This window comes from Lathyrus oleraceus, chromosome 5 (genome assembly GCF_024323335.1).
Source record: "Lathyrus oleraceus cultivar Zhongwan6 chromosome 5, CAAS_Psat_ZW6_1.0, whole genome shotgun sequence".
Lineage (NCBI taxonomy): Eukaryota > Viridiplantae > Streptophyta > Magnoliopsida > Fabales > Fabaceae > Lathyrus > Lathyrus oleraceus.
In genome coordinates, this window is record NC_066583.1 from 566,376,555 (window position 1) to 566,448,643 (window position 72,089).

General features: G+C 37.0%; 1 non-coding gene across 1 annotated transcript; it reads left to right on the forward strand.

Moving 5' to 3' along the window:
• The first annotated feature begins 10,339 nt into the window (after positions 1-10,339).
• On the forward strand, positions 10,340-10,446 carry LOC127089640 (small nucleolar RNA R71). The gene has a single exon (XR_007791208.1). It is a non-coding gene; the product is annotated as a small nucleolar RNA R71 (small nucleolar RNA).
• Positions 10,447-72,089: the final 61,643 nt, after the last annotated feature.

A 72,089-nucleotide genomic window follows, 5' to 3' on the forward strand; every position in this document is an offset into this window, starting at 1 on the left:
TCCAAAAATCTCTCTCACTTGCATTTTGTTCAAAACAGGTCCAAAACTCCACATAACCAAACCTTGGCAATTGCTCAAAACCATACCCTCCATCCTGTTGCTGTCATGAGTGACACTTAGCAGCCACAAAAACATGGCAACACAGAAAAAAGAATCACTCATCAAGAAACTGTATTGACCCTGCTGTTGGATTTCTCATTTTTCTGTCAAAAGAACACACAAGACCAAACTTGGACCTGCAGGAAACAACTTCTAACAGCAGAGACTCATCATGACCAAACCTTCACAGCAAACCATTCATCACTCATCCTAAAACTAACTCACCTTGCTATTTGCATTTTTTCTGTCAAAAACAAAGAGCACCAAAACCCTGCTACAGCAGCCACAAACCACAAGACCACAGACCAAAACACCTTCACTCATTTTTCCAACCTCATCCTTGCTTGCTATTGGCATTTGATTTTTCTGTCAAAAACATAACAAGACTAAGCCTGGCTTGCCAACAGAACACTGCATACAACATTCTCTCCAACACACCATACATCTTGCTATTTTGCTGTCCAAACAAAATGAACTAAACTGGCCTTGCCTAATACCATGCCTTCCATTATTTTCCTGTCATAAAACAACCAGTAGCAGTAACAGCAAGAGCATCACAAAAACCATTTTGACCAAGGCGAGTGGAGGAAGCATTCTCATTCTGAAAAAACACCTTGCTTGGCATTCCCAATCTTCTGTCAAGAACTTATAAAAAACCTGCAGCATCCAAGAGTAACCATACACAGCAACAAGGCCATGGCTCCCTCTCTCAAAACCTAACCCTGCTACCTGCATTTCACCTTTCAGTCCAACCCTGCATTACACCTTAAAAACCCTAGCAGCAGACCAACCAAAAGCCTCTCACCTTGCCTTGCTTTTTTCTGTCAAAACTTGGTCCAAGATACCAAAAGAACAAAACCTAACCTTTTGCATTGTGTGAAGTCTGTCCCAAAACCAAAAAACTAAAGCATGGCATATTGTCATTTCCACATCTCTTCATCATGTTAAACCAACTAGCCTACAAAACATATAACAAAAACACACTAACATCATCAAACCAACAAGAATTGCGTTTTTCAACTTCCTGTCCAAAACCTCCAAAGGACCAAATTTGCTTGGCTTGAAACATCATTAAAACAGCATTGTGGACCTATTGCAACCATATTTCTCCACTTGTAGAAGCCTTTCCATCACTGTCTTCAACCTTGCATCATCCATGGCAGGTTAGATTTTAGGCAAAGGCAAGCATCCACAAGGCAGAGTTCTTCAACTAATCAACATTTGGAAAGCTTTATTTCATCTGTTTCGAGCATTGGTCACCAAATACCAACTGAATCACCACTGTTCCTCCAAATTGGTAAGTTTTCGAGCTCCACGATTTCTCAAATTGATACATGAGTTTAAGAGGTCTTTCAATGCTGAGTGCCATGATGTTCTTATTTTTGGAAATGGTTGCGTGTGCATAAAGATATTTGGAAAACAAGTTTGGTGTTAAAATGTGTTTTTGCTCGATTCTTGACTTGTGTGTGGTTTTAATGAAAATCAATGGTGGATTCATGTTGACCTTGCCATGCTGATCATTTCCATATATTCAATTTTTATTTCTGGGCAAGTTTGTGAAATCACAATTTGGGATTGCACTGTTCATTGAAACCCTAATCCCAATTTGCCCAGATTTTCCCCATTTTCGTGTGCATGGCCTCTTTCAGCATTAGCCAATGAAAACATTTCCTCACAATGGCCAAAACGACCGTGTTTTGATTAGTGGGCCAAAATATTACCAAAATGCCATTTTCTCAATATTAATTCAATTAATTTCTTCACTTTGATTACCAATCTTGCAAAAATCATAACTTGCTCATTTTTGATCCAAATTCAATGGGATTTTTTGTGTTGTGTTCATCATGATCTCTACTTTTTTATCATTATTTTTCCAGAATTTTTGGATGAGTGGTTTTTAAATGGTTCTAGGGTTTGTGACATGTGACCAAATTTTGTACACTTTGCCAAATCATTTGTGAAATGATGAGAATGTATCCAATGGCTCCCAAATTTTTGTGCTTAAAATAGACACACTCATGGTGATTTTGGTGTAGAGTTTGTGCATTTATCATTTGTGGTTTGTGAGTTATGATTTTTTGAATTAGGGTGTGACAATTTGTGTCACACCATTGATGTCCAACTTCATGATTTTCATTACCATGCTTCTTGACCTCCAATTGATCTGATTTTTTGCATGAACCTACTCTTATATGTCTAGTTTACATGTGAATTTTCTTGGAATTATTTGTGTCATTTTCCATTTGTTTGAGATTTTTCTTCCCTGCCTAGTCAAATGTTGCCCTTGTGTGACACATGTTCCCATTTCATTTGTGAAATTCTCATACTTTATTAGATGGACATGAAATTTTACATGAGATAACTAGACATCCTCATCTTTGCCATGGTTTTGATCCCATTCATTTATCATACACCATTCTTGACTTATGATTTTTCTAAGTTGATTCATGTTTGGTTGACTTCATTGAGCATGTTCAAAATTGCTTTGACTTTCTGATTTTCATTGACTGCCTTCCACTTGTCCAAATGTGATGAAATTCTACATGCTTACCATGCTATGTGTTAGTATTGATCATGATTTATTTGGTAATTTTTGGAAATGTTTGAGTTGACTTTTGATGCAAATCTTGCTGTTGACTTCTATAAGCCCTCATTTGCCATGCTTTGATTTCTTTTGCTTATGAAATGATGATGATGCATGATATGAACATGAACCTAATTGGTATTGATTCTTAATTGTTTGAACATGATTGTGAATGCTTGCCCTTTGCTGTTTTGACTTTTTCATTCTCTTTTGACCCTAGGCTTGCCCTAGTGGTCCTGTTACTTACCTTTTAGCTTATGTTTTCAGGCTGACCAACAAATGCTCCAATGAGACCATTTCTTTTGATTGAGCTTACTTGAATATCATTGAGCTAACCTTTTGGTTTTGTAGGTGGCTTGACTCATATGATTAGAGTCTTGTGCCTTGCACATTTGATTGTCTGATTTGACTGTTGATTCCTATTTCCTTTGCTTTAACTTGTGAATTGTGTACTGATCTGTTTGACTATTTCAGGTACCATTAGTTGCTTAGTTCCTTGTGAACTTTTTTGCTTTGCTTTGCTTGTGTAAGCAATTTGCATTGAGGTATATCCCTTAATCTTCATGTAGTCTGGAAGACCTGGCCTGTTACTTGGCCAGGCAACTGTCTGAAGTCCTCCTTAAGAGGCAATGTTTGTGACTGTTTACTTTTGTCCTTGCATAGAGTCAAAGACCTCCTAAGTGAAGAGGCAATTGGTGGAAGGTAGGGATATGCAATCTATCCCCCACTATTCAGCGTGTCATCTGCTTTGCTCACACCACTGTGTTGATGCATTACAGATAAAAACCCAAGATCTTGTACAATTGTACAGTTGAGTCAGTCTTAAATGTGTAGAAGGGTTCCCACTTTCTGAACCCACACATTCTTGTCTTGAGCTCTCCCAGGCCAGGGATAAGAGCTGTGAGGTCTCATCCTCACTTCATCCTTTCATCTGCTTCACCTTAGCCCCTCAATGGCAAGGTTAAGAGCACATTCACCCAGTTCCAGAGGTTTGTTTGTCGAGGTTGATATGACCCCTTGACTAAAACCTAACCCTTGTTTGAGCCACTTGTTTGTGTATAGCGTGTGCTATCTGTGCTTGTAGGATTGTTTGACTTGCTTCCTGTGCAAGATAGGATTGTTTGACTTGCTTCCTGTGCAAGATAGGATTGTTTGACTTGCTTCCTGTGCAAGATAGGATTGTTTGACTTGCTTCCTGTGCAAGTTAGGATTAGTTTAGACTTGCTTCCTGTGCAAGTTAAGTGTGTGTGGCTTGCTTCCTGTGTGAGCCATGCTTAAGATAGGTTGGCCCTTGTGCCACTTAGCTAGAAACCTTAACTTAGGGATGATTTGCATGATAACATCTAGGCTCGAGTCGTAGTCTCCCTAGTTGTGTCTCCCTCTGTTATCTGGTTAGGCTAGTCCTTTATCCCTCCGTAGGGGAACTACATCGCCCTGATCTTCATACCAGATGAAGTATGTAGGCAGGAGATTGAGCTGATCTCTCCGGGCGCCCTTTTTCTTTTGTGTGTGTTGTCTGACCTATGTTAGGCTCGAGTCCCTGACTCCTTAGCATGTGCTGTCTGTCTATTTGTGTGTGTGTGCTTAACAGTTGTAGGCTGAGTCCCCGACTCCCTATCAACCTGTTGTGTTGTTGTGTGCTTGGAAGCCGATGTAAGTCCATCGAGTGGCATTTGGGTTCCAGTGTGCGTGTGTTTGGTTCGGATGCTGATGTAAGTCCAGTGATTGGCAGTCGGGCTCCACGTTTGCCTGTGTGTGTCTTGTTTGTTTGTGTGCGTGTCAGCCGAGCTACGAATGCTCTGATTCTTCTCTCGTCCGAGAAGATACATATGCATAGGATGCGATATCCTAGCGAGCATGTGTCGTTTCCCCAGTCCGAACTACTTCGACTCTGATGTCTATGCCTGATAGACTAAGTAGGCCCAGGATGCGACATCCTGCCGAGTTCAGTTTCAGTCAATTTCTTGTGTCTCTTTCAGCCAGTGTGTGTGAGTATTTGAGCAGTGTTTAGCAACCAATATTCCTTCCTTTTGTGCGTGGATCCCGTAGAGTACTACGGATGCGTAGGGGTGCTAATACCTTCCCTTCGCATAACCGACTCCCGAACCCATTCTCTTTGGTCGCGAGACCATGTTTTTTCCAGGTTTACTCTGAGCGTTTCCTTTCCCTCTTTTGGGATAAATAACGCACGGTGGCGGCTCTGTTGTTCTTTCTTTCCAGCCGGTTTTTCGCGTGATGCGACAAAAGGGAGGGGAAAAGAATACATCAATCAATTCCAATTGGTCAAATGTGAACCAAATCAACATCAACCAACACCAAACAGAAAAGAAATGAAAATAACAAGTCAACAAGTAGATGATATTTTTTTGGTATTTTTTTGAATTAAAATAAAATACAAATAAAAATAAACAAATAAGGTCAAACCTCAAATTCAATTCAAATTAACTTCAACAAGTCCAATTAAATTCTCATAGGTTCAACATAGTCAAACAAGCTTTGACTAATTTTCTCATCAATTTTTGAAATCAAAAAGCAATTAAAAACAATTAAAAATAGCACAAAATGGATTAAAATCTCAAATAAATCTCAAATCAAATAAGAAATTGATGAGACTATTTTTCATTGATTTATCATGATCCATAAATGCTAGAAAAGTATTTTTGGATTTTTCAAAAGTCAGAAAGTATTTTAAAATGAATTAAAACTATAAAAAACCAAATAATTCACAAAAAATATTAAATGAAGTCACAAAAATAATTAAATATCGAAATATGAAACTAGATTTTTCAAGGAAATTTTTGGAATTGGTCTCATATTTTTATGACTTCAAATAAATTTTTTATGAATTTTTGAAAATAAAAGGAATTAATTGAAATTAAAAGAAAATAGAAATAATTAATAAAATCTAGCGCCACAAGATGGATTCATTAATTGACGTGGCAGCCAAGGACGATCTAGATATGAGGGCGCAACGTGTGTTTGAGTCAAACGCGTGACATTATGAATTAAAACAAGTAAGCACAATGGATGATCAGGATTAAAACGTGGCAAGGTGATCCAAGGGCCAGGAAGCAAGACACATTGTGGTGGTGGTGGAAACCACCGTCTTCTCCGGCGAACCAACGGAATCCGACCACCAGTTGCAGAGAATTTTTTTTAACAAAAATGAAAAATAAGGACATGAAAATGAAGCTCGTGTGATGGAGATCACCACTGTATCCATGGATCTTCCTCACTCTTCCTATATTGAGAGAAATGTGAAGTGGAAGATCATGGTGTACCAACTGTAAATGCACGAAATGGAAAATTGAAACCACCATTGGCTTGCCTCAAGTGTGAGGACTTCAGAAAACCACACAAACACAAGGATATCGCATTGAATTGCAAGTTCTAGATCCAAAAAGTTTGAAGGTATACCTCTGAATTGAAGCTCTTCAAGCCACGAAACCTTCAAGATCTTGGCTCCTCTTTGCTCTAGGGATGCAATGGAGATGATAGGCTAAGGAATTAAGCTTTGAAAATCAACTAATGATGTTGAATTTCATGCTTGAAAGTGAGAAAAATTTCTGGAAAATTCCTTTGATATGGCTATGGTTTCAATGCTGCAGCTTTCAGATTTTCAAAAGGTTGATGAATGAATGAGAAGGAGTGTTTATTTATAACTGAAATTGGCTGTGCATCATGCTTCCCTCGTGTGCATGGCATTTGAAATTGGATACGCATGGGCCTGTACAGGCATATGGAAGGCCCAATGATGGGTGAAAAACCATGTTGAGTTCATTTGGAATGGATTTGGACGTGTGCATGAAGTGGAATCAGCTTGCATACTAAGTTATAACATGAAATGCCAAAATGCACATAAATGAAGAGTTCTTCGAAACTCCCAAATGGTAAGTCCAAAAGAGCATTGCGAGTAATGGTTGGAAATCCCTTTAAATAAGGAACAAAAGTCATGTTGGGAAAAAATTCATTTGAAAATTGGAAATTGATGAAAACTGGCTGTGAAAATCCAAGTATAAAACATATTTAAGTCACCTTTGAAAAATTTCACCAAAAGCAAGCCTATTCAAACCCCTCACTTTTCATGATGCAAGCTTCAAATGGAAAAAAATCCAACACAAAAGTTGTAGATAGTTTTAAGATGGTCAATTTAGAATCAAATTTTGCATCATTTGGATTTTCTATAACAAAGTTATGGGCATTTGAAGTTGGGTACTTTTTCAAATTCAATGAATTAGGTCCAATATGACCTATAATGTTTTGTATTATCACATGTATTTATTTTAGGATTATGAAACTTTGTCCAACATAAAATTTGAATTAGACATATCAATCTTTCCAATGCATTTTGTATCACCTAAAAATAATAAAAAATAAGGATGTTATGCCCTTGGTAAGTTGACCCAAAATTAGGGTTTTAGTCAAAATGACCTATAATGTATTGAAGTGAATGATGACCTTCCAAATTTCAAATGGATTTTTGATGAAAATTAAAGTTGTTCATATGGTTATTAAGAAGATTATTTCTCTTGGGGTCATCTTCATTTGACAATCACATCAAAAGTTACATCTCAGTGGACCTCAGTTTAGTCAGATGAATTGACTGGTCAACGTTTCAAGGCCAAACTTCCAATATTGATGAATAAATGATTAAGGATCCTCAAATAGGATTATATATTCATAAAATAATGAATGAAATAACTTACCTTGACTAAATTTGATCATAGGTTGAGATTGCTTCATGGGCAAGGCACAATCAAAGCATAGTGGAATTAGGGTTTCCCTGGGAAACAATCCTCAAGCCCTTTGAGTTATCTTGATCAAATTGGCAAATTGAGATACTTGGGAGACATATATGATGATTAGTAACTTTTTGGACCATTGTCATGCTTTTTTCTCATCTTCATCTGGCCATTGCATTGGGCTTAGGAGCATTGTGGAGCACATGATCACTTGAGCTTCAAAACAAAAAGAGTTAGTGACATATTTTTGTGCTTTTGGTTAGTAATTAAATAATAAAATCAATAATATACAATACAAGCATGCTTGGTGATCTCAAAATACTCAAACAAGTCCCAACCCTAGGGTTTAGGAGCCAAACATGCTATGATCCTTGAGGTAATGCACTTGTGCAATATCATGATGCCATGAGGGATATTAGGGTAAAAATTAGGGTCTTACATAAGGGAATGTGAAGGCCGTCTTCTCTTGGTCGTCAGGATGGATAGGAATTTGAAAGAATCCTGAATAACTGTCTAGATAGCAGAAGTGGGAATGCTTAGCCAATCGTTCAAGCATTTGATCAATGAAACACAAAGGAAAATGATCCTTTTGAGTGGCTTTGTTTAGTTTCCTATAATTGATGCACATTCTACTTCCGGTTACAACTCTTTGTGTTATAGATTCGCCCTTCTCGTTCTTAACAACTGTAACACCCCCTTTCTTGGGTACTACATGGACGGGGCTAACCCATTGACTATCTGAGATCGGGTATATGATTCGAGTATCTAATAATTTCTTTACTTCATCCTTGACTACAGTACTTAAGATTGGGTTGATCCTTCTCTGGTTTTCTCTAGAGGTTTTACAATCTTCCTCTAGCATAATGCGATGCATACAGATAGAAGGACTTATTCCTTTTAGGTAAGCGATGCTGTAACCTAACGCAGTTGGATATTTTCTTAAGACATCTAGTAACTTTTCAGTTTCCATCTGTCCCAAGTCAGCGTTGACTATTACTAGTCTTTTGAGTTCAATGTCTAGGAATTTGTATCTTAGGTTCTTTGGTAGTATTTTTAATTCCAAGTCTGGTTTCTTCGGGCATGGCATGTGGTTGGGTGTAAGTGCTAAGCATTCACTTAGACTGTCATTTTGGTATGGTTCACGCCAATTATCATCTTCAAAGATTGGAGGGATTTGGATTTTCATTATATCAGAATATGTGGTTTCTTGCATCCCCATCTCTCTTATGCACTCGTCTATGACATCAAGTAGATAATAGGTATCGTCTATAGCTGTCACTTGTAAGAATTATGTCAAGATGAATTCAACCTTTTCTTCTCCAACTTCGAATGTTAGCTTACCTCTTTTCACGTCTATTATGGCTCTAGCGGTGGCTAAGAATGGTCTTCCTAATATAATAGGTGTACTGGCATCTTCTTTGATGTCCATGACTATGAAGTCTGTAGGAATGTAGAATTTTCCTACACGTACTGGGACATTCTCTAATATACCGACAAGATATTTGATTGAGCGGTCAGCTAGTTGAACAAACATCTTGGTTGGTCTTAGTTCTCCCATGTTGAGCCTTTTACAGATGGTTAAGGGCATTGCACTAATGTTGGCTCCTAGGTCGCATAGAGCTTTGTCTATGACGAACTTTCCAATGACACAGGGTATGGAGAAGCTACCTGGGTCTTTTAGTTTGGGAGGCATGTTATTTTGGATTATTGCGCTACACTCAGCGGTAAGTGTAACTGTTTCATTATCCTCGATCTTTTTCTTATTGGATAAGATCTCTTTAAGGAATTTGGCATATGAGGGAATTTGTGTGATGGCTTATGTAAAGGGAATTGTAATGTTTAGTTGCTTCAGAAGTTCAACAAATTTCCTAAATTGCCCTGCAGTTTTAGAATTTGCGAGTCTTTAAGGATACAAAATGGGTGGTTTATAAGGTGGTGGAGGCATATAAAGTTTTTCTTTCTCTTCAGCGTCTCGGGTATTATCTTCCTTCTCCTTCGGTTCACTTACCTTCTTAGTTGTTGTTTTGTCTGGTTTTTGGTACATGGCGGGATTTTGGGGTCTTGGATCTATGAGTCTGTCTAGTTCTTTTCCACTCCTCAATATAACGACATTTGCATGTCCTTTTGGATTAGGTTGCGGCTGTTCAGGAAATGTGCCAGCGGGCGCGACAATAGATGCTTGTTGTTGAGCCACTTGTAAAATCTGTGTTTCAAGCATTTTGTTGTGGGTGGCTAAGGCGTCTACTTTTCTTGCTATTATTTAAGTTGCTCACTAGTATGTATGTTTTAGTTCAAGAAGTCTTTGTTTGTTTGAGCTTGGGTAGCTATGAAGCTTTCCATCATTAGTTCAAGGTTGGACTTCCTAGGCATGTTAGGAGAATTATTAGCTGGCTTTTGATATCCAGGCGGAACAGCGGGTGCTTGGCCAGGTGCATACAGGGCGCTCTTATTCTTATACGAAAAGTTGGGATGGTTTTTCCAACCTGGGTTGTATGTATTCGAATAAGGGTTTCCTTGTGCGTAATTTACTTGATCGGTTGGGACTCCTGCCAATATCTGACATTCTGGTGTAGTGTGTCCAGGAGTTCCACATAACTCACAGTTTGGAGTCACGCCAGCCACGGTGGCTGCGGGTGGTATGGTCAAGTTGTCTAACTTTTGAACAAGGGCATCTACCTTTGTATGGACGTGGTCAAGGCTACTGATTTCGTACATTCCACCTTTTGTTTGGGACTTTTCTACTAGAGTTCTTTCACCTCCCCATTGGCAATGGTTTTGGGCCATGTTTTCAATGAGTTGATAGGCTTCGTTGTATGGCTTGTCCATAAATGCACCGCCCGCGGCAGCGTCTACTGTCAGTCTTGTGTTATACAGAAGCCCATTGTAAAATGTGTGAATGATCACCCAGCCTTCAAGACCGTGATGTGGGAATATCCTCATCATGTCTTTGTATCTTTCCCACTCGTCGTAGAGAGATTCTACATCCTTTTATCGAAATCCATTGATTTGAGCTCTCAGCATAGCAGTTTTGCCTGGCGAAAAATATCGGGATAAGAAAACGTTCTTCAGTTCTTCCCATGTTGTAACTGAGTTGGATGGCAAGGATTGCAACTAAGCCTAAGCCTTATCTCTTATAGAGAAAGGAAAGAGGCGTAGTCTTATCGCATCTTGAGATACACCATTCTCCTTCACAGTGTCTGCGTACTGCACAAACTTGGTCAAATGTTCATTAGGGTCGTCCATAGGATTTCCAGCAAATTGATGTTGTGGGACGGCTGATAATAATGAGGGTTTCAACTCGAAATCATTTTGATTGATAGCAGGGGCAACAATGCTGCTGTGAGGTTCTTGTTGGGACGGGGTAGCGTAGAACTTAAGAGGACGATCTGTGGTTCCATTGTAGCCATGGTTGGTTTTTCAACTGGTTCAGCAGTAGGAAAGAAGATATCGGGAATATTGTACCTTCGTTGGTACTCTAGTATCCGGCGTCTTAAATATAAGAAACGCTCTAATTCTGCGATTGGTGGTGCTAAGTTGTCGCCTTGTGAGCGAGTACTTAGCATACAATTGGGAGAAATAAGGGAAAGGATATTAGTTTTTTGCCTTAGTCTATATTATGCAACGAAAGAATCGCACTATTTGACTAAATCAGGTCCGTGACAACGGCGCCAAAAACTTGATACGTCTCGTGACTGCATATAGAATATAGTCTATCGGGTACTTGACTACAAGTGCACAGTCTAGTCATTTTAGTTTTAAAAGATATCAAACCCACAGGGACCGATGGTCAAACTAATGCTATCGTGGTTGCTATGTTTAGCTAAGGAAATGATTTTTAGAAGTTTGGTTGAAGAAAATTAAATCTAAGGGAAGTTAAGTCTTAAGAAAATATAAATAGGAGGATATCAGTATGCAACGCATTAATCGTCAGGGATTCGATAAGTCACCGGTGTATAATTTAAGTACCAAATATCTTTAAGTAGAAAATACTTATTTAAAAAGCTTTATCTCACACTCTCGTGATTGTTGATTCAAACTATACTTTTAAGTCATAATGTACGCTCTCGCTGTCCCATTTGAAGTTAAAAATACTTTTTGAAAATAAATAAGTTCTAATTGCTTTTAAAGTGCTCTCGCTATTTTTAAAATCAATGCCTAGTTTTTACTATCCGGTTCGACCCTCATGCTCACGCGATTGTCGGTTCTCACCTTAGTTAATTTCCCAGTCTCGTGGCAAAATCGTATTAAATAGCTTCTCACTCTTGTGACAAAGTTAATTAAATTTAAATTAAAAACCACAACCAAAAAGATTGTTTGAGGAAAGAAGTTTTACACCGATTATTATTAAATCCCGTCTGATTAAATTGTCTATATACTGATACTGGTAGTTTAGTCGGACATGTTAAATAACGCAAACACATACGAACATAAACAGATCAACAATAAAGCAAACATGATTATAATAATAGTAAAGCAATAACAATAGGAATTGAATAAAAATCTGGAAATTGGATTAATAGAATACGCCGAATCTTGAAGTACTTGAGCAGTCCTCCACAGGTCGGTAGGATTCTGCTTCTTTGAAATAATTGCTTAAAATAAATTAAATAAATTGTAGTAGTTCCCCACTGTAGGAAACTACTACTTTGGCTAAATGAAAAACGGAAAGGGAAAAGGGAAAATCAAAGCTCTGAACGGTAAAAGAAAATAATATTGCTGAAGAAAAAAATAAAATAAAAACAGAATTGTTGTGGAAAAATAAAGTGCAGAGAACGGTCTTGAAAGCTAGCTTTAGAGAGGAAAATTAAGCGTGCCCATAGGTTTCCAGCATCCATCCTTTTATATTCCCCATTAGGTCTTGGCAGTTGAGAGAAATAAGGGTGACTTGGTTGAGTGAGGAATCCACGGGAAAGTGGCTGAGGAACGAGAAATAAGGGCCTGGTGGATCACTTTTGTTGACAGATTCAATGCGCTGATTTTGGCCTTGTGACGTTCATGATGGACCTGTGACGGTCGTGACAGGCTTTGTGACGGTCGTCACATGCACATAACTTGTATTCTCTGTTTTTCTGTTGTTTTCTCTTCTGTTTCTTCTTCTTTTCCTTCCTTTTTTATACTTTGCTCATTTAAGCATGGGAATTGAAATACCTGCAAAAATAACTCGAACACTTGAGAAATAATCGGAATATAAACGAAAGTGGTACGATTTTTGAGTGTAAATCAAGGCAAATATACGATGTATTTTCACGTTATCAATAACCTGTAGCGGTAGAATTTTCACTCTAGAAGGTTTACAAAAGAAGAGATTTGAAACTCCCGTGGAGCCATTTAAGGAGAAAAAGGTTTCCACTATGATGCAGGGATATAACCCTCAAAGTAGGCAATATCTCAGGAAGAGGTTGAGGAAATTTTGAGGATCATAACAATAGCAATTACAAGGTAGTTGATCAGTTAAACCAGACTTCTTCCAAGATTTATAAATTGTCTTTGTTGTTGAGCTCTGAGGCTCGTAAAACAACTTTAATGAAAACCCTTAGCGAGGATCACGTCACGAAAGACATAACTGTTGACCAATTTGATAAAGTGGTAGCTAATATCACCACTAGTAGCTGTTTAGGCTTCAGTGATACAGATTTTCCGGTGGAAGGGCGGACGCATAACAAAGCCTTACATATCTCAATGAAGTGCTCAGATAACATCCTCTCTCGAGTATTGGTAGACACATGTTCATCTTTAAACGTTATGCCAAAAATAACTTTGATGAAGTTAATAGTTGAATGAGCGTTGATGAGACCAAGTGCACTGGTTATCATAGCTTTTGACGGGTCTAGGCAAAACATTGTTTTAGGAAGTTGGCCTCTTAATTGCCGCGCCACAAAAAATACTCGAGTGCATCGCATGCTCGAAATACAATAGAGTCGCTACAAAAATTTATTTATTCCAAAGAAAAAGGGAAAATATTGATAAAACCCACGAAGGAAAGGTAAAAGGTATGGTGATCGCAACCAAGAGTGGATTCAGGAGTCAGTTATGCGTGGGAAAAGTATTAACACCCCTAACATCTATTATACTCAATGGGAACCGTTTTGATCATTTTGTGTATATGAGTGTTAACTAAAAGTTACTTACAATTACTGATTTATTATTTGATTTTATAAAGGTTTTAGTTAAGGGAAAAAATAAGTTTTTAATTAATGTGTTCGTCAAGATTTCAAAATGTTGTGCCTACGTATTCTCATGGTGCAATGAGAAAATAAGATCTCCATAGTTCATGATAGAAAATAAGTGTTTGTTGGTTGATTTTATTGAAGGATGTTAAGATCAAGTTCTAGAAGTTAAATGCGTCTTGTTTGCTTGCGCATGAGAGGCCTAAGCGTTTGTTTGTTTTGTGATAGAACGGATATAACATGTTCGTTTATGAAAAGTTTTTTATTGACGTTTTCCCTAAGGCAAAAAATAGCGTTTGATGTGTTGAGATTGTGTTTAATCTGAAGACGAGTATTCAGACAAGGAACTCTACAATAGTGCCTGAATAATAAGATAAAGAAGATATACACCCAATCAATCTTTTTCTTTTAAGTTATTTGTGAAAAATATGTGGCGAATTAAATCAATGTTTGTTAATGGATAACCAAATTAATTCAATTAATTATCACGTTGTAATATGGAAGATGTTTTGAATACATAGCTCTACAATATTGTTCAAACACTCAGGGAGAGAGAGTCTACATCCATTCAATCCTTTTTCGTTCCATTTTTTAATTTAATCAAATTACAAACAAGGATGTGTATAGCCAATCGCAATAAAAAAAGATGCAATTCTATAAATAATAGAATCAAATGTTACATATTACATTAAATTACAATGAAAAAAAACAGAAAAAATATTAGAATAAAAAATGATAGACCACTTATTTAGTACAGTAGTTATTTGTGTATTACTATAGTTTTAAATTATTACTAAAATGCGCTTTTGGTCCCCCTATTTTGTAGTTTTTAAAAATTTAGTCCCTCCATTTTAAAAACCAACTTTTTGGTCCCTAAAGTTTACTTGCATTGGGATTTCCATTGTCCCCCTCCATTTGGCAGTCTCATTAATGACATGACAAATGTGTTGTACATCCACGTCATATTTAATGAATATTTTATTTTATAATATTTAATTTTAGTATTAAAAAATAATTTTAATTTAAATAATTACTAGAATAATTTTTTTAATTAATATTTATTTTATTAATTATTTTTTTAAATTATATTTTGAATGTTATTTAAGACAAACTTTAAAGTAATAATCTTGGGCCTTTAGCCCAATTAATTGCAAAGTCTCTCCACCTCAGCCCACAATTGTTTCAAATACTATGTTTGTTTAGTATATATAAATACCAAACTTTTCATCACCTAAAACAATGTGATACTATTCAAAATAAAGATCCAAACTAAAATCTGCAGAATTTCTAAATTTATAGTTTAGTAACACAACTGTAGCGGTAAATTCATGACTGTTAAGTTATGGATAAACTTAACGTCAATAAAACCATAGTCGCCACCGCGCTTTTATTGTTTCCAAAGGAAAAGGGAAAAGTACGAACAAAACCCAAAGATAAGAAGTTCTCAAATCAAAACTAATAAAATGCCAGAGATTACAGGTAGGGGGGTTGGTTACACAGAGGGAATGTGTTAGCACCCAAAGTGTCCTAGGTACTCCTAGGGAGCCTTTTTTTTATGTGTGTATGTGTTTTATTATAAAAGATGTTTGCAATAAATAGAGTGTAGGGATGAGAGAAGAATCCATTAATTATATTTTTGTGTTTGACAAGACCTTCGGACTTGTGCCTACGTACCAACATAAAAATGAGGGATTAAAAGCTCGTAGTGCGTGGTATCAATTTCAAAGTGAGTGAATTGCTTTTAACAAAAATTTAAGTTTAAGAGAGACACAAAAGGCCTAACAAGAGTTTGAATGAGTATTAGTTCTTTTTGTCTTTTGAAATTTTAAGTCAAGTATGGTTAAGTTCATTTACAAGTTTGATTAAGAAAAAAAGTTCAAAAATGCAATGGCATAGGGCCAAAGTTTCTAATTTACAATGATGTCTAAGTTTAAAAATCAAAAGCAAAGAAGGTTTTGAAAGAGGGGAGAGATTTAAAATTTAAGAAGTGGGAGGAGATGAAGAGACTAATCCTAAGCAAAAATTTAAAAGTTAAGAGTTGAAAAGATCTGACCAATGAGATGTAATCCAATAGACAAGAATGTCATATAGAAACCCACTTTTCCTTTGGACTTTAAAATCAAGCAATATCAATAAGCAAGCAAGATGAAGAATAAGGCATCAAGTAAAGATAGCCACATCCAGGTTAGCAACTCCATAGTCTTCTTCATAATCTCCCATGCATCAGATGACATACTCCTTGAATGACTCAGAGGTAGGCATTATGCACAAGTTCAAAGTAACATTTACATCAAGACCATGTAACAGATGAACTCAAAAGGGATCTCAATACTTGCATCAGATGAAAGTTTAATTCACAAGACATGGCTTCAGAAAAGTTGGCATTGGCCAAGTCCTTTTGCATAGGGAATGTTGCCTAATTCTAAGTCCAAGTCTCAGATCAAATCCAACAGTCCACATAAACATTTTTTTTAGGGTTTTTGTTGTTTATTATATACATTTGGGTCCTAAGACCACATACACAAACAAAATACACAAACAGGTATATACAATCACAATATATTCACAATTCATGGATCAAGTGAGCAAAGTAATAATGGCTTTAAAATAAACAAGTTAAATGATATGAATAATGGAAAATGATAAAAGGTCTTGAATTTAAAGTGCATAAGGTAAATGACTTGAAATTAAAAGTTAGTCAAATGTTAGTTGGTTAGATGTTAGTATTGTTTTTGCTTTTCAATTGTTTAAGTCATTCTTTGGAGAACACTCAACACTCTATTCACAAGCATGGATCTTTGAACCAAGACATCTTCCAAAGGAACGAAAAAAGGCCAAGTTTCCACACAATACCATGAAAGGGGGGAGACTTACAATCTCACTTACTATAATGCTATGCTTTTGGGTCAAAATTTAGTGCTATGTTAAGCAATCGTAATTGGACTTATGTAGAAGTCACAACTATCTGAGACTGGACAATAGAAATTTTAGTGTTAATGCATGTTAGAGATATGGTATAATGAACCATACCCCTAAAACATACCATACTTAAAAGAAAATGGCAAAAGGGTGGACCTAATCTCATTCATACTTGTATTGGTTTATCAACCAATTAGCCTTAGGATATAGAGATGCCACACGTCAATGGAATGAATGGGATAGAAGGGGATTGAATATGAAGAGGGAGGGGAAATGAGACAAACACAAATAGGTCAAGGGAAGGATTTTGTCAAATTAAAATCATTTATTCATTTTGGGAGATGAAATGTACATTTCATCAATCCCCTAAATCCAATGATTTTAATCCAACAAAGTCAAATCAACCTTGACCAAGGCCTAAACACAATAGTCAAACTTCACAAGTAAACAAAAATGGCTCAACACAATTTATTCACAATTAAACAATTAAAAAATCAATTAAAAATGCATTAAATTAAATTATGTTTGATCAAAAACCTAAAACCTCTTCAAAACATCAAATAAATGGTCAAGAGATTTATCATAGGTCAAACAAGGTCAAAGGACCTTGGAGAAAAATTTTCATTATTTTTGAAAAGTCAGAAGTATTTTTAAACAATTAAAAATATGTACAAAAACAATTAAATCAGGAAAAATATTAATGTTGATCCAAAAAATAATTTTAATTCAAAAAATAAAAGAGAAAAATATTTGAATTTTTTTGGTGAAAGTCCCATATTTTTTGGATCAATATTAAAATTAATATGAATTAATGAAAATAAAACAATTAAAATAGAAATTCAGAAATTGAAAAAAACGTGGACCATCTGATCTCCCTCACTAATTGAGGTGGCAGATCAGATGGTCCCAAGCGCGCGTTCCACAAGGTCTCTAGTCAACTGCGCAACACATGTGGTAATCACAACCAACGCCTAAGATTAAAACAAAATGAAAGGATCATGTGGTTCAAAGACTTGTCAACGCATCGCCGGAGCCAGAGCTCCGGACTTCTTCGGTGGACCTCACCGGACTGGCCCACCTTCAACCATCATCACAATGAAAAATCAAGACATGGATTTAAAGAAAAATGCTCAGGAGCTCGAATCTGGCCTCAATTTTGTCTAACACAAGTATATAGGAAGATACAGGGAGTTGAATTTTGAGGATCATGATCTGAGTTGCTTCGATTTGACCTCTAAGCAACTCAATCTTGTTGCCTATATTGGTAGGACTTCAGGTAACAAAAAATTAACAAGAATAGTGGAAAAATAAGAGAGAAACGAATAGTGGAAAAATATGGAAAATCACCTTCAATGTAGCTTCAGATTGGCACGACCTTGCTCTCAATTATGCTTGGCCTTGTTTCAGATGCTTGATGAAGTCAAAATGAATCAAGGAAAGGGATGGACTCTTGGAGTTTAAATCTCAAAAATAGTGGGATATCCAAACTCGATTTTCAAAGAAAATCTTCAAGCTTATCTTTTAATGGTGAGGGTTTTGGGTGGCTGAATCAAAGCTTGTGCATGAGGTTCCTATTTCTGAGCAAGAGAACTTCTATTTATAGGCCAATGGGATTGATAATTGCACACTTCCATTTTTGGCAAAACTTGAAAATATCTCTTGCATTCTTGTATGGGCATGTGATAGGCCCATCAAGTGATGCACCAAGGTCCAAAATTGAGTGTAAGCCATGCTGAAATCATGTTGTGAAGCCATGCATTCGTGTATGAAAAATGGAACTTGAAATCTTCCAAATGGTCCTTCAAATTTAAGCCATACGCAAGTGCCTCATAGTTTGTCCAAATGATATGATTTTGAACTTTTTGGAAAGGTTAGATCAAGAGGAATAACTTTTATATTGAACACTTTTTCATCTGAAGCTTGGATCATGATGAATCTTGAGGTGGAAGTTTGGAAAATCAAACATATCAAAAAAAAATTCTAAGTACCAAGCCATATGTTCACTTCTTCCACCTTGAATAACGTTTTATATGGGCTTCAAATGAGAAAAGTTCCTTCATCAAAGTTGTAGCTCTTTCAAATCCCTTCAATGTGGTCACAAATTTGACCTCATTTAGATTTAGAATGAAGGAGTTATGCATTTTTGAAGGGATTTTAGGTTTTGCCCAAATTAAAATGTATTATAATTCATTTTTAATGTGATTTTTAATTGATTAAATGTTTAAAAATTATGTTGAGTCATTTTTATGGTCTTGTGATGTTTGACTTCCTGCTTGGGCCTTGGTCAATGTTGATTTGACTTTTGTTAGATCAAAACCATTGGATTTAGGGGATTGATGAAATGTACATTTCATCTCCCAAAATAATCGATGATTTTGATTTGATGAAATTCCTCCCATGATTAATTTATGTTTCTACCTTCCCCTCCCTCTTCATCTTCATCCCCATTTTTTCCCATTCCCTCATTGGACCAATGAAATCTCTAATGTCTAAAGGCTAATTGATTCATCAATGACCTTGTGTCAGATGAATCAATACAAGTATGACTGAGATAGGTCAATTCCTTTTGATTTTTCTTTTAGAGTGCGGTATATTTTAGGAGTTTAGTTCTTTGTACCAAATCTCTAACATGCATTAACACCTATATATTTATTGTCCGACCTCAGATAGTTGTGAATTCTACATAAGTCCAATTATGATTTCTTTACATAGAGCTAAATTTGACCCTCAAGGCATAGCATTCTAGTAAGTGAGATTGTAAGTCTCCCATTCTTCATGGCATTGTGTGGAGACTTGCCCTTTTTTCCTTTCGTGAGAGCTAGTGGCATACTTGTTGAATTATCCAAGTTGGAGCCCTTCTCATGGAATATGTCTTGGTTTAAGGATTCATACTTGTGAATGAATGGTTGAGTGCTCTCCAAAGAATGAATTAATCAATTAAAAACAATTACTAACTTTTGACTAACATTTAACTAACTTTTGTTAATATTTCTTTACTTTCAAGTCATTTACTATTATGCAATTTAAATTTCAGTCCTTTATCATTCATTTCCATTTACATTTGATATAACTTGTTTATGTTTATGTCCTATTTACTTTGATCATTTGAGCCATATCTTTTGTTTGTATATATTGTTTGAGTGTTTTGATTTTGTTTATGGTCTTAGGACCTTAAAATACCTAATAACAACAAAAACCCTAAAAAAACATCTGGTGGACTGTTGAACTTGATCTGAAATTTTGGACTTATGTTTAGGCAACATTCCATGTGCTAAAAGGACTTGGCCAATGCTAACATTCTGAGACTGAGCTACTCTGAACTGTGCCTTCATCTAATATAAGAGTTGATAATTTCTTGGGTTCATCTGCTACTCTATCTCTATGCTAATTGTTATTTTGATCTTGTGTCTGATGTTTTATTCTAAGTTGATCAAGGAATATTTCATCTGGTACATGGGAAGACGATGAAGATTGTTAGCTATTGAAGTGCTTGCTTGAATGTGGCCATCTTTACATGATGCCTTAATCTTCATGATGTCTAGATATTCCTCATTGCTTATTGATCATTGCTTGATTAAAGTCTAACGGAAAATGGGTTTCTATATGACATTCTTGTCTGTTAGATTGCATCCCATTGGTAAGATCTTTTCAACTCTTAAGTTTTAAATATTTGCTTAGGATAGCCTCTTCATATCCTCCCACTTCTTTAATTTCAAAATCTCTCCCCCTTTTCAAAAACTACTTTGCTTGTTATTTCAAACTTAGACTTTGTTTCAATAATTAGAAACTTTAGCCTTATGCCATTGAATTTTCAAACTCTTTCTTAAATCAAATTTGTAAATGAACTGAATCATATTGACTTAAAATTTCAAAAGACAAAAATAACTAACAACTCCATTCAAACTTTTGGCCCTTTGTGCCTTTTCTTATTAAACTTTTGTTAAAATCAATTCATCAACTTATTTGAATTTTTTACCAAAAACTATGAGGTTTTGATACCTCATTTTTATGTTGGTATGTAGGCACAAGACCGAAGGTCTTGTCAAACACAAAAATATAATCAATAAATTCTTTTCTCATCCCCACACTCTATTTTTTATCAAACATCATTTATACCAAAAACATATGCACACATAAAAAAGGCTCCCTAGGAGTACCTAGAACACTTTGGGTACTAACACCTTCCCTCTATGTAACCAACCCCCTTACTTGTAATCTCTGACATTTTATTAGTTTTGATTTGAAAACTTCTTATCTTTGGGTTTTGTTCGTACTTTTCTCTTTTCCGTTGGAAACAATAAAAGCGCGGTGGCGACTCTGGTTTTATTGATGTTAAGCTTATCCATAACTTGATGGTCATGAATTTACCGCTATAGTTTTCAAAACCTTTTTCTTAATAAATACTAATCCATATTAAGAATATTTAGACCAATTTCAAAAGACTAGAAAATGCCTAACTCATTCAAACCATTTTGTGCCCTAGTGCATTTTTCCTTTTAAAACTATTCTCAAGGCATTAAACATAAGTCATTTCCATAGTTGAGTTATAATTCTCCTATCTCCATAGTATCGATGATAATTCTTTTCCATCTGTGAGAGCTAATGTCATACTTGTTGATCCTTATCTAAGTTGGAGCCCTTCTCATGATGATGCAAAGTTCTCATATTTGTGGGTGACTAGTTGAGTATTCTCCTTAAAATGACAAAATGTCTTTCCCATAAAAACGAATAAAAAAACTCCCTTTGTTATTTTTACCATGAACTACGAGGTTTTGATCCTCCATTGCACTTTGTTGGTACGTAGGCATGAGACTCCAAAAGTCTTGGCAAACATCAAAATAAGAAAAATATACTTCTTTTCCCATCTCTCCAATCTTTTAACAAACAACACCTTTTTTCAAACCAAAATGTACATATTTTCAAAGAGGTTCCCATGGAGTACCATGGATGTTTAGGGTTCTAATACTTTCCCTTTGCATAACTAACCCCAGACCCTTGTTCTCTTTTTATTAGTTTTGTTTTTAAAACTTCTTCGGGTTTTTTCATACTTTTTCCCTTTTCCTTTGGAAACAATAAAAGCGTGGTGGAGACTCTTGCTTTGCGAGTTAAGTTAATCAATAGCTTAATCTCAAAGTTTTTACCGCTACAGGAAATGGCGACTCTGTTGGGGAGTAGTCCCTAGTGAGTTAAACTCATCTTTGTTTTTTTATACATTGTGTTTATTGTTGTTTGTTATTGTTTGTTCTGTCTGGTGCTTGGTGATCTCTGTGTAGTGAGATAAGTCATATACCCGGAGTTGAGAGCTCTTACGATAGGAGGGTGGTATAGTCATGTTTGACTTACGTGGAGTTAATCCTTAATAAGGTGACTTGAGATCCCCCACTCAGTGAAGGCCCCTTTGGGATTACTGATGTCACACGAGTAGTCATAGTTGGAATTACTTTTTCCGACCTGGGAGCTCGAGAAGTAAGGACCTTAGAACCCTTAACCCATCTTGGCCTTTTAGGACGTAGTAAGGTGGCTACTCAGGTGTAGACTTAAATTAGTTGTTACACGATACTGCACTCGAACGAGTTTCTCTTGAGAATATTATTGGTTGACGAGTAGTCGTATAAACTGATAATATCCAAAGGATGGAATTACGACTCTGGGAACTATTTAGAACCTTGTTCTGTAGGTGATTATGTCCTTAGTACATACATTATGGGTTGGTTCTTACCATTGGCTCCATGCTCGTGACTTCGAACCTTTGGACCTTGTTTCTGTGTTTTGTGTGATCTTGTTTGTGATTGTTGCATCATGCACTCATGACATTCATAAAAATTTTACTCAATTTTCAAGGAACTTAGATACTCTTGTTGAAAAAATCATAGATATTTTGATCATGGATATTGGAAGGAGGAATACTCGGAAATACAATTTAAGATGTCCCGATCTCGTGGAATTAAGGAAGCTAGCATATTTTGTGGATCATCTTAAGGGTTTCTGAGACCATTTTGGGAGACTTTTATATATTTTATCTACTTATGTTAAGGATGGTTTTCTATGTACTTTGGTTCAGTTCTACGATCTTGTCTACCGGTGTTTCACTTTCCCTGATTATCAGTTGTTGCCTACCACGAAGGAGTATGCTTATCTCTTGAGTATACCAGTTTTTGATAGAGTTCCTTTTAGTGGGGTGGAAGGAATTATTAGATCTCGGGTTATTGTCGAAGCCATTCATCCGAGGAAGTCTGACATAGATGCCAATCTCACTGTCAAAGGGAGTATCAAAGGGTTGATTTCGAAGTTTCTATTGGAAATGATAATAGCATGGTGGCATTCCAGACTGTTCTCGCCTTACTCATCTATGGTTTGGTATTATTTCCTAACCTTGACAATTTTGTTGGTGTTAATGCTATGAGGATCTTTTTGATTAGGAATCTGGTTCCAACTCTGCTCGACGATACTTATTTCTCCATTCATCATAGGACTTATAAAGGGAGTGGAATTATCGTTTGCTGTGCACTTTAACTGTACAAGTGGTTTATTTTTCACTTACCACTATCTCATATCTTCACAGAAAACAAGGATTATTTTAGGTGGTCTCAAAGACTTATGTCTCTCACCAATGATGATATAGTTTGGTATTCTTCAGTTTACAATGATGTAAAGATTATTGATAGTTATGGGGAGTTCTCTAATGTGCCTCTTCTTGGTACACAAGGAGGAATAAACTACAATCCGACTTTGGCAAGACGACAACTTGGGTTCAATATGAAGGAAAAACCTAATAACACTTTGTTAGAAGGATTATTTTTCCAAAAAGGGAAGGACACTCAAGGGTTGAAAGCTAGGATAGTGCATGCTTGGCACAATATTCATAGGAAAGGGAAAGATGAGCTCGGATTAAGGAATTGTGTAGCTTTGGATCCTTACACTAGTTGGGTGAAGAAGAGAGCAAAAGATTTCAAGATGTCATACGCTTATGAAAGACCTATGTCCTTAGTAATGGTATAACCTCCCACTATTAAAGGCATAAAGGAGTTTCGAGAGGCTTTGGATAGGATGAAGCAAGAGAGGGATTATAGCGGTAAATTCATGACCATCAAACTATATATAAGCTTAACATCAATAAAACCAGAGTCGCCACCGCACTTTTATTGTTTCCAAAGGAAAAGGGAAAAGTACGAACAAAACCCAAAGATAAGAAGTTTTCAAATCAAAACTAATAAAATGCCAGAGATTATAGGAAAGGGGGTTGGTTACACAGAGGGAAGGTGTTAGCACCCAAATTGTCCTAGGTACTCCTAGGGAGCCCTTTTTTTATGTGTGTATGTGTTTTTGGGTATAAATGATGTTTGAAAAAACATAGAGTGTGGGGATGAGAAAAGAATTCATTGATTATATTTTTGTGTTTGACAATACCTTCGGACTTGAGCCTACGTACCAACATAAAAATGAGGGATCAAAACCTCGTAGTTCGTGGTAAAAATTTCAAATAAGTTGGTGAATTGCTTTTAAAAAAAGTTAATAAGAAAAGGCACAAAGGGCCAAAAGTTTGAATGGAGTTGTTAATTATTTTTGTCTTTTGAAATTTTAAGTCAATATGATTAAGTTTATTTACAAGTTTGATTTAAGAAAGAGTTTAAAATTTCAATGGCATAAGCCCAAAGTTTCTAATTATTAAAACAAAGTCTAAGTTTGAAATCACAAGCAAAGAAAGTTTTTGAAAAGGGGGGGAGATTTTGAAATTTAAGAAGTGGGAGGATATGAAGAGGCTATCCTAAGCACAAATTTAAAAGTTGAGAGTTGAAAAGATCTGACCAATAGGATGCAATCCAACAGACAAGAATGTCATATAGAAACCCATTTTCCTTTGGACTTTTATCAAGAAATAATTAATAAGCAATGAGTAATATCCAGACATCATGAAGATCAAGGCATAAAATAATGATAGCCACATCCAAGCAAGCAATTCCCATAGCTAGCAATCTTCATTGTCTTTCCATGTATTAGATGAAATATTCCTTGATCAACTCAGAGCAAAGCATCAGGCACAAAATCAAAATAATAATTAAGCACCAAGACAAAGTAGCAGGTGAATTCAAATAAATCCCAAAGCTTTTATCAGATGAAGGCTTAGTTTATAATAGCCCAGTCTCAGAATGTTAGCATTAGCCAAGTCCTTTTTGCACAGGGAATGTTGCCTAATCATAAGTCCAAAAGTTCAGATCAAGTTCAATAGTCCACCATATGTTTTTTAGGGTTTTTGTTGTTATTAGGTATTTTAAGGTCCTAAGACCACAAACAAAATCAAAACACACAAACAATATAGACAATCACAAGATATGGCTCAAATGAGCAAATTGAAAATGACATAAACATAAACAAGTTATATGAAATGTAAATGGCAATGAATGATAAATGACTGAAATTTAAATTGCATAATAGTAAATGACTTGAAAATAAAGCAATATTAACAAGAGTTAGTCAAATGTTAGTCAAGTGTTAATGGTGATTTTTAATTGATTAAGTCATTCTTTGGAGAACACTCAACTATTCATTCACAAGTATGAATCCTTAAACTAAGACATCTTCCATTAGAACGACTCTAACTTGGATAATTCAACAAGTATGCCACTAGCTCCCATGAAAGGAAAAAAGGTCAAGTCTCCACATAATTCCATGAAGAATGGGAGACTTACAATTTCACTTAATAGAATAATATTCCTTTAGGGTCAAATTTAGCTCTATGTTAAGCAATCGTAATTGGACTTATGTAGAAGTCACAACTATCTGAGACCGGGCAATAAAAATGTAGGTGTTAATGCATGTTAGAGATTTGGTATCAAGAACCAAAATCCTAAAACATACCACACACTAAAAGAAAAGATCAAGAGGGAGGGACTTATCTCAATCATACTTGTATTGATTCATCTGACATAAGGTCATTGATGAACCAATTAGCCTTTAGACATTAGAGATTTCATTGGTCAAAATAGGGAATGGGGAAGAATGGGGATGAATATGAAGAGGGAGGGGAGGATAGAAACACAAATTGATCATTGGAGGAATTTCATCAAATCAAAACCATCCATTCATTTTGGGAGACGAAATGTACATTTTATCAATCCCCTAAATCCAATGGTTTTGATCCAACAATAGTCTAATCAACCTTGACCAAGGCCCAAACAGAAAGTCAAACATCACAAGACCATAAAAATGGCTTAACAAAATTTTTAAGCATTTAATCAATTAAAAATCACTTTAAAAATGAATTAAAATACATTTTAATTTGGTCAAAACCTAATATCCTTTCAAAACACCAACTAAATGGCCAATGGATTTATCCTAGGTCAAACAAGGTCAAAGGACCTTAGATAAAAAATTTCACTATTTTTGAAAAGTCAAAAGTATTTTTAAACAATTAAAAATATGCAAAAAAACATTTAATTCATTAAAAATATCAAAATTAATCCAAAAAATAATTTTAATTCAGAATATGGAAGAGAAAAATATTTAAAGATTTTTGGTGAAAGTCCCATATTTTTTGGATTAAAAATGAAATTTCTATGAACAAAATAAAATAAGTGAATTAAATGGAATTTCAGAAAATAAAAAAAAACAAAAAAAACAAGGGCTATCAAATCTCCCTCATTAATTGAGATGGCAGATCTGATGGCCAAGTGCGCGCATTCCACAATGGTCCTTAGTCAATGCACATTAGGCTTAGTAATCACAAGAAAAGACTGAGATTAAAACATTTCAAGTAGATCAGATGGTCAGGGTACAAGCCAGCACATCACCGGAGCTAGGGCTCCGGTCGTCTTCTCCAGTGGACCTCATCGGACTGGTCAACCCTTAACTGAATGAAAAATGAAAAACAAGGACATTATTTCAAAGGAAAATTGCTCAGGAGCTCGAATCTGACCTCCATTTCTTTCAATTCCAAGTATATTGAAAGATACATGGATTTTAAATTTGAGGTTCATCATCTGAGTTGCTTCGATTTGACCTCAAAGCAACTCAATTTTGTTGCTTACATTGGTAGGACTTCAGCCAACCAAAAATCAAAGAGAATGATGAAGAATTGAGAGAGAATAAAAGAGAGAAAGTTTCTAAAAAATAACCTTCGAGTAGCTTGAATCTGGCTTGATCTTGCTTCTAATTGGCCTTGGCTCGACTCCATAAACATGTAGGAAGTGAATTGGATCAAAAAAGGGCTTGGATTCTTGGAGTTTCAATCTCAAAACAAAAGGAGATTTGAAACTCGATTTCAAGTGAAATCTTCAAGTTTATCCTTTACTGGAGGTTAGGGAGGCAATGTTTCAAAGCTTGGGCAAGAAGGGATCCCCTTTCTGATCAAAATGACCTTGTATTTATAGTGTATCAAGTTGCTTTTCACACACTTCCAATTTTAGCCAAATTTAGCAACTTTTTCTTGCATGGATGCATGGGCGTGTACAAGGCCCAATTCATGATGCTAAATGATCAAATATTCTATGCTAATCAACCGGAAATGATGTCACATGGCCATGCATAATGGAAATGAATTTTGAACATAAATCTTACCAAATGAAGCCTTGTGAAGAACCCATGCGTAAGTCCTTAAATCTTGGTCCAAATGAGGTGATCTTAGACTTTTTAGAAAGGTACGATCAAGGGGAACAACTTCCAATTTGAATACTTTTCCATTTGGAGCTTGGATAATGATGAATTTAGAGGTGGAAGTTTGGAAAATCAAACATAATTGAAAATTTTCTAAGTACCAAGTCAAATGTTCACTTCTTCCATCTTGAATAACTTTTGCTATGGGCTTCAAATGGAAAATGTTCCTTCAACAAATTTGTAGCTATTTAAAACCTGTTAAATTTGGTCACAAAGTTGACCTCATTTGGATTTTGCATGAAGGAGTTATGCATTTTAGAATTTGAGGAAAATTGCTTGTTCAATGGTAATGGCCCAAAATGACCTATAATGTTTCCTCTTGGCACATGCCTTTAAAAGTTGAATTTGAAGTTTATAAAAGAATAAAAAATGTAGAGGACATGTTTAAATTTATCATGAAACTTGTATGACCTTCATCTTATAAATATTAAGCAAGTTACGGTCCTTGGAAGTTGATCTCCTAACTAGGGCATAGACAAAATGACCTATAATCGTTCACCATAAAAAATGACTTTCTAAGCTAAACTAGCATTTGACATCAATATAAAAGTTGTTTGGAATATCATAAGGAGTAACTTTTCTCTTGTAATAATTTTCATATGACCAAAATTGTAGGAGATAGGGTCTAGGGAACCCCAGTTTTGACCAGTTGACTTTCTCTAGTCAACCACCATGAACCAACTTGCAAACTTGAAGTTATCTTGATCTTTTGGACTCATGGAGGTTCATATATGTATAATATGATGTATAATGATTTATCCATTGATATATTTGATCAATTTTTGAAGAAACTTGTTGAGGAAGTCACACAAGATACCAGGATGAATTAGGGCTTCCAAGGCAAACAAGATTCAACCTCTTGATGGTTTCTTGATCAAAGTGATAAAGTAAGATCACGGGGATCCATATATGATGTCTAGAACCAATATGAACACTCTCTTGATTGATCTCCTTGCATTGCGGGTCTCAAACCCTAGTTGTGTTTGATGAGGCATTGGTGGATGCACACACTACCTACAAAAGAAACAAAGCTATACATAGACATATTTTTGGTATTTTGGTTAGAAAATAATGAAAAAAAAGTATGATACAATCAAATGTGCTTGGTGATCTCTCCCAATGCAAACCTAATGAATGAGGGCTAAGGAGGATGCCAAGGTGTGATCCCAAAGTCAATGCAAATGATGAAATTGCATGAGGGATATTATGGTCAAAATTTGGGGACTTACAACTAACCCTATTTAAGGACATTCTAACTGAGTATGTGAAGGTTAAAATCTGCGTATCAACTCAGTAGAATGGACTTAAATAACAACATATAGAAACAAATTTTGGTCCCTAAGAGAGCTCATGATGCATATGCTATGTATGTAAAAATAATCTTTGTGGGAAATAAATTGCCACAAAGGAAAAGAATCCGGAGAGACTGAAAGTCCACAGGAGCATAAAGTATTCCATAAGGAAAATTCACTGGGGAGACGAAGACTCTAGGGATAAAAGTTCTACGTAGGCCAGGCTACGACTTGAAAACTGCCGGAGGCACGAAGGGAATTTCCATGAAAATAAATCAATGGAAAGACTCGGTCTGGGGAATAAGGGAAAATATGCATGGGATATCAGAACAAAACTGAAATACCCAAACCAAACAGAGGGTTGGCGATTTCACTAAGGATATATGCACTCAAACTCAAATGGGGAAGAATGAACTTCAACACAGGAGTACAAGAGATATATTATTTATTACCGGTTACTGGGTAGGAAGATAATACACTATGATAGAGGGATATTCGTTACCGGTTAGGGTAAACATATCAAGGATGACTCGCTGAGAAAAAGAGGTATATCCATTATCGGTTACTGGGTAAGAATAACCTACAGGGGAGAGAACTCAAATAGGATTTACAAATACCGGTTACTGGGCAGAACACCAAAGAGAGAGTATTCATCACCTATTAAAGTGAACATATCAAGGATAAACTCAAAGGAAGAATATCCGTCATCGGTTAGGATGAACATATCATGGATAAACTTCTAGGGAGAAATAGGAATTATATCTATTAGTTACTGGATAGAATACCAAAGAGAGAATATCCATCACCAGTTAGGATGAACATATCAAGGATAAACTCAGCAAGGGAAAGTAGGAATTACAACTACTGGTTACTGGGTATAATACTGCAAAGAAAAAAAACTGTCACCGGTTAAAGTGAACATATCAAGGATGGATTATTTGGGGAATAAAATAGGGATTACAACTACCTTTTTACTGGGTAGAAAACCAAAGAAGGAAGAATATCTGTCACCGGTTAAGATGAACATATCAAGGATAGACTACCTAGGGAGACGTAAAAATGAATCCGCTGGGGAAAACCACATAAGTAGATTACACTTTACCGGGTATTGGGTAAAAGTAAGGTACTCAAAAATCGAGAAGAAAATTACCAGTTACTGGGTAATAAACTCTCAGGGGACCAAAATATCTATATAGGTAAAAACTAGAAAGAAACGATCAAACAAAGACTCAACCCAAAGAGGATATAACTCAAGGGGAGTGGTTCCATCCAGATAATTAACCGGGGAGGAAACTGAAATAATAATCATCCGCGAGGAAATAACTCGGTGGGGAATAGGAAAGGTTAAACTCTTTCTGCTTAAGGGGTTGACACTCTACAATTGAAGGAGGACAGACACACCAAATCTATATGGGGAGATAATATCACCAAGGAGAGGATCAGAAGAAAAAAATCAATGTGATAAAATCATAATGAAATATCTGATGTTGTGTTTTATGTATGTATATGCATGAGTATGTGTATGAATATGCTGACAAACGAGCACGAAGGATACAAATAACAAAAATTTGAATCATCGCTAAAACACTCGGCTAGTCTCAACAGGATGGAAACACCAACTGGAGAACATGTTAGGGATGAAAATAAAGCATCTATCTCAGCATAAATCATCTATGGCTGGGAAAATCATGGGGAACACTGTTTCCAATCAATCACGACAAACTCTACAGGGAGAGAGCACTATTGAAGGATGACTAATCAAACATGTCGAGGATAAATAAAAGATATGATAAGGATCCAAATTGTCAGCACTGCGGGGAATTTAAAGTCAACACCATATCAAATGGGAAACAACCCTTCAGGGGACAAAAATCAAATACTACTCAGAATCCAACACTGTCGGGATCAAGGGATCTTCTTAACAAAACATGAACTCTGCTGGGGAATACAAAAGGTAAAACTCTGCACGGGGATTTAAGCAAATTGATGGGGATGCTATGACCAAGATCGTCGCATTCCTCAATAATCATCAAATTATTCTTGGAAATTGCGAAATAAACCAATTCCAAGGCAAAGATAACCGAATCTGATTCATACAAAGGAGAAACTGTCAAAGTTATGCCATAATTTAATGCAAAATGGAAACCAAATAAAGGTTCCGAATCTCTAGGGTCCAAACACAAACTGGGGGGATTCAAAACATGAGCACCTCAGTCAGGGAATGTGAATCTTGCAAAGGGGATCAATCATCAGCTCGACTCTACTGGAGACGAGACTCACTGGCCCTAATGGGGATGAGAAATCACTTGGGGAGATAATCACCGACCAAGCTGGGGGTAAACGACGAACTGTTAGGGAGGAAGTAATTGCCAAACCAATTTCTTGGGGAAGACCAACAATGCTTCACACTTCAAGACTTACCTGTTCTTAGATTGTTCTTGACATTCCTTATTGAAATCGGTTATTCTTAAAGTGATTGTTTCATTATGTTTTAAGAAACAATAATTATTCATTAATTTAAAATTATCATCATAAAAATTCAAATTTACTTAGAAGAAATAAATAAGAATAGAAATAATTGGATAAAAGCTCAACTTTATTTAATAGAATGGTAGTCTGTAAATGACGAGACTCCATAGATCTTTTATAAAGTTTGAAAATGGTAATTTATATGGAAAATGGATATATTGAATACAATGATCACTACTCTCCCTACCAACTTCAACATCCATTGTGCGAGTCTTCAATTGAGAATGATGAATCATAACCGAATTAATTGCTCAAAACTGCTTCCATGATTAGGATCCACCGAATGCAGTTACTTTCCATAATCCCTAATTTTGCCTAGATTTCCTTAAGGTGGGGTACTCAATCTACCGGGATAAATTTTTTGTTTTATGTCTCTAACTTTTGCCTGGACTGTCCTTTTGGGTTTTCAATCCACCGAGACGTTCTTTTTTGCCTAAGCCTCCCTTTTGGGTTTTCAACTTAGCTAGCTGTTCTTTTCTTTTTTAGGAGAAATATTTCTTGACTATATCGACGTTCACAGGCCGAGTGAACTCTTCACCATCCATAGTTGTAATAATCAAAGTGTAGCGGGGTATTCGTTACCTTTAGATTTATTAACTAAATCAAAAGTAAATCATACAATTCGAGTCACCACCTCACTTCTATTTGTCCAAAGGAAAGGTTAGAAAGCGAACAAAAACCGAGAAGTTTTATCAAGTCAAAAACTAATAAAAATGTCAGAGATCTGGGTAAGGGGGTTGGTTATGTAATATGAAGGTTTTAAGCACCCAAAACATCCTTAGTACTCTAAGGGAGCCCTTTTTACAAATGTTGTATGGTAGGTTGGTATTTGTGAAAAGATATTTGTGCAAACATGATTGGGGAGATGAGAGGAGAATATACAAATTATTTACAATTTTGTGTTTGAATGGATAAACCCATTGCCTACGTACCATCTTAAAAGGTAGGATCAAAACCTCGTAGTTCGGGGTAAAAAATCTCAAAAGAAGTTGGTGAATTGATTGGTCAAAAGCCTTAAGGTCTTTTGTTATCAAAGGGAGAAAACTCAACCTAAAACCACAAATCCACCATGTAAGGAGAGCTTCAACATGCTAGTGAGGGTTAACCCTATAATGAGCATGGAAGACTTATAATCCAACACTAAGGACACAGGTGAGTATTATATCAACCTCTAGGATAACTCAAACCTAATAGCTAATGTTTATGAAAAGCTTTGGCAAAAATGGCCATTGGAACCACAAAAACATTTGAGTGAGTTGGATTTACAAATGAAAAGTATTCACAAAATAAGGTCAAAGTTGACTTAAAGTTCAATTCAAAATAAGTGTTATGAAAAAGATTTTGAAAAATCAAAGGCATAAGGCCCAGGTTTCTAATTGTGAAAGCAATGTTAATGTTTGCACAAAAAGTTTGGCTTGGGTTAGAGTGGAGAGAAGAAGAGAAGGGCTAGATCCTAAACATGAAAAGATGAGGGAAGAGAAATAAAACCACTTGGAGTTCCCTTCTTGAGATCATAAAGATGATCCAAGTTGCTCCTTTCCTTGGAATTTAGCAAGCAATAAGCAATTAACTCAAACAATCAAGCAAATATTCAATCAAGCTCTTAGGAATCTTCCAATTGGCTTTTGTATCTCTCATCTTGGATGCTCATGACAATGGTCCTTCTAAATATCTTAAGTTTAGTATCCCTATCACAAGAACACACAAATCAAAAAGTTCCACAATGCAATAAAAGAATGGACAAGTGTGAGTTTAGAATTAGGGGTCCTTTCAATGTCATCTTCAAGATTAAGCATTCTAAAGGCATGAGGCCTAGTTGCTCTTTGACAATTTTAGCATTCTAAAGACATGAGGCCTAGTTGCTCTTCAAACTCCTTTTAGCATAGGTAAGGTCATAAATCTAAGTCCTTTCTCCATTTGCAATGGGTTCACACAAACAAAAACCAAACAAAGCACAAGGCAAAAGTATATACACAATAATGTGCTCAAGTGAGCAAAAGGCAAATTGCATTAACATAAACATGAGCTCAAGTGAGCAAAGGGCAAAGACAAATGAATTAATGAGCAAGAAATTAAATTGCAAGAATTAAATGCTTGAATTAAAAGTTAGTAATTAGTAGTTAGTGTTAGTGTGCCATAAAGCAATTTAGCGCTATGTTAAGCAATCGTAAGTGGACTAATGTAGTAGTCACACCTATCTGAGGTCGGTCAATAAAACTATAGGCAAATAAACACAAGTTAGAGATCATGACTAGTAAGCCAAGCTCCTACGACTTGCCATGCCAAAAGAAAAGAAGAATGACCTTGTATGGATTAAGGTTTTTTGCTTGACCAAGAAGCAACCTATCTCTAATGCAAAGCAATTCACTTGATCTTTGATCAAGATGAATTTGATTTGAATCAAAGAAGGTTAAGCCTCTCATATGTCAAGGCTAACCACCAATCATTAACTCTGTGGTCAAAAAGAAAAAAAAGAAGAAGAAGAAGATGGAAATGGAATGTACATAATTGAAATTCAAATGACATAAGTAAAACACATTGATCAAACATGAATAGAATCAACATCAATCAATGGTAAACAGAAGTAAGATGAAGCTTAGAAGTCAAGAAACAACAAAAATATTTTTGGTATTTTTTGGAATTAAAATAATACTTGAAATAAAATGAACAAATAAATGTCAAACTTCAAATCCAATTCAAATCAACTTGGAAAAGTCCAATTGGATCATCATAAGTTTAACATGGTCAAACAAGGTTTGACAAGATTTTTCATCATTTTTTGAAAACAGAAACTAATTTTAAACAATTAAAAATGGAGAAAAAATAACATAATTGGACTAAAATCTCAAATCAATTAAGAAATTATGAGAATATTTTTCTTAGATCCATCATCATCCAAAGATGTAAAGAAAATATTTTTGGCATTTTTGAATATTGAAAAGTATTTTAAATGAATTAAAAACAATCAGAAATGAAATAATTCACAAAAAATATTAAATGGAATCACAAAAATAATTAAAAATCATTTTTAGAAACTAGAATTTAAGAGATTTTTTTTGCAATTGGTCCCATATTTTTGTGATTCCAAATAAAGAAGTTATGAATTTTTAAAATAAAATGGAATAAAAGAAAATTAAAATAGAAATTAAAAATTGCAAAAATCCACAGCGCTTGGATCTTGGTTCATTAATTGACGTGGCGCATCAAACAACCAGGAAGCGCGCGCGCATGGTATGCTTCAGTCAACAGCGAAGCACAAAGTATTTAAAATAGTCAATCAAACCAAGAGCCAAGATTAGATCTGGGAACATGGATCCAATGGTCAGGAACTCATCCACGTGGGGACAGTGGTGGAAACCACCGTCTTCTCCGGTGAACCTCACTGTTTCCGGCCAGAGTTGCAGGTTTCAAAACCTTCATCAAAACTCACGATCCATACATCATTCGAAAGCTGGGGTGATATACATCACCCTTGTATCCTTAATTTCTACTCAAGGTCCCTATAGAGAAAGAAATCTGAGATAGAAAAATGAGGTGTTCAAACTGAACTTGCTCAATTCACAAAATTAAGATCACAAATCAATTGCCTCTCACATGAGGACTTCAGAGGTACCAACCAATACAAAAAAATGTTCAATATCCAAGGAGATTCGAAGGAAAACAGTTGGAGGGAAAACCTTTGAAGAGCAGCTTTTCAGTGCTTGATCCAATCCAAATCTTCAATGCAACTTTATCTTGAGGTAGCAAGGCTAAGGAATTGAAGGTCAAATATCAACCAATGAAGTTGAAATATGAATTTGAAAATTGAAGAGAAAAATCAGAATTCATTTTAATGGAGGTTTGGGATTCAATTGTGAAAGAGCTTCAGGCGCCTTTTAGGTTGAAGTTTGAAGTGTGCAAGGCATTCTATTTATAGCCAAGGGTGATGCAATGCCATGAAGAATCCGTGTGTGCATGAGCTTTGGTCCTCCATGCATGGGCCTGTACAGGCGCATGTGAGGCCCAAAAGCAATGGCAATTGAGTGCTAAACATCAACCAAATGAAATTGGACGTGCAGATTGCAATGTGTAAGCTTGTGCATGGAATTTTAACATGGTATGCATAATTGAAACCAAAACTTCACCTCTTCGAAAATGCCATTTGCAAAATTTAAGCATAGGCATGTGGGTAATGGTTGGAAAGGTCTTGACATAAGGAACAAATGTTATGTTTATCAAAAGTCCATTTGGAGTTGATAAAATATTGAAAACTGGCCATGAAGTTCAAGGTACAAAACATGTATATGGAAATTTTGCCAAAATGGACCAACTCCAAGCCCTTCTGTTTTAATGATACAAGCCTCAAATGACAAAACCTTAAACATAAAAGTTGTATATAATTTTAGGAAAATCAATTTGGACTTAAATTTTGCATCATTTGGAGTTTTGATGAGAAAGTTATGGGCACTTGAAGTTGGACTTTTTCACATTTCAATGACTTTGGTCGAAAGTGACCTATAATGTTTTGTATAATAACATGTGTTTATTTTAGAATTATGAAATTTTGTCAAACATAAAAATTGTAGTAGACATATTAAAATTTCCAGTGCACTTGGTCCCACCCCAAAATCATAAAAATGAAGGAGTTAGGTCCTTGGGAAGTTGACCCAAAATTAGGGTTTCAATCAAAATGACCTATAATGTTTTGAAATGAATGATGACCTTCCAAGTTTTAAATGGATTTTTGATGAATTTGAAAGTTGTTAATATGGTTCTTAAGAACATTTTTTCTCTTGGGGTAATCATCATTTGACAAACACATCAAAAGTTAGGTCTTAGTGGATTTCAAAATAGTCAGATGATTTGACTGATCAACTTCTCAAGTCCAAACATCAAATCTTGATGAATGAATGATTGAGGACACTCAAATAAGCTCATATATGCATAAAATGATGAATGAAAGAACTTCCCTTGATTTTATTTGATCATAGGTTGAGGTTGCTTCATGAGCAAGGCAAAATCAATGCACAGTTGAATTAGGGTTTCCTTGGGAAATAATCCTCAAGCCCTTTGGTTTATCTTGATCAAATTAACAAATTGAGATACTTGGGAGGCATATATGATGATTTAGAGCTTTGGGAACCATTGTCATGCTTGCTTTCACTTCCTCTTGCCACATCAATGAGCATATAGGCCTCCTAGGAGCCTTGGATCACATGACTGCTTGAGCTTCAAAACAAACAAAGTTAGTGACATATTTTTGGGCTTTTCGTTAGTAAACAAAATAAGAAAAGCAATAATATAAAATTCAAGCATGCTTGGTGGTCTCAAACCTACTCACACAAGTCCCAACCCTAGGGTTAAGGGGCCAAGATGCTATGATCCTTGAGGCAAATGCAATGAGCAATGTTATGATGCCATGAGGGATATTAGGGTCAAAATTAGGGTCTTACACAAAGCATCGCTCGAAAAGGATATCTTAACAACATATGAGCCTTCATAATTAGGAGTCCATTTGCCCCTGGCATCAGGTTTGAAAGATAGAATCTTCTTGAGCACGAGGTCACCTTCTCGAAACACACGAGGCTTGACCTTCTTATCAAAAGATTTCTTCATTCTCTATTGATACAACTGACCATGATACATGGCAATCAATCTATTCTCTTCAATCAAATTCAACTGATCATATCTGGTCTGGCACCATTCAGCTTCTGTCAACTTGGCTTCCATCAAAACACGAAGTGACGGGATCTCAACCTCTATTGGGAGCACAACTTCCATGCCATAAACAAGAGAGAAAGGGGTTGTCCCTGTTGAAGTGCTTATGGATGTACGGTACCCATGCAAAGAGAATGGGAGCATTTCATGCCAATCTTTGTATATCACAACCATCTTCTAAATGATCTTCTTAATGTTCTTGTTTGCAGCTTTAACAACCCCATTCATCTTTGGTATGTAGGGAGAAGAATTACGATGCACAATCTTGAAGTCTTTGAAAAGAGATTCCACCATATTATTATTCAAGTTAGATCCATTATCAGTAATGATCTTACTTGGCACACCATAATGACATATAATCTGATTCTTGATAAACCTTAAAATAACTTGCTTTGCGACATTTGAGTACAATGTCGCTTCAACCCATTTTATGAAGTAATCACTAGCCACCAGAATAAAACGATGTTCATTCAAAGCTTTGGGCTCAATTATACCAATCACATCAATTCCCCACATGGAGAAAGGCCATGGAGAGGAAATGACATTCAACAGTGTCAGAGGAACATGAATCTTATCTTCATAGGTTTGACACTTGCGGCATTTCTTCATAAACTTGCAACAGTCAGATTTCATTGTCAGCCAATAGTAACCTGCTTTCAACATCTTCTTTGCCATAGCATGCCCATTGGAATGAGTACCAAAGGAACCTTCATGGACTTCTGTCATCAATAAGTCTGCTTCGTGTCTATCCACGCATCTGAGCAAAACCATATCGAAGTTTCTCTTATAAAGCACATCACCATTCAGGTAGGAATTTCCAACTAATCTCCTCAAAGTCTTCTTATCTTTCAAAGATGCCCCAGGTGGGTAACTCTGACTTTGGAGGAAACACTTGATATCAAAATACCATGGCTTTTCATCTTTAACTTCTTCAATAGCAAACACATGATCCGGCTATCAAGACGCATCACGGTCAAAGTAGGAACTTCATTCCAAAATTTCACCATAATCATTGAAGCCAACATTGCAAGTGCATTTGCCATCCGTATTTCATCTCAAGGGATATGATGAAACTCAACCTTTGTAAAGAAAGTTGAAATCCTCCTTGCGTAGTCTCTATATGGTATCAAACCGGAATGATTTATATCCCGTTCACCTTTAATCTGATTCACAACCAAAGCTGAATCTCCATAGACATCAAGATACTTTATTCTGAGATCAATGGCCTCTTCAAGCGCCATAATGCAAGCTTCATATTCTGCCATATTGTTTGTACACTTGAAAGTTAACCTAGCTATAAACGGAAAATGAGTGCCTTAAGGAGTAATAATCATTGCCCCAATGCCATTACCATACGAATTAACAACTCCATCAAATACCATGCCCCAACTGAAACCAGACTCTGGCCCTTCTTCAAGCAATGGTTTATCACAATCTTTCATCTTCAAGTACAAAATTTATTCATCAGGAAAATCATATTGCACTGACTGATAATCTTCAATCGGTTGGTGGGCCAAATTGTCAGGCAAGACACTACCCTTAATAGCTTTTTTAGATCGGTATTCAATATCATACTCGGATAACAACATCTGCCAACGTGCAATTCTCCCAGTTTAAGCAGGTTTCTCAAAAATTTACTTGATTGGATCCATTTTGGATATCAACCAAGTAGTATCATTCAACATTTACTGGCGCAGACGCTTAGCATCCCAAGCCAATGCGTAATATATCTTCTCAAGCATAGAATACCGAGTCTCACAGTCAGTGAACTTCTTACTGAGGTAGTAAATTCCATATTCTTTCTTTCCAGATTCATCTTGCTGACCAAGAACACAACCCATACTCTCATCAAGCATAGTCAAATACATGACCAACGATCTTCCTTCAACAGGCGGAGAAAGAATTGGAGGCTCAAGCAGATACTCTTTGATACTATCAAAATCATTCTGGCAATCCTCGGTCCAATCACAGGACTGATCTTTCCGAAGAAGCTTGAAAATGGCACACATGTGGAAGTCATATGCGATATAAATCTTGAGATATAATTCAAGTGGTCGAGCAAACCTCTGACTTGCTTCTCAATTTTGGGCGCAAACATCTCTTGTATTGCTTTGACCTTGGCAGGATCAACTTCAATACCCTTTTCACTGACAATGAAGCCCAATAACTTACTAGGATGAACACCAAAAGTACACTTATTGGGATTCAAGCGGAGTTTATATTTTCTCAAATGTTGGAATAACTTCAACAAATGTTCAACATGCTCTTCTTCATCACTTGATTTGGCAATCATATCATCAATATAGACTTCAATCTCTTTATGCACCATATCATGAAAAAGAGTGGTCATAGCTATCTGGTACGTTGCACCAGCATTCTTTAAATTGAAAGGCATCACTCTGTAACAGAATGTTCCTCAGAGCGTAATGAATGTGGTCTTCTCCATATCTCCGGGTGCCATCTTGATTTGGTTATAACCGGAAAATCCATCAATAAACGAAAAGACTTTGAATTTAGCCGTATTTTCTACCAACATATCAATGTGTGGCAGAGGAAAATCATCTTTCGGACTAGCTTTGTTCAAATCTCTATAATCAACACACATGCGGACTTTTCCATCCTTCTTAGGAACAGGCACAATATTGGCCACCCATTGCGGATACTCGGAGGTAACAAGAAAACCAACATCAATCTTCTTCTGCACTTCCTTTTTGATTTTTACTTCCATGTCGGGATGAGTTCTTCTCAATTTCTGCTTGACCAGCGGGCATTCTGGATTCAATGGAAATCTATGCTCCACAATCTCAGAATCCAGACCAGGCATGTCTTGATAGGACCAAGAAATCATATCATTATAATCTCGAAGAAGATCAATCAACCCCTTCTTAGCTTCTGGACATAGTTGAGACCCAATCTTGGCTTCCTTCACATCATCCTCAAAACCCAAGTTGACTAATTCAATCTACTCTTCAAACAGCTGAATGGCTTTTTCTTCGTGCTCGAGCAAATGAGATAATTTATCAAATACTTCTTCATCATCATTCTCTACCTCAGCTTCAAACACAGGGAAATCAAAGTTTGGAGAGGGAGCAAGATCATTGTATTCAATGGGTTTTAGAACCAACCTACATAATGATTTAATATTTTGATTTTAGAGAAGTGGAGTGCACACAAATATTATGCAGATGGAAAGCTTATTATTTATTTATTTATGTTTTTTGTGATTACCATTTTCAGAAAAAGCAAAAAGTAAAATAAAACATCATAGATATGGATGAATAAAATTGTATTTTATTGATGATAATAATAAAAATGCCCAACAATGTTCACTTCTCCCTTAGGAATAGGAGAAGGATTTTCTTAAAACAATAAAAAATTACTTAGAATGATGAATGACAATAGGAACATCAACAACAATCCAATTGTTGCAAGTCTGGTCATGCATCACAAAGTTGGCGCAAGCTTCGTCTTTATCTCCACTGTCTTCAATAATGGCAGCTGAGTGTTGATCATTCTCATGAATGAACCCTCCACTATGGAAAATTGGTTGTATGACTTTGGCTTTGGCGTTAAATGGCCCCGGTTTAAATCCTAGCCCAACTTTGTTCTTGTTCTCGGCGACCTCTACAACACAACCCCATTTGTCAATGATGTCAGCCTGAATAGCCTCTTGTGCATCCTTCAAATAAGACATGGGTGCCCCAATTTTCTTCATTTCATCAGCAATAGATAAGGCTTGGAATGGTGTTCCAACCTTCTCCTCAGCATCAACATACGTGAAAGATGAAAAATGGCTCACCAATAATGCCTTCTCTCCACCAACAACAACAAGCTTGTCGTTCTTCACAAATTCCAGATTTTGGTGTATAGTAGATGTCATTGCTCCAGCTTTTTAAAACGACGAATGAAAGAACTTCCCTTGATTGTATTTGATCATAGGTTGAGGTTGCTTCATGAGCAAGGCACAGTCAATGCACAATTGAATTAGGGTTTCCTTGGGAAATAATCCTCAAGCCCTTTGGTTTATCTTGATGAAATTTACAAATTGAGATACTTGGGAGGCATATATGATGATTGAGAGCTTTGGGAACCATTGTCATGCTTGCTTTCACTTCCTCTGGCCACATCAATGAGCATAGGGGCCTCCTAGAAGCCTTGGATCACATGACTGCTTGAGCTTCAAAACAAACAAAGTTAGTGACATATTTTTGTGCTTTTGGTTAGTAAACAAAATAAGAAAAGCAATAATATACAATTCAAGCATGCTTGGTGGTCTCAAACCTACTCACACAAGTCTCAACCCTAGGGTTAAGGGGCCAAGATGCTATGATCCTTGAGGCAAATGCAATGAGCAATGTTATGATGCCATGAGGGATCTTAGGGTCAAAATTAGGGTCTTACACAAAGCACCGCTCGAAAAGGATATCTTAACAACATATGGGCCTTCGTAATTAGGAGCCCATTTGCCCCTGGCATCAGGTTTGAAAGATAGAATCTTCTTGAGCACGAGGTCACCTTCTCGAAACACACGAGGGTTGACCTTCTTATCAAAAGCTTTCTTCATTCTCTATTGATACAAATGACTATAACACATGTCAATCAATCTCTTATCTTCAATCAAATTCAACTGATCATATATGGTCTAGCACCATTTAGCTTCTGTCAACTTGGCTTCCATCAAAACACGAAGTGATGGGATCTCAACCTCTATTGGGATCACAACTTACATGCCATAAACAAGAGAGAAAGGGGTTGCCCCTATTGAAGTGCTTATGGATGTACGGTATCCATGCAAAGAGAATGGGAGCATCTCATGCCAATCTTTGTATGTCACAACCATCTTCTGAATGATCTTCTTAATGCTCTTGTTTGCAGCTTTAACAACCTCATTCATCTTTGGTATGTAGGGAGAATAATTACGATACGCAATCTTGAAGTCTTTGAAAAGAGCTTCCACCATATTATTATTCAAGTTAGATCCATTATCATTAAGGATCTTACTTGGCACACAATAACGACATATAATTTGATTCTTGATAAACCTTAAAACAACTTGCTTGGCCACATTTGTGTACGATGTCGCTTCAACCCATTTTATGAAGTAATCAATAGCCACCAGAATAAAACGATGTTCGTTCAAAGCTTTGGGCTCAATCATACTAATCACATTAATTCCCCACATAGATAAAGGCCATGGAGAGGAAATGACATTCAATAGTGTCGGATGAACATGAATCTTATCTTCACAGATTTGACACTTGCGACATTTCTTCATAAACTTGCAACAGTCAGATTTCAATGTCAGCCAATAGTAACTTGCTTTTAACATCTTCTTTGTCATAGCATGCCCATTGGAATGAGTACAAAAGGAACCTTCATGGACTTCTGTCATCAATAAGTCTGCTTCGTGTCTATCCACGCATCTGAGCAAAACCATATCGAAGTTTCTCTTATAAAGCACATCACCATTCAGGTAGAAATTGCCAGCTAATCTCCTCAAAGTCTTCTTATCTTTCAAAGATGTCCCAGGCGGGTAACTCTGACTTTGGAGGAAACACTTGATATCAAAATACCATGGCTTTTCATCTTTAACTTCTTCAATAGCAAACACATGAGCCGGCTATCAAGACGCATCACGGTCAAAGTAGGAACTTCATTCCAAAATTTTACCATAATCATTGAAGCCAACGTTGCAAGTGCATCTGCCATCCGGTTTTCATTTCGAGGGATATGATGAAACTCAACCTTTGTAAAGAAAGTTGAAATCCTCCTTGCGTAGTCTCTATATGGTATCAAACCGGGCTGATTTGTATCCCGTTCACCTTTAATCTGATTCACAACAAAAGCTGAATCTCCATAGATATCAAGATACTTTATTCTGAGATCAATGGCCTCTTCAAGCCCCATAATGAAAGCTTCATATTCAGCCATATTATTTGTACACTTGAAAGTTAACCTAGCTGTAAACGGAAAATGAGTGCCTTAAGGAGTAATAATCATTGCCCCAATGCCATTACCATATGAATTAACAACTCCATCAAATACCATGCCCCAACGGGAACCAGACTCTGGCTCTTCTTCAAGCAATGGCTTATCACAAACTTTCATCTTCAAGTACAAAATCTATTCGTCAAGAAAATCATATTGCACTGACTGATAATCTTCAATCGGTTGGTGAGCCAAATTGTCAGGCAAGACACTACCCTTGATAGCTTTTTTAGATCGGTATTCAATATCATACTCGGATAACAATATATGCCAACGTGCAATTCTCCCAGTTTAAGCAGGTTTCTCAAAAATGTACTTGATTGGATCCATTTTGGTAATCAACCTAGTATGATTCAACATTTACTGGTGCAGACGCTTAGCATCCCAAGCCAATGCGCAATATGTTTTCTCAAGCATAGAATATCGAGTCTCACAGTCAGTGAACTTCTTACTGAGGTAGTAAATTGCATATTCTTTCTTTCCAGATTCATCTTGCTGACCAAGAACACAATCCATACTCTCATCAAGCACAGTCAAATACATGATCAACGATCTTCCTTCAACAGGCGGAGAAAGAATTGGAGGTTCAAGCAGATACTCTTTGATACTATCAAAATCATTCTGGCAATCCTCGGTCCAATCACAAGACTGATCTTTCCGAAGAAGCTTGAAAATAGGCGCACATGTGGAAGTCATATGCGATATAAATCTTGAGATATAATTCAAGCGGCCGAGCAAACCCCTGACTTGCTTCTCAATTTTGGGCGCAGACATCTCTTATATTGCTTTGACCTTGGTAGGATCAACTTCAATACCCTTTTCACTGACAATGAAGCCCAACAACTTACCAGGACGAACACCAAAAGTACACTTATTGGGATTCAAGCAGAGTTTATATTTCCTCAAATGTTGGAATAACTTCAACAAATGTTCAACATGCTCTTCTTTATCACTTAATTTGGCAATCATATCATCAATATAAACTTCAATCTCTTTATGCACCATATCATGAAAAAGAGTGGTCATAGCTATCTGGTACGTTGCACCAACATTCTTTAAATCGAAAGGCATCACTATGTAACAGAATATTCCCCAGGGCGTAATGAATGTGGTCTTCTCCATATCTCCGGGTGCCATCTTGATTTGGTTATAACCGGAAAATCCATCAATAAACGAAAAGACTTTGAATTTAGCTGTATTTTCTACCAACATATCAATGTGCGGCAGAGGAAAATCATCTTTCGGACTAGCTTTGTTCAAATCTCTATAATCAACACGCATGCGGACTTTTCCATCCTTCTTAGGAACAGGCACAATATTGGCCACCCATTGCGGATACTCGAAGGTAACAATAAAATCAACATCAATCTTCTTCTGCACTTCCTTTTTTATCTTTACTTCCATGTCGGGATGAGTTCTTCTCAATTTCTGCTTGACTGACACGCATTCTAGATTCAACAGAAATCTATGCTCCACAATCTCAGAATTCAGACCAGGCATGTCTTGATAGGACCAAGCAATCATATCATAATAATCTCGAAGAAGATCAATCAACCCCTTCTTAGCTTCTGGACACAGTTGAGACCCAATCTTGGCTTCCTTCACATCATCCTCAAAAACCCAAGTTGACTAATTCAATCTGCTCTTCAAACAGCTGCATAATAATTTGATATTTTGATTTTAGAGAAGTGGAGTGCACACAAATATTATGCAGATGGAAAGCTTATTATTTATTTATGTTTTTTGTGATTACCGTTTTCAGAAAAAGCAAAAAGTAAAATAAAACATCATAGATGTGGATGAATAAAATTGTATTTTATTGATGATAATAATAAAAATGCCCAACAATGTTCACTTCTCCCTTAGGCATAGGAGAAGGATTTTCTTAAAATAATAAAAAAATTACTTAGAATGATGAATGACAATAGGAACATCAACAACAATCCAATTGTTGCAAGTCTGGTCATGCATCACAAAGTTGGCGCAAGCTTCATCTTCATCTCCACTGTCTTCAATAATGGCAGCTGAGTGTTGATCATTCTCATGAATGAACCCTCCACTATGGAAAATTGGTTGTATGACTTTGGCTTTGGCGTTAAACGGCCCCGGTTGAAATCCTAGCCCAGCTTTGTTCTTGTTCTCGGCGACCTCTACAACATAACCCCATTTGTCAATGATGTCAGCCTGAATAGCCTCGTGTGCATCCTTCAAAGAAGACATGGGTGCCCCAATTTTCTTCATTTCATCAGCAATAGATAAGGCTTGGAACGATGTTCCAACCTTCTCCTCAGCATCAACATACGTGAAAGAAGAAAAATGGCTCACCAATAATTCCTTCTCCTCACCAACAACAACAAGCTTGTCGTTCTTCACAAATTTCAGCTTTTGGTGTAGAGTAGACGTCACTGCTCCAGCTTCATGAATCCATGACCTTCCCAACAAGAAACTGTAGACCGGGTGGATATCCATTACTTGGAAAGTAATTTGGAAATCACTCAGACCTATCTTCACTGGAAATGACAGTTTTATGAGAATCGTCGAACGCTTTGACAACTACGCCACTATACCTCATTGGGGCACCTTGATAAGAGAGTCTTGACAAAGTTGATTTTGGTAACACATTCAAAGATGACCCAGTGTCGACCAACACATTGGACAGAGAGTCCTCCTTGTAATTCATAGAAATGTGCAACGCCGAATTGTGATTTCTGCCTTCCTCAAGAAGCTCTTCATCCTAAAAACACAGATTATTGCAAGAAGTAATGTTGGCAATTATGTGGTCAAACTGATCCACGGTCACATCATTCTTAACATACGCCTGTTCTAGCACTTTCTGCAATGCCTCTCTATGCACTTCGGAATTCATTAGTAATGATAGTACAAAGAATTTTGAAGGAGTCTGGAGCAGCTGCTCTACCACATTGAATTCACTTCTCTTAATCAACTTTAGCACCTCATTATTATCGTTAGTCTTCAACTTAATGGATTCACCAGACTAACATGTTGGAGCACTAACCGGATTCGCTACTGGAATCTCTCCCTTCTTACTTGCGTAAACATCTTTTGCTTCTTTTGGAAATACTGGACCGAACACACGACCGTTACGGGTCACCTTTTCTATATCTTCAATATTCACCACTGAGTCTGCAACTGGTAGAGGAACCTCTTGACCATCTTCAATCATGGTGGCATTATATTGATATGGCACAGCTTTATCGGATACATACGGGACAGGGCCCGCTAACCGTATAACCAATGGTGATATCGATCTATTGACATTGTTGTTGTTGCTACTATCAAACTGAATAACTACCCGCTCAGGGGTTTTTAACACTAGTACAATAACATTCACATCATCTCCCATATCCCTCGACTTTTGAATCTGGATTACATTCTCATCCATCAACTTCTGGATATTTGTCTTGATAATCATACACCCACGGGGGTTCATACTACATATGACACAACCATCATGATCATGTTCACAATCACTGATTAAACGCAAAGTCTTATGCATCTCCACCAGAGATCTTCGAATACGCCTGTAATATCTCATATTCCCTTAAATGCTCAATTAGTTGTCAGTTGAGACCAATTGAGTTCCTGTGTACTATATCTTTTGTTAGTTGTAACAATTGGAGCTCCTATGTCCTCTAAATGTTATCAATTGGGACCAATAGAGTAACCAGTGAACTCTGAAGATATTAATTATTAATAAAAGAGACAGACCAATATTAATAAGTACAAGAGAGGACATTTTTTGTAACATTAATAATTGGTCAATTGGTACTGGAAGATAAAATATCAATTGAGATATTTTATGATACTACTTAATATTATATATTATTTATATATATTATATAGTATATGTGTGGTGGAAAAGAAAAGAAGAAAAGGATAAGAAGTAGTAGGAAGAGATAAGAATGAAAGAGAGAGTTATCAGAAAGGAAAAAGAAAGAGAGAGGAAAATAAAGAAAGAGGAAAAGAAAGAAAGAGGAAAAGAGAAAGAGGAAGAAGAGAAGAAGAGGAAGGAAGGAAGAAGATGGAAAATCTCATGAAGATCATGTTCATCACCACCATCATCTCATCTTCATCATCATCATCACCAACTTCACATCTATTTCACCATCTTCATCTCCAAGGAGAGTTCTTAGATAGATTTAGCATTTGGGGGGAAATAATACATGTTTGGGGGTTAGGATTTGTGAGAAATTGTGTTGAACTTGTTGTGTTTATACTCCCCTTGGTGCCATGTAGTTGTTGTTGTTGTATGTTGTTTGTGATCTTTCATGTTGCTATATGAATGGATGTTATGTTGTGATGGATTAAGGTGTTGTTCCTGTTTACATGATGCTCATGTTGGTTGGGTTGATGGGATGAATTAAAGATGGTTAGGGATGGTATAAATGGAGATAAAAGATGAATTTTTGAAGAAAAAGGAAGAACCAATCAATTGGTCCTTAATTGATTGCTTCATTTGATCAATCTATTGACATGAATAAATTATTTGATGAATTAAAATATGTCACCAATGGGGTTCGAACCCAGGACCTCCTTGGAATTGTACAAGCCTTACCACTAGGCCAAAGATGTTGTTGTTGAATACTTATGCAATGAATAAATGTTAATTTAAATCTTGATTAAGATAGGTTAATGAATTAATTGAGGGTTATAACTCCGTTTTGTACACTGACGGATGCATTAGAAAGATAATGTAAAGGGCTATTATTATTTTTCCATGTTATAAAATACTATGTGATTTACAAATGCTATGAATTATATTATGATGAAAGTTAAATATGGTTGTTATGTTGAAGGTGAAATAACATGATTAAAAACCTTACAAAGATGAGTGAGGAAACTTAGGAGAATAACTTGATTAATAACTTAGAAAGATAATCTAGGTTATGGAACATGTGTGATATATGTATGAGAAATGGTATTCATTCGTACGACCCTGATGTGAGTTCGTGGACGAATTGTTGCCATGATTGAGAATGAGACACATTGTATGGAACATGCCATGTTATTATTTGTGTATTGTGGTGAATGAAGTCACCAGTGATTGATGAATTTTGTTATGGTTCGTGGAACCGATGATTGTGGAACCGATCATGTATTCAGAATGTGTGTTTTATATGGTGGTACACATCTTTATTGGTATGCTTATATGAGTAAGCATTGGGATATGGGACCAATGATTCGAGCCTCAATTGGGTTTGAGCCCCAACCATGGCGGACATGGGGGAAATGTGGACACCTAATTGGGTTAGAGTCCCATACGGTGAAAGAGACTCAAAGTGGGTAAAGTCTCATACGAGTGATGGTTCTTAAAAGTGGGTTCGAGTCCCATAGGGGAACCTGATACCCACCGCGAAAGTCGAATCATACAAGCATGCATGAACCGGGCCTGGCTTAGACGTAAGTCCGTTTGGGAATTGATGTTTCGTGATCTGAATAATGATCGTGGTTGAGTTATGAGAACTCAGATGCATGTTGCCATGCAATTGCGAGATAGTTTCCCCATCCCTCAAGTCTTCGTTCCCTTGTTGACTTGAGTTGGATATGAGTTGAATATTGATTAGAAACCCTGTAGAGCCGAGTGGACCCATAGGATAGGAGAACTCACTAAGATTATTATCTCATCCCACTATTGTTGTTATTTTTCAGGTATTCCTTACAGGCTGAATCTATGAGAAGCTGTTATGGATGTTTCAAGGGATGCTATTTATCATGATCTTCCGCTGTGGAGTTGTGTGCAATGAAGATATTGCACATAGTTCTTTGATTTTTATTGTTTAGGAATTATTATTTAACATGTTCCATTGATTTTTTTAGTTTGGATATGTGTATATATTGATGCCATTAGGCACTTATGTTGGATCAGTACCAATTATTAACACTTGTATGATATTATTCTAAATATACATTATACGGGTTGTTACAGTTGGTATCAGAGCAGGTCGATTCTCGACCTAGCCTTGAAACATCATAAGTAAATATATTCCTGCCTCATATGTGTGTTTAGACAACATGATTCTTAATATCATTGTATGTAGTATTGGGCCTGATCAACATAATGTTATGTGCATGGTAGGTAGGATCATGGTTGAGCGACCAAGAGGACTCCGAAGTGTGGGTTGAACTTATGCTTTGAGGATAGGCTCAAGCCAAGAGTTAGAGAGTAAGGAGAACTAGATGGCCCAGTTGAAGTTTCAGAGGAGTTGTGATTTGGGTATTATGGAATTGAAGAGTAGTGTATCATTCAAGCGATTCTGCAGCGTTAATGGAGTTGATAAGTTAAGGAATTCTATCAGATGAGTTTGTCAGAATTTTGAGGAACAAGTGAATTTGCTAGTGGAATAAGATACACTCATTGATATGGAATAAGTATTGTGAGTAATTCTGTATGGTAAAGGAGAAAGGATGGTTATGTTGCACATATGTCATAAGGTCTGGAAGTGAGGTAGTGTATCAGTGTTTCAGTTTCTAAGGCCACTAAAATATTTTGGAAGAACGAGAGTACTTAATGGAATATATATTTGGAGTGGCACCTTGCAAGCGGTTAAGAACTTGAGGGATAAGGACGTTCAGTTTTGTTGGGAGCCTAAAGTAGTGGTGAAGTCTAAGGAGAGACTCGAGGACATGGTTGTCTGTTCCAAGTGAAACATGTATGGACCAAATGGAGGCTAGAAGATAGATCAAGTATATCAAGTCTTAGAAGGGAGATTGGATTCAAGATAGCTAGTCAGATGTTTAGTGTTAGTGAGAAACTATAATGGAATGTTGAGTTACCTAAGGATCAATTATAAGAGTTCGTGTGGAAAGAGAGAACGCACATTATATAGTAATGGAAGCTCCAGTGAGTTTTGGTTGTAGGAGATTTGGTTGAGGAGAAGATCAAATAAGTTGGATTTAAGGAATTCTAGTAGAATGGTTTTGTAATTGGAACTGAGAGAATTACCATAGGAAGACGAGTCAACACCGAGTGTGGAAGTAGTGTGGATGTTGCATTACAACTGTTGTAATGGGGTACATTTTAGATAAAGGCACAATGGGACCATTAAGATTCATTAAGACGAAGTTATGGACTTGTAGTTGGAGATTGTTCACATCGAGGATTTCTAGAGTATGTAGTGGAATGGAGGAAGTTAAACCTTGGTATTAAGAGAAGTATGTGAAAGCAGCATTATGGTCACAAGCAAGTGTAATGGATTCCTTGTCTTGAGATGGATGTAGAGTAACATACATTTTGTTAAGTAGTGAGTCTTGTATTCTAAGAAGTTAAGTTGATGAAAGATAAACCAAGATGGATCATGTTGACTAAGTGTAGGATATGGAATATGTTATGTTGCAAGAGCTTATTGGTAGACAATGAGGATTATTCGTGGAGAGTCATCTAGACAAGTAACCCCAGTATGATGAAGGGTGTAGTAGGTATTGGTTTAGAAGAAAATTCCAATCATAAGTGTGTGGCAATGATATGGTTCATCTTAAGTTCATTTTATTTGAATTGCAAGAGTAATAGTGGCTTATTGGAAGTTTGGTTGTTACTTATCTTCTTGAGGAGTGTTTGGTTGGTTGATCACGGAGTATAAACATTCACACCGTGTTGGATCTAAGGGTGTCTTAAATGTCATAAGTGTACCGTTGTGGATGTACAAATTGAAGATGGAGTTACAAGTCACCACAAGTCAGATTGGTAGTTTTGAAATTGGGATTTCTGAAGGTGTAGTGCATAGTTGGTCATCTGTAGAGATATCATGGAAGTCAGACGTGAGGGAAAACCAACCTGGTGAACCATGCTCGATTTAAGTAAGTCTGGGAAGTACCACTATTATGATTATGAATAACTATACAGAACAGATTTGGAAGAGACCTACTAAGTGGTGATTTGGAAGAGATTAGTTAGGTATATGGTATATATTGATAAGGTGTAAATTGGTTAGTCGGAATATGGAATTCAATCATTTCTTGGATTCATGGCCTCGGATGGGGACCTCCAGGAGAGTAGTATTTTTGTATACAATGATGCTCTAGACTATTGGAAGGATTTGTGAAGTTTTACTTCCAAGATGGAACGAGAATTAGATTTTTGAAGTTAAACATGTAACTCGGACTGTATATTAGTAAGAGCATGAGCTAAGATTATGGAAGATTGGACGGGACGATTGAGATGAATGATTTTATATACGAAGTGAAATGTTATCTCTAGATGTGCGTGAAATATTGGGTGTGACTCTATGAGGTGTATGGACACTCATGGTTATGTTCTAGATTGCTTAAGTTCCTTAGAAGTTGTGTCTCGTTGATGATTTAAAGTTCCTTGATGGTGTTATGTTGTTTTTTGTCGAGATCATGTGTCGGGAGAAATCTTGAATGAATCAAAGCCCTACAAGAGGATTTGATATGGAATATAGTAACCAGAACCGGATATTGTCAAACTAATTTGGTTTAGCTGCATCGAACACATGATGAATTTGGATGTTCCACGTTTTTATGGTTATAGTAATGTAACTCCTGGATACCTATCTTCTGAAGAGTGTTGGTCTTACTCTAAACCTTTTTGAGTCATCAAGGAAGTTATTCTACTAATGGGAGTCGACAAGGTTCTAGTACCATTTTGGACAGTAGGCACTTTGGAGGGTAAGTGTGTTTCTTTGTAGATTGTTAGCTAAATAGTAGTGCCTAGGAATCCCAGGTGTTCCACTATTAGAATCAGAGTATCACAATGGAAGGTGATGGAAGAAAGAGCTCAATCAAGTCTATGGGGATCAGGGAGATAGTTACTCGTAAGAATGGAGGTAAGGATAAGAGTAAGGCAATCTCGTGCTAATGGTGCTATCTCATTGGAGTAGTACAAGAGAAGTGAATTAGTAGGAGTAGAGACTTGCAGCATACAGTATCAGATCAAGTGAAGTTTATGAGATTATCAATAAATGGATTACAAGTTTGTCACACTTGTTGAAGGAATAATAAGGAAGGAGTAGTCAATATTGTGTGTGGTTAAGGAATCAATAAATTTTCTTACGAAGAATTACTGAGTATTGATTAACCAAGTCAAGATAAGATGTCGTAATTATGTTTTGTGTAACTTAGTGCGAGGAGGGGAAGTTGTGGTTTCTGGGAGGAAAGTGACCAACTGATGTAGAGTGGTATATTAGATGAATTAAGTGGAAGCAAGTTTAAATGTTAATCCAATATCAGAATAAGATTGTGATGGAAATCAAGAAGTTTCAAGAGTTCATGAAAAAGGAAATTTGACAGCAAGGACAATTAGAAGAATGAGTGTGTTAGAGGCTTGAAATCGAAGAGAAGTCAAGTGTTGGTCTAAGACGTTGATACAAGAATTGTTTGTTTGTTGAGCGAAGGAAATTCGGGGGCGAATTTCAATTTAGGGGGGGGGGGAGAATGTAATATCCCATATTCCCTTAAATGCTCAATTAGTTGCCGGTAAGACCAATTGAGTTCCTGTGTACTATATCTTTTGTTAGTTGTAACAATTGGAGCTCCTATGTGCTCTAAATGTTGTCAATTGGGACCAATATTGAAACCAGTGAACTCTGAAGAGATTAATTATTAATAAAAGAGACAGACCAATATTAATAAGTACAAGAGAGGATATTTTTGGTAACATTAATAATTGGTCAATTGGTACTGGGAGATGAAATATCAATTGAGATATTTTATTATACTACTTAATATTATATATTATTTATATATATTATATAGTATATGTGCGGTGGAAAAGAAAAGAAGAAAACGATAAGAAGTAGTAGGAAGAGATAAGAATGAAAGAGAGAGTTATCAGAAAGGAAAAAGAAAGAGAGAGGAAAAGAAAGAAAGAGGAAAAGAGAAAGAGGAAGAAAAGAAGAAGAGGAAGGAAGGAAGAATATGGAAAATCTCATGAAGATCATGTTCATCACCACCATCATCTCATCTTCATCATCATCATCACCAACTTCACATCTATTTCACCATCTTCATCTCCAAGGTGAGTTCTTAGATAGATTTAGCATTTGGGGGAAAATAATACATGTTTGGGGGTTAGGATTTGTGAAAAATTGTGTTAAACTTGTTGTGTTTATACTCCCCTTGGTGCTATGTAGTAGTTGTTGTTGTTGTATGTTATTTGTGATATTTCATGTGTTCTATATGAATGGATGTTATGTTGTGATGGATTAAGGTGGTGTTCCTTGTTTACATGATGCTCATGTTGGTTGGGTTGATGAGATGAATTAAAGATGGTTAGGGATGGCATAAATGGAGTTAAAAGATGAATTTTTGAAGAAAAAGGAAGAATCAATCGATTGGATGAGCTTTCTGTGGCGAAGAAGAGAAATTTCTCATCGATTGTTTGAACTTTCTGTTTTTAAAGAAGTTGGAATTTTTCACATATCAATTGATTGATTCCTTGGTTTAGTGAATTTTTTTAGAGAAATTCATATTCAATCGATTCATTCATTTGATCAATCTATTGACATGAATGAATTATTTGATGAATTAAAATATGTCACCAATGGGGTTCAAACCCAGGACCTCCTTGGAATTGTACAAGCCTTACCACTAGGCCAAAGATGTATTTGTTGAATACTTATGCAATGAATAAATATTAATCTAAATATTGATTAAGATAGGTTAATGAATTAATTGAGGGTTATAACTCCGTTTTGGACACGGACGGATGCGTTAGAAAGATAACGTAAATGACTATTATTATTGTTCCATGTCATAAAATACTATGTGATTTATAAATGCTATGAATTATATTATGATGAAAGTTAAATATGGTTGTTATGTTGAAGGTCAAATAACATGATTAAAAACCTTACAATGATGAGTGAGGAAACATAGGAGAATAACTTGATTAATAACTTAGAAAGATACTCTAGGTTATGGAACATGTGTGATATATGTATGAGAAATGGTATTCATTCGTACGATGCTGATGTGAGTTCGTGGACGAATTGTTGCCATGATTGAGAATGAGACGCATTGTATGGAACATGGCATGTTATTATTTGTGTATTGTGGTGAATGAAGTCACCAGTGATTGATGAATTTTGTTATGGTTCGTGGAACCAATGATTGTGGTACCGATCATGTATTCAGAATGTGCGTTTTATGTGGTGGTACACATCTCTATTGGTATGCTTAGATGAGTAAGCATTGGGATGTGGGACAAATGTTTCAAGCCTCAATTGGGTTTGAGCCCCAACCATGGCGGACATCGGGGAAAGGTGGACACCTAAGTGGGTTAGAGTCCCATACGGCGAAAGAGACTCAAAGTGGGTAAAGTCCCATAGGAGTGATGGTTCTTAAAGTGGGTTCGAGTCCCATAGGGGAACCTGATATCCGCCGCGAAAGTCGAATCATACGAGCATGCATGAACCGGGCCTGGCTTAGACGTAAGTCCGTTCGGGAATTGATGTTTCGTGATCTGAATAATGGTCGTGGTTGAGTTATGAGAACTCAGATGCATGTTGCCATACAATTGCGAGATAGTTTCCCCATCGCTCAAGTCTTCGTTCCCTTGTTGACTTGAGTTGGATATGAGTTGAATATTGATTAGAAACCCTGTAGAGCTGAGTGGACCCATAGGATAGGAGAACTCACTGAGATTATTATCCATCCCATTACTGTTGTTATTTTTCAAGTATTCCTTATAGGTTGAATCTATGAGAAGCTGTTATGGATGTTTCAAGGGATACTATTTATCATGATCTTCCGTTGTGGAGTTGTGTGCAATGAAGACATTGCACATAGTTCTTAGATTTTTATTGTTTAGGCATTATTGTATAACATGTTTTGTTGATGTTTTTAGTTTGGACATGTGTATATATTGATGCCATTAGGCACTTATGTTGGATCAGTATCAATTATTAACACTTGTATGATATTATTCTAGATATATATTATACGGGTTGTTACAACACCTTACATCGAAAACTCAGAAATTCCCTGAACGGCCGTCCACCATGTTGACAGAAGCATTACCATGAGCGGGCAACATATTGGATTTTACGTTCGGAGCTCTGTCCTTAAAGGACACCATACCATTCTTCACAAGATTTTGAACTTCATACTTTAGTGGATAGCAGATCTCTATATCATGTCCAAGGGCTCCCTGGTGAAAAGCATAGTGAGGGTTAGGCTTGAACCACCATGGTAGTGGCTTAGGAATTTGTGGAGGATTTCTTGAATGAATGAGATTTTTGAGGACCAATGACGGGTGTAGTTCTGCATAAGACATAGGAATAGGGCCAAAGGAGACCTTCTTCCTCTCAAAGCTTTGTTGATGTTGATTGTTGTTGTTGTAGTTGGTTCTTTGTTGTGGTTGTTGCTGAATTGGAACTGATTGATTGGAATTGTTGGAAAAAACTGGAATTACTGAGGAAACTTGATGTTGATGTTGATGAGGTTGAGAACTCTTTCTGATATGAGGCCTCCTCTACCTCCCCAATGATACTGAATTAGTTTCTCCCTCCTTCCTCTTGGAGAAACTCCCACCATATTTCTTGTTGGATGATGCTTCTTGTTTAGACAAACGTCCTTCACTGACTCCTTCTTCTCGCCTCATCCCCATGCTTACCAATTCGATAAAGTCATTGAGAGCACTGCAATCATACGTTCGTAATAAAAAGAACTTAGTATCTTCAAGAAGATCTTCGTCATCTCTTTCTCTTCTAGAGGTGGACTAATCTAGGCAGATAACTCTATCTATCTTTGAGTATACTCCTTGAATGTCTCCTTATCTTTCTGAGACATATACCTGTTCGCAGTTGATTTTGGCGAACAACCTCTGGTTTTCCAAAACTTATCGAATTGGGTTACTTGCAGGATCAACCACACAAATCCTAGGACATGTGCAAGTCTAAATAACTTTGTAAATCCCTAGAACAACTTTTGTATCTTTTATTTGGTTCACTAAGTCTTTCATGTCGAAAGATATTGATTACAAATGCTTAAATAAAAGCAAACTTAACAAGGGTAAGATAAAATGGCGGAATATAACTGGCGAAGCATAAAGTGTCGAAAAGAAAATGAAAAAAAGATAAATGACTGGTAAATGTAAAGGAAAATGGGTAAAGAACTTTGAATTTTTATAAAGTAAAACTTTAAAGAAATGGTGTTCGTTTACACGTACATGTTCCAAATATGACTCTTTTCTCTCACACGGGTACTTTGAGTATTTTGCAGGAATTTTGTACAAGTTTTCACACACTTTTTCTGATAACAACTATCCTATTTATATACAAACAAAATAACTGTTACTAACGAACAAATCCTAAAACTGTGACACTTGGCTTTCTTCCTTTCGCCAGATGCTTCCACGCGTCTTTTGCCAAACGTCACAACTCTTTTGAATTTGAAATTTTACTTTACGTCGAAATGACGTCTCTCTCCAGACTTTGTCGAATTGTCGAAATACCATAACATCATCCATGCATGTCAAAGACGTCTTTTCATCTGCAAACATCTTGTCGAAATGTCGAACCACCAATCTGTCGAAGTGTCGAAAACACTTATCAACTAAACTGTTAATATCATGGCGTCATTTGTCGAAAGAACCATTCTGCATACTAATCTCATGGCGTCGAAAACGCATGTATACAAATTGCCCCCCAGCAAAGATGTTTCGACTGTTTTGGAGAAACAGTCATTTGTTGTCAACCAGTGTTTTGATGCCATGTCATTTAATTTCATTATTTCCAAGTTTTTGTAATCTCAAGTTCCAATACAGATTCATCATTACACTTTCTCCAAGATGTCACGTCTAGCCCACGTTCAGACTCTACCTCCATCATTTCCTAACATCATGGCCTCTTTTCAACTTCCACCTCTTCAACATTACCATGAAAATCAGCCACGTGTCCCCGATCATCATTAAAAGTTTAAAGTGTTTTTATCATCTTCCTTCTATAAATACCCATAACCTATTTTCTCTTAACTTTTTTAACGCTTCAGAACTCCTTTCTTCATACCCATTTTTCTTAAACTTTCAACTTTTCTGAGAAAAATTCCTTTGTTCTTCCCAACAATGGCTCCTCACAAATCTTCCAACAGTAAACATTCCAAGAAGAATCAAGATTCAGCTCTTTCTCCTGCGCATGATTTGAAGGGACCAATGACTATTGGAAACCAACAATATGTTCCTGAACCTCCCAATGAGAGAGAAAAATAATGTATCTACAAATCCCAGGTATTAATTCATGTTCTTGTTTCTAGAAACTGTCACGCTATGTTAGGTCCACTTCCGAATCCAGAGATTAAGCCAGATCGTTTAAAAGAATTTTTTCCAACCTATTTCCATACCAAACCCATAGGTGCTGGAGTGAAACCTCAACCTAAAGAAAAAACTGTAAAACAAAATGACCCACCGAGTTCGACTGATGGTGGAGAGTTGAACTTAACTTATTTGAATTACACCAGGATATTTAGAACTTGTCCATGGTCGAAAGACCCTTCAAACTACTTATCTTGGCTAGATAAAGTTGAAAAGATTAAAGGGGATTTCTGGAAGGAAGTAGGTATTTTCGACCTCATTCAATTGTCGAGAGCAGGACCCAACATTTGTCCCAATATGCTTTTAGCTTCCCTCTATTTTTGGGACAGTACCTACAACACTTTTCACCTTCCCTGTGGGATGGTTATGCCCACTCTCTTCGACGCAGCAGCCATCGTTGGCCTTCGCCCCAATGGGATAGATTTCGACCCCACTAACCTAAATGAAAACACCATCACTTTCGACACTAGCTTTGCTCCATACTCTTTATTTACGTCTTATTATCATGACAAGAGTACCACGGAAGTCTCGGATGTCGAACACATAGCCTTTTTGACTCTATGGCTATCCAAATATGTGTTTTGCTCTCGTTCCCTCCAAGTTGCCAAGAGGTTCATCACCATGGCCAATCAGCTTCACGCAGGCACCAAACTATGTTTGAGTGAAATGATTTTGGCGAATCTTTACGAATCTTTGAGTGAGAGCGTACATCTTTTGAAAACCACCAAAACCAAGGTAAAATCAATTTGTCAGGACCTTTCTGGCTTTTACAATTATGGCTCAATGCCACCTTTGAAGCTTCTCTTCCTGTAGAACCAGAAGTGGACGAAGAAAAAGTGAAAGTTATGACTGTCGAATGGCCTAGGTTGGTGCAACTAACGCCAACTGATGAAGGAATTAGCCTTCGACAAGCTTTCAAAAGTTATGTCATGATGTTTGCCAAAAGGTATCATTTTACTTCGACCATGGCACCTTTTTCCAATAGAAAAATTGGGCCTGACTGGTTTACCCAACAACTGCCCTTGGAAATGCAGAAGGATGAAAATATATTTTTGGATGTGTGGGAATCATTTTTAACTCCCAGACTCCTTTTTTCTTATCGTAACGCCACTAAAACCCAAATAGCTTTGATAGTCTATCAACCCAATCTTGTTGCTAGGCAGTTTGGTTTGATCCAAATAAAACCTCGACCCCTATTCCCCAAGAAATGATCCATCATTTTTTACAACTCCCTTCATACTGAAGATGAGAGCAAAGAACTGTCGAAAAAGCTGACTGATGACTCTCTTGACATTCGACCAGTGATCTTTCGACCATCTTTTCTATGTACTCCTGAGTTTGATGAGTGGTGGAAGGATTATTATTCTACCGGATTTTTTGATGTAGCAGCCTTCACTACACATTTAACAAATGCTTTTGCTTTTGTGCAGGATCGGACCAAAAAAGGTATTCAAAGACACATTAGAGAAATACAAAAATTTCAAAAATATTTCGAAACTGCGTATAGACCTGATGATCTTAGTCGAACCATACACGAAGCAGCAGCAAAATTAAAACGTAAATTGACGGAGAAGTTTGAAAAATTATCATTGCCTTCAAATGTTCGACCAGAGGCGCGCTATGACCTGGCTTTCAGTTGTCATCTACCAAAATTTCCTCCTCTACCAACTGCTGAATTTGGCGTGGCATTTAGCCCTCCATTTCCAGATTGGTTTGTTTGTGGGGACTATATGAAAATTATTCGTCAACAGTACAAAAAACCTGTTGAGCGTGTGGTTCCGACTAAGTATCATCTGGACGAATACCAAAGACACCTTCATATTGGAATAGAACACGTTCGCGTGGAAGATCCCATTCTCGAAGGTGTTCACAGAAAACATGATTTTCCTTTGTTATTCTAACTGTATTATCATGTATCTCTTATATCCGTTTCTGAATCTCCTTTCTTTCCTTAGCCATAAGGATTCCCACCAAGAAAACTTCTGTCGAAGCGTCACCAAGTGCTTCTAAGAAATATTCGACAAAGGTACAAAACTTTACTCTTCTCATTTATTCTTTTTTCTTTTTAAGAAACTAACTGACTTTGGTCTGCATGACTAGGTAAGTCGAAAACCCCCATCAGTCCAAAAAAGAAAAGTGAAAAGGAGAAAGAAGAGGATAAAGTTCCTAATGAAGAATCTGGTGACGAATCTCCAGAGCTAATCCCCCCTCCTCCTCAGAAGAAGAAAATCAAGGTCTCTTCCCAAAGATCCATTGTTAAATCAGCTGTAAAGGATTCTGCAAGTATTCCCACTGCTAACCTTCAGTCAAAGGATACGGAGAATGGGAAATCTAGTTTTAACACTGAGATTCCTGAGGTAAATCTTTATTTCTACTGTATATATTCATCCTCTTTGCCTCTCTTTCTTCTAACTTAGAATTATTTTCAAAAACAATTGGCTGTCGAAAGAACACCTGAGAAAACTCTGGAGGAAACAGTCCAAGAAGAAGATATCCCCACAAGTGATCATGACAGGCAAACTGTAGCAGAATTCGACGCTACAATGGGTGAAGCTTCTGAAGACGAATCTCCTCCTCATCCAGGATTAAATGCTGCAAATCAGGGTGATGATACTGACATGGAAGCTGGGGTCGAAGATGATCATGAAGACGAAACTGCCAAAGATGGGGATGACCAGTCGAAACAAACAAAGGCTGGGCAAACTTTAGGGCGAAACACTCCGCCCGCTCCTGACCAGACCCAAGGAAGTGGCAAATCAACTGGTTCAACTGGTTTCTCTCGCGAAGAGCTTGAGAGTCTCAAAATGCAGAAACCCTTAGAATATCTGAAGGCTATGCTTAGCGCTTGTTTTAATTTTCAAGATTCTTCGCAGAGCAGTTCGACTACTTCTGGGGCCACTTCTGAAGCATCATCTCTTGACAACATTCTAACCAAGATTAAGACGAAAATCCTTGATGTTGATTTGTTCAAAATTTTGGAAGAAAACGCCCTTGCTCATATTGAACTTAAGAAAATTTTGAAACAAATACACGTCTTGGAAACTTCTGCTGAGGTTGGCAGTTTTGTGATGGAGCTGATGACCCTTATTGACTTGGCGACTGCAGACCTTCATCGTCAAAGAGATCTTTCCCAGCAAATCTCCTCAAAATCTGAAACTCAAACTGCTGAATGGGATGTTGTTGCAACTTCGGCTGACAAAGTTTCAAAGCTGCAGCAACTTTCTGAAACTTATATCAAAGAAGTTGCTGCTTGTGATGATAATATCCAGAAATGGGAGAAACAAATAGCAGCACTTCAAGAAAAAATCTCCTAAGAGAAAAGACGCAAAGCATCCATACAGCAACCTAAGCAGAATGAGATTGACGACGAACTGAAGGTAGGTATTCGACATGCAGAAAAAGCTCAGTAACTTAGTCAAGAGATTGAAACTCTCTCTACTCATAAAAGTCTTTGTGACCATCGACTCCAGTTTCAGAGGAAGAAATTCGCCACGTTGAAGGAAACTTTTGCTAGTATCAATTTGTAGTCGAATTAATTTAACAATTCTCAGCCCTTTGAGGCTTTCTCTGTAATAACTTTAGTGTCATTTTCATTTGGCAAAGCTATCACAATTATGTTTACAATTATTCTACTGTTATTTTTACTTCCTGCAATATTGGCTTATATTTTTTTAAATACTTGCCATTTATCTTTAAGATTCTCTCATCTTTCCCTATTTCTTCAATCTCATACGCGCCATTTGAAAAACTTTTCAAAATCTGGAAAGGTCCTTCCCACTTAGGAGACCATTTTCCCATTAACCTATCTTTTCGATCCATAGGAAGGATCACTTTCCAAACAAGATCACCAATTAAGAAGGTCTTGAATTTTACTTTCTTATTGTAAAACTTTTCGGCTCTTTCTTTTTGTCTCTTTATTAGATCTAGCGCACGCAGCCTTTCTTCGTCTAGATCAACTAATTCATCCATCATCATACTCCAATATATATCTGACGGGATTTCATGATGCCTTTGCACTCTAACTGACTGAAAATATATTTCGACTAGTAAAACTGCATCATGTCCATAAGTCAACTTAAATGGAGTCGAATTTGTTGCTTCTTTTGGATACGTTCAACAAGCCCACAAAACTTGATCTAAAGTTTTATGCCAGTTTCTAGGTTTTTTCCCTACATGCTTCTTGATCAAATTTATCACTACCTTGTTGGCTGCTTCAACTTGCCCGTTGGCTTGAGCATAGTAAGGTATCGAAGTAAAGAGTTTAAAACCTGTTTCTTGTCCAAATTTCTGCATATTTTTACTAGTGAACACAGATCCTTGATCTGTTGTTATTGTTTCAGGTATCCCAAATCTGTAAATTATGTACTTTTGGATAAAATCTATGACTGCTTCTTGATCCACATTTACCAACGGTATAGCTTCAATCTACTTAGTGAAGTAATCTATCCCAACCAAAATATACTTTTGCCCTTTTGAAGAGGCTGGTCGAATTTCACCAATCAAGTCTAAAGCCCAACCTCTAAATGGCCAAGGCTTTATAATTGAATGCAACTCACTTGCAGGAACATGGGGTATGCCTGCGTGTACTTGACATTCCTGACATCCTTTTGCAAATTCGACACAGTCCTTCAGCATTGTTGGCCAATACATTCCTTGTCGAAATAATAACCACTTCATTTTATGACCTGCTTGGTGTGCGCCACACGCTCCACTGTGCACATTTGACAATGCTATGTAAGCTTCATCTTCACCTAAGCATTTCAACAAGACTCCTTCTGCAGTCTTTTTGAACAATTCGTTTCCAAAAAGTACATAACTTAAAGCTTTGTATTTTATCTTTCTTTCTGCTTTCTGATTTGGGTTTTGTAGATAATACTTGATGGGCTTTCTCCAGTCTGCAATTCCTGAATCATCTATATTGAATATCTAAAAAAATTCTTCGTCACCGTATCCTAATCTTATTGACTCCAAATCTGATGGGCACAACTTGGTGGATACGACTCTTCCTCTGACTTCAATAGCCTCTTCTAACTTTTCCTTCGACACTTTGTATCCAGACGCCAGTTGAGCAAGGTTATTCGCCTCTTGATTCTCCACCCTGGAATGTGCCTAAAGGCCACATTGTCGAATTCCTTGAGAAGTCTATTGGCTATTACAAAGTACATGATTAAGTTTTCTTTCACACATTTATATTCTTTAGTCAACTGCTTTATCACCAGTTCAGAGTCACCCATTATTTCGACTCTTGTTGCCCCCAATTTCAACAATATTTCAAGTCCAACAATCAAAGCTTCATATTCTGCTTTATTATTTGAACACGGGCTTTCAACTTTGTACTTGAATTTTGTTGGAATTTTGTCAGGAGAAATAATCAGCATCCTAACACCAGTTCCATTTTTATGACTGGAACCGTCGAAATATAGTTTCCATGGTTCTAATTCGACATACTCTACATATTCATCTATAGAGTGGTCAGCTATAAAATCAGCAACCACTTGTCCTTTCACAGCCTTTAAAGGCAGATATTTCAAGGACTATTCTGTTAATGCTAAAGCCCATTTTCCAATTCGACTATGTAAAATAGATTTAGATAACATATATTTTATTACGTCGAAATGGGAAGAAATGTATACATCAACAGGCTTTATATAATGCTTTAACTTCATACAAGAAAAATATACACATAAACATAATTTTTCTATAATACTATATCTAGTTTCAGCATCATTCAGGATTCTACTGAGATAATAGATGGCCCTTTCGACGCCATTCTCATCTTCTTGATGTAAGACCCCAATTTTGTCCCTAAGATCCCTCATGGCATCATATCATATCATATCATTGCCTCAAGGATCTTTGTGCACCTTTGCTTGCCGCCTAGTGGGTGGGTTATCTTGTGAGTGTGGTTCTTGATCACCAACCATGTTTTGCATTTGTATATCATTGCTTTTCATCTGTCTATTAACCAAAGGTACAAAAATATTGTCATCTAACCATGTTACTTGCAGATGAAGCCAACTAGGTCAAATCAGTCAAACCAGTCATTGAGCAATAGATGGTGGCCATTCTTGAAGAATTTGGGCACCATGATCATTCATCAAGAGTTCATATGAGTTGTGACATCATTTTGAATCAAGATATCAAGTGGTAGGGGCTTGGAATTCATCAGAACATGGTTCAGTCAGCCAAAACCCTAGCAAAGTCAACTGAAGTCAACTGTGGTCAACTGTGCATTTAATCAGTGATTTGATGGTGGGAATTGGTGTGAGAGGTCTCATTCATGTCCATATAAGCCTCATACAACATGTCAAACATCCACAGTGAAGAATTTGAAGTCAAACAAGAAATTTCCAAAAATAGAAAGTTGACCTGTAATTGGAATTTGCCAAAAATAGAAAGTTCTTCTCCTCAAAATTACTTCATCATACAAGCTTCAAATGAATTTTTGTCCAACATGAAAGTTGAAGATCTTGTTCTCCCATTTCCAAAAAGTCCAAGAACACTCATTTCTCATGTATGGTTGGCAAGTTATGATCAAATCATTCTCAAAAATTTTTGAACTTCAAAGTGGCATAACTTCCAAACCATTTGGCCAAATTGAGTGAGGTTTTTTGCTACAAGTCATATTTGATGTGCTCTATCCAAATCCTTCATCACAATTCACCAAAAATCAACCAATCAAAATGGCCTTTTTCAAGTGGCTTGAATTTAAAATGAGGGAGGTGAAAAATGAACTTTCAATTTAACCATTTCCAACACATTTTACCATTGGCAAACGTTCAGAAATCACATTTGGAGTTTGTCTAAGGCCCATTTTCGTGCATTTACATGCACCCCATGCATTTTTGAGTGGTTTTAGCAAATTGGTAAAAACATTTCATTTTGAGCTAAATTGGATTACCACTTCATTAACCAAACTTAAGGACATTAAACAGAGTATATATTGATCATTTTCAGTCTGAAAAACCCTAGCCACACTTCAGAAAACAGATCAAAAATTTCATTCTCTCTAAAACTCTCATTTGCTTCACTTGAACTTTTTGCTGAAAATCTTCAAAGAGCTCGAGCTTGGGTTGATTGTTTCATCATATGCCATCCTTTTGGAAGCTATAGCAAGTATCATTTCACAACTGTAAGCAAGAAAAGCACCATTGTTCCATTGACCTTCTTCCATGGCAGCTTTGTGTTGGAGCTGAATCGTGCTAGCTGAGCTTCAAGTCTTGCTTCTATTCATCAATACCAACCTCCATACGCATCTGTTTTAGCTCAACACAGCCAAACAACCTCATTTCATCACTGCCCTCCAAATCAAGTAAGATTTTGAATCTCTTTATTTTCAAAATCATGCTATGCTTCTTGTAGACCCTTTCATGCTGGTTACACTGAACTTTGAATCGTGAAAAATGGTTGTGTATTGAGGAAGATACATGGATTTAAAGTTTGATATTCAAATGTGTTTTTGCTCGATGCTTCCTTGTTAGTTCAAATTAGTGTTAATGGTTGTTGGTTTATTAATGTACATGATGAGATGAATGCATTGGTATGTTGCTTTCTGATTTTGGTTGCGAATTGCTTTTGGCTGGAAAACCCGAGTGATGAACAAGATGAACTTGACACTGTAGCTGGAACCCTAATTGTTCCAAACCCAGAATTTGTTTGGATCGTTGGAACCCTTGCCTTGCATGAGCTCACTGTTCCATTCCCATGTAGCGTATGACTGAGCGCCACCTCACTAAGTGAAACGCAGCGTTTCACTTAGTGAGTCCAAATATTACCAAAATGCCATTGCCGGTTTATTTATTTAATTAAATCATTTCATTTTGCAATATTTATTTAATTTTGATCTTCAATCTTTCAAAAATCATAAGTTCTTCAATTTTTATCCAAATTTGATGGGATTTTTTGCAAAATGCTCCTCTTGAACTCTAGTTTTTTATGATGATTTTTCCAGATTTTTTGCATGTGTGGATTTTAAAATGTGCTAGGGTTTGTTCATGTTGTCCATTTTATGTATGCCTTGCCAAATTGTTTGTGAAATGATGATACTTTATCCAATGCCTCTGAAATTTTTTGTGTTTAAGCTAGACATGTTCATGGTGATTTTGGTGTAGAGTTTGTGAATTTATCATTGCTGGTTATTGAGATATGATTTTTTGAATAGGGGTGTGACAATTTGTGTCACACCATTCATGTCTAACTTCATGATTTTAATTACCATGCTTATTGAACTCAAATTGGTCTGGATTTTTGCATGAACATACTTATGGATGTTGAGAATACATGTGAATATTTCTGGAATTATTGATGGCATTTCCTATTTGATTGGAATTTTCTCCCCTGTTTGGTCATTTGTTGACTTTTTGTGATACATGTTTGTATTTGATTTGTGAAATTCTAATGCTTAATTGGATGGACTTGAAATTTGACATGTGAATTGTAGACATCTTAAAGTTTTTCATGGTTTTAGTCCCATTCATTTATCATTTGTTGTCACTGTTTTGTGATTTATTGAAGTTGGTGCATGTTTTGATGCTTTGTTTGAGTTTGCTTGAACTTGCTTTGACTTTCTGATTTTCATTGACCTACTTCCCTTGATCCAAATGAGCTGAAATTTGGTATGCCTATCATGTTATGGATGATGTTTGAGCATGATTTATTTGAGAATTTTTTGAAATGTTTGTGATTGGATTTGAATTGAATCATTCTGTTGACTTCTATGAGCTTCTATATGACATGCTTTGACCTAATTTGTTTGTGAAATGATAATGATGAATGATATGAATGTGAAACCACTTAGGTTTGCTTCTTGATTGATTTGTCTTGACTTTGGGCACTTGTCCCTTGCTGTTTTAAACTTTTTATCTCCTTTTGACCCTAGGCTTGTCCTAGTGGTCTTGTCACTCATGTTTAAGCTTGGTTTTTCAGGTTAAGCAACAAATGCTTCAAAGAGATCAATACAAGTTGAATGAGTTTGATTGTTTATCATGAACTAACTTGTTTGTTTTGTAGGTTGCCTAGCTCACTTGTTATGAGCTTGTTGCTTTGCACATATGCTTGACTGTATTGTCTGTTGGCTTATGCTGTTTTGTTTTAACTTTGTGTCTGGTATACTAATTGTGCTTGACTGATTTCAGGTACTTTAGTTGCTATTAGTTCCTTGTGAACTTTGCTTTGCTTTGCTTGATAAGCAATTTGCATTGAGGTATAATTTCCTTACTCCATGTAGTCTGGAAGACATGGCCTGTTACTTGGCCAGGCAACTGTCTGAAGTCCTCCTTAAGAGGCGATGTTTGTGCTTGTTTACTTTTGTCCCAAGCAGGAAAAGTCCTTCAAATAAGGCAATTGGTAGAATCCAAGAGATATGTAACCTATCTCCTACTATTATGTGAGTCACTCACATTGCTCACACCACATGTGTTGATGCATAGTGAGTAAAAACCCAAGATCTATAGAGTCTGACTTGTGGAGAGAGTTCCATCTTTCTGAACTCCCACACCTTCTGATATTTGAAGCTCTCCCTGACCAGGGATAAGAGCATGAGGCACACCCATCATATCCTTTCATCTGCTTCACCTTGGCTCTCAATGTCAAGGTTAAGAGCACCATTAACCCTATTCCAGTTGGCTTCAATGCCTAACCCTTTGTATGAGCCTAATTGCTTGGTTATAGTGTGTGCTGAATGCCTTTGATTGATTGATTGCTTACTTCATATGCACATGTTTGCTTATATGCCTTGTGCATTTATCATCATTAATTGCTTATTAGTGCATGATCATTTCATTTGTCTTTGTGACATATCTTTGTTGTTTGCCCATTGAGGACAATTGTAAGACCATTCATTGGCCATTGTTCCTAGGATATGGAAGTGAGTATAAGACCATTTCATTGGCCACTCATCTTCTCTTTGCTTGATGCATTTGTTTGATTTATGTGAGGATGCAATTATAAGTCCGTGTAATTTGGCATTTGCTTTCCTATGATCATATGTTGGAGGTTAGAGTAAGCCCAGATAGATTGGCATCTGACATCCAAGTGTTTGCTTTGTTTTCTGTTGGAGATTGGTTTAAGTCCAGATAGATTGGCATCCGGTATCCACTTTTCATTTCTTTGTTGAGGAGATTGGTATAAGTCCATAGAGTGGCCTCTGATATCCAGTTCTATTTTAGGAGATTGGTATAAGTCCAGTGATTGGCATCCGATATCCGCTTTTGTTGACTTTCTTCCTTTGATTGTTTGATTTTGCTATTCCAAAGGACACACTTGAGTCATCTTCTATATGATTTCAAGAGGTGAACCTTCTAGGAAGTTTTACACTCCATCTTCATCCATTCATCCCATTTTGTCCTAAACCTTTTCACACATTGCTTTTAAAACTTGAGATAAATATTGTGCAAACATCTTCATGCTTTTAATTAAAAACCTGGACCCCAAGTCCTTGACTTTTTCAAACTCCATTTCATAATACTTCTTTTGAATCAATCTTAATCATGCTTTGACCCTCCTTTTGTGAATAATCATAATCAATTAACTTCACCCATTCAATTGTTTTGTGGCTTTGTCCATTCTTGTTAAGCTTTCATACATTAGCCATAGGTTTGATTTATCCTAGTTGGTTGATGTTAATCTCACCTATCTGTCCTTAGTTGATTGAATTGTAAGTCTTCCTTGCTTATTATAGGGTTAACCCCTCACTAGCAAGTTGAAGCTTTTCTCACATGGTGGACTTGTTGTTTCATAAGGTTGAGTTTTCTCCCGTGGATAACGTAAGACCTTAGGGCTTGTGTTTAAAATTGAATCCACTAACTTTTGGAAATCTTTTAGCCGAACTACGGCGTTTTGATCCTTACCTTTGATGGAAGGTACGTAGGCAACGGGTTCATCCGTTCGAACACAAAAATAATAAAAATTGTATATTCTTTTCTCATCATCCCAATCATGTTTGCACAATAAATATTTCATAATAAATAACAATTTTATACAACAAGTGTGAAAAGGGCTCCCTAGGAGTACCTAGGACGTAGTGGGTGCCTAACACCTTCCCATTGCGTAATTTACCCCTTACCTAGATTCTCTGATCTTTTTATTAGTTTTCTACGCGTAAAACTTCTTAGGCTTTTGTTCGCTTTTTAGCCAATCCTTTGGATAAATAAAAGTGCGGTGGCGACTCGAATTCATTGTATGCTTTGCTTATGGTTTAATCAATAAATCATATAGCGACGAATACACCGCTACAGAAAAGTGGCGACTCTGCTGGGGATGAACATCCTTGGTGGTATTGCCTACTTTTCACCCTTGTTGTGCTATATTGTTATTTGTTATTTGACATATTTTTGTACAATTTGGGATAACTGTATTGATTGTAATGTTTGAATTGCTTGATATACAATTGCTGTTTGCTTTGGTGATCTGTGAGATGAGTTCTATACCCGGACTCGAGTGCACTCTAGGATAGGAGAATGGCATAGTCTTGTTGACTGGTGTGGAGTATTCCTTAGCCAGTTGACTTGCGAGTCCATTCACTTGGTGGAGGTCATGTTGGATTAATAATGTCACACAAGTTATTTGTGGTTAGGCATTATTCTTTCAATCATGTGCCGCAGAAGCCAAGGACCGTAGTTTACCAAACCCATCTTGGCCTATTTTTTTTAGGAACGTAGTGCGGAGGTCGTTCAGATGTAAGTTCTGATGCGATTGTTACGCGATACTACACTCATAAGAGTTTCTCTTGAGAATATTTTTGGAATACGAGTATTCGTTCCTCCGATAATATTCGAAAGATGGAACGATGATTATGGGAACCTCTGGTAGAACATGTCTGGCAGGTTTAAACCCTAGTACACTCCCTTTGGGTGGTTCTTAACCGAGACTCCATGCTCGTGACTCTCAACAAACCCGTGATTCGTGGTTGAGTCGTTCAGACAACCTTAATATCAATGGAACCTGGGCGTTGATCAGGTGTAAAACCTAAATCCCCCAAAACGGATGGTTGATATTAAGGATGTTCGAGCCGGTTCATGTACCGTTAATATCAATGGAACTTGGGTGTCGATAAGGTGAAAACCTAAATCCACCAAAATGGATGATTGATATTAGGGATACAATGAGCTTTCCCATGACCTTTGTTTGGTGTGACTTGCTTGATCCTTGAGTGTGATTGTCGCATTCATGCATTCATGCATCCATCTGCACTTCATGTCATCAGAAAAAGAAAATTTTCAAGGAACTTACAAGGGTTTATTTGCAAAATTTTCAGACATGGAAAGACCAAAAAGGCATACGAAGAAGTACAGCTTTAAACAGCCCAGTGTAAAAGAGTTAAGGAATCTGACATCTTATGTATTAGATCCCTTGGGTTTCAAAGCTCGATATGGGAAGCTCCTACCTCTGCTGACTACTCAGGTTGACGAAGGGTTGATGAGTACTCTGGCTCAATTTTATGATCCGTTGTATCATTGCTTCTCATTTCCGGACTTCCAGCTGTTGCCAACTTTGGAGGAGTATTCTCATCTCATTGGGATTCCGATTCTGGATCAAGTGTCGTTCAGTGGCCTAGAGAGTATTCCGACTGCTCGAGAGATTGCCAGCTTGTTGCACATAGATGAAGATTTTATTAGAGCTAATCTGACTACCAAAGGCGGAATTCAGGGTTTTCCTTCCGAGTTCCTCATTGCTCAAGCTACCTTTTATGGGAAGGCCATGAGTGAGGATGCCTTTGAGGCTTTGTTTGTGCTGCTCATCTATGGATTGGTGTTGTTTCCCAATTTCGACAAGTTCGTGGACATGAACGCCATTAGGATCTTCTCAGTTCTTAATCCCGTTCCGACTTTGTTGGGCGATGCCTATGTCTCTTTGCATCTGAGGAACGCAAAGGGTGGAGGAGTTATTGTCTGCTGTCTACCTCTGCTATACAAGTGGTTTATTTCGCACTTGCCGCAGACAGTTGCTTTCAAGGAGAACAAGGGATGTCTACGGTGGTCTCAGAGACTCATGTCTCTCACCAATGATGATATCACTTGGTATGATCTCGTGTATGATACCGTCCAGATCATTGACTATTGTGGTGAATTCCCTAATATGCCTCTTCTTGGCACATGTGTTGGGATCAGCTACAATCCTATTCTCGCACGACGTCAGCTTGGGTTCCCCCTGAAGGATAAACCTCACAACATTCTGTTAGAAGGTGTGTTCTTCCAGGAGGGTAAAGATCCCCAAGGCCTGAAAGCCAGATTTGTCCGTGCTTGGCGCAGTATTCACAAGAAGAGTAGGAACGAGTTGGGTCCAAAGAACTGCATTGCTTTGGAGCCATACACCTCTTGGGTCAGACAGAGAGCTGCCGTGTACTTAATGCCATATGATCATCCAAGACCTACACTGTTGGATGTGGCTGGGCCTTCAACCCTCCCTACCCAACATGTAGAGGAATTGAGAGAAGAAGACCTTTCACGTGCTTGGATCCGTGAAAGAGAAGAATTGCTTCAGCAGCTTAAGGAAAAGGACGCTATGATTGAGTTCCTCGAGCATCGAGTGATCGACGACCCGAACGACACTTGGACCTCTCTGCTTCCTCAGTCTTCCAAATTCTGGAAGAGGAGGTATGATCGACTTGCAAAGGAGAAAGCAGATATGGAAGCGGCCTATGAGAGAGAGATCAAGAAGCTGTGTACTTCTCGTCTTCCAGCATCCCGAGCTTCTAGGGATCCATAGGATGTTTATTTCCCTTTTCTCTTTGTAATGATCAAAAATGATGTACTTCTTTGTCTCGATATATTGAATAAAATATTTTCCACGAGAAATTAAAATGCTTTAACTATTCAAAATATTGCAAATAATACCCTAAGGGTTCCTTGAAAATAAACAAAGCATCTGCACAAGCATTTCATGCATCATTTTGCATAAGCAGGTACCCTTTGTTTCTGGTCTTCTTGTCCTAACTCTTTGTTCTTCATTTATTTTGAAGGCAAGCTGACTCACCGGTATTATACGCGAGTCAATTCTGCAAGAGTTATGGAGCAGCTTGAACAAGAGAACAGAGAACTGAAGGAAGAGGTCGCCAGACTTGGCGCTTTGATGGAGCAACTCCTCGCTGCTCAAAATCAACCTGCTCAACCGCCCGCAACTCCTGTCCAGAGGACGGTCATCTCAAAGGTCTCCACTTCGACTGTGCCAGCCAGTGCTCCGGTGCCCAATGCTATGCCAGCCGGGTTCCCTTGGGGGATGCCTCCAGGTTTTATGCCTGATCGGTTTGCGCCAACTTTTGCTCACATGCCGACATCTAGCTCGGTCCCTGTTCCCGCTCCTCCTGTCGTGCATACCATGCCAAGGGTAGACGACACCATCTATCACTCCGAGTCGTCTGAGGGCCCAGACGTTTATGAAAAGATGGACGTCATGAACGACCAATTCCTCGAGCTGAGAAAGGAATTGAAGACTCTTCGAGGCAAAGATTTATTCGACAAGTCTGCTGCCGAGTTATGCCTTGTTCCCGGTGTGAAGATACTGATTAAATTCAAAGTACCTGACTTTGAAAAGTACAAAGGGAACACCTGTCCACTCGCTCAACTGGTCATGTACGCCAGGAAGATGTCTACCCAGATTGATAATGATCAGCTCCTGATTCATTATTTCCAGGACAGCTTGTCCGGTGCCGCGCTCAGATGGTACATGAGCTTGGACAGTGCCAATATCAGATCCTTCAACGACCTTGGCGAAGCCTTCGTCAAGCAGTATAAGTACAACGTCGATATGGCGCCTGACCGAGATCAACTCAGGTCCATGTCGCAGAAGGACAAGGAAACATTCAAGGAGTACGCCCAGAGGTGGCGAGAGCTGGCAGCTCAGATCACTCCACCGCTTGAGGAGAAGGAAATGACCAAGATCTTTTTGAAGACTCTTGGCTCATTCTATTATGAGCGGATGGTAGCAAGCGCTCCCTCTGATTTCACCGAGATGGTGAACATGGGGATGCGTCTTGAGGAAGGTGTCCGTGAAGGACGATTGGCGAAGGATGAGAGCTCTTCCTCTAAACGATATGGGGCGTTTAAGAGGAAGGATGGGGAAGCACATGCTGTGCAATCCCATCCCAAGCATAGAAGACCCTCTGCTCAGAGGAAGCCTGCACGTCGTGCCGGTCATCAG